General features: G+C 37.3%; 1 non-coding gene and 1 pseudogene across 1 annotated transcript; one reads left to right on the plus strand and one right to left on the minus strand.

The window, feature by feature from the left end:
* Positions 1-3,890: 3,890 nt before the first annotated feature.
* On the plus strand, positions 3,891-47,102 carry LOC131415050 (UDP-GalNAc:beta-1,3-N-acetylgalactosaminyltransferase 1-like; annotated as a pseudogene).
* TRNAM-CAU (transfer RNA methionine (anticodon CAU)) lies at positions 15,970-16,041 on the minus strand. The gene has a single exon. It is a non-coding gene; the product is annotated as a tRNA-Met (tRNA).
* Positions 47,103-72,089: the final 24,987 nt, after the last annotated feature.

Genomic DNA, 72,089 nt, shown 5'->3' on the forward strand with positions numbered 1-72,089 from the left:
TCTTGATTCAAAGGACTAAATGGGAAATAAAAATTTAAAAACAAAGTTTATAATAAAATCTTTTGATGATGAGCGCTAAGTACAATTCAAGAAAAAAAACACATGAATTTTTATAAAACTCTCCATTTAATGACCTTCAAATATATTTTCATTTTCTAAGTTCATAAAAAATTAATCCTCAAGGGAACACCGATGTGCACTAGATGTTAGCTAGTCTATACTCTTCATCTTGCCGGTGGACAGAGTGAAACCTAAAGCAGGTGAACCACTGGTGTCATTGGCCCACACAAATGACCAACCTAAGCGAGTTCGTTGCTGCTTCTGTGGTTTGCCGACTCATTTCAGGTACCATCCTGACACTGAACACTTTTATTTTCACCCTGTAATGAGTATGCCAATTTCTTGTTTCAGCTCCAACATGTAAAGAGCTTAGAAGTTACTTCTGTTCTTACCAGGAGAAAAAGCTGACTCTCTGGGGCCCATTAGAGAACTGAGGTCACAGGGCAGACCACCGTGTCCCAAAATCTGCAGAGACAGGAGCGTCCTGGGACACAGAGCAGCTGAGTTCCTGTTCTGCTCACCTGGGGCAGCAGCCACTGGACTATAGACTGGGAGGGACATGTAAGTGGTCGCTTGGAGGACTTGCTGGAGGCTGAACGGGGACTAGCTTCAGAGCGAGAAACTCCTGAGGCCACAGTCTCAGGGGAGCCCCCACACCCACAGACCTCCCCTCCCGGAACACCACCAGGTTGTGATGATCAGACAAAGACCCCTCCAGGCTCCGGCAGGCAGAGGGGAGAGTCACACTGTAAAATACACACAGAATCTTCTATATAAAAAAGGCCCACGCGCCAGGGGAAGGACTTTGCCAGAGGACAACTCTGACACTTCTTGGTCGTTAGGGAAGGGAATTCCTCCTGTTGTAGCTGCCTCCACACTTCTGTCTCACCTCAGCGGGGAGAAGGAAACCAGTAGTCACTAGAGGAGACTGGGAACGCTTCAGCCCGGCGGTGAGCAGGGAAACTAGAGGCTAATAGGCACACCATCGGGGATACCTGGCAAAAGTCACAGCCCTGAGATGCACACCCAGTAGCAGGCTGACTCGGTCAGGAGGTCGTGGCCTGCTTCTCTCCTGCAGCCTGCTGCGCCTTGGGTAAACTTTCCGCACGATAACAGTGGACTGCAGCTGAAGACCTGCAGGGCATGAATTCTCTCTGAGTGTTTTTTCATTTATGTTTTATGTATTTTTCGTATGCTTATCCCTGGTTTTCCGCTCAAACTTTGGGGTGTGGTAGAACACAAGTTGTCACTTACGGCGGGATAAAGTATGACAAAGTCCAAGAAAATTAGCGCAGGTGCTGAAGGCGGATACAATCTAATGCCAGGATTAAACATTCTTAGAGGCATGTGATCTGCAGACAGAGTCAAGACGTGCAGTCTGCCAGCATCATCATTAGGACGGTCCCAGCCGAGTGTCTACCATTATATAATCGTGTGTCGTGTGTCGTGCTCTGTATGTCACAAGGCACAAGTCGTCCATCTCTATCCTCTGTTACTAAACACATAATATCATCCCTGCTGCGACAATGTTTCAGTTATTCGTCTCCCAGCTCCGAATCCCCACCCTCCCATGCTCTGCTCTGTGAGGCTGCTGCTGAGGTTCAGCGAAACACATTTCTGCTTTGCCAGATGGCTCCCTCTTAGTCTCTGAAGTGCACTTCTGAAGGAGACTGTAAAGCCAGAGCAGGGAGAAGGTCCTTCCTCTTTCCTCTCTGCTGCTTATGGGTTGTCCACTGGCTCCCTGACACCTCTCCATTCTTTTGAAGGTCACTCCAGCGACTCTTCCTCATCCTTCATGGCAGTTCCTTTCTGTGGCAGGAGATAAATCCGGTTTGCAGGCTTTTGAACAGTTACAGACACCTCCATCAGACTCCAGTGCCATCAGACACCAACACTCACAGACACCAGCACTCACAGACACCTCCGTCAGACACCAGCACCATCAGACACCAACACTCACAGACACCTCCGTCAGACACCAGCACTCACAGACACCTCCGTCAGACACCAGCACCATCAGACACCAACACTCACAGACACCTCCATCAGACACCAGCACCATCAGACACCAACACTCACAGACACCTCCGTCAGACACCAGCACTCACAGACACCTCCGTCAGACACCAGCACCATCAGACACCAACACTCACAGACACCTCCGTCAGACACCAGCACCATCAGACACCAACACTCACAGACACCTCCGTCAGACACCAGCACTCACAGACACCTCCGTCAGACACCAGCACCATCAGACACCAACACTCACAGACACCTCCATCAGACACCAGCACCATCAGACACCAACACTCACAGACATCTCCGTCAGACACCAGCACCATCAGACACCAACACTCACAGACACCTCCGTCAGACACCAACACTCACAGACACCTCCGTCAGACACCAGCACCATCAGACACCAACACTCACAGACACCTCCGTCAGACACCAGCACCATCAGACACCAACACTCACAGACACCTCCGTCAGACACCAGCACTCACAGACACCTCCGTCAGACACCAGCACCATCAGACACCAACACTCACAGACACCTCCGTCAGACACCAGCACCATCAGACACCAACACTCACAGACACCTCCGTCAGACACCAGCACCATCAGACACCAACACTCACAGACACCTCCGTCAGACACCAACACTCACAGACACCTCCGTCAGACACCAGCACCATCAGACACCAACACTCACAGACACCTCCGTCAGACACCAGCACTCACAGACACCTCCGTCAGACACCAGCACCATCAGACACCAACACTCACAGACACCTCCGTCAGACACCAGCACCATCAGACACCAACACTCACAGACACCTCCGTCAGACACCAACACTCACAGACACCTCCGTCAGACACCAGCACCATCAGACACCAACACTCACAGACACCTCCGTCAGACACCAACACTCACAGACACCTCCGTCAGACACCAGCACCATCAGACACCAGCACTCACAGACACCTCCGTCAGACACCAGCACCATCAGACACCAACACTCACAGACACCTTCGTCAGACACCAGCACCATCAGACACCTCCATCAGATGCCAACACCAGTCAGCAGGTGCCACCTCTTCCAAGGTCTAGGTCCAAAGCTAATGGGGGCCCTCTCTAAGTTCCTAAGTTTTAATAATTCCCTCCTCTTGCCATTTTTCTTCAGATGGAAGAGGATACTTACTCACTGCAGTTGCCACCTCCATGATACCTTAAAGTTCTGTTATTACCTTTGAAGTCACCTAATTAACAAAATTGTGTCCAATTAACACTTTTTTTAATATTAATTTCTCTCTGTTAGGATAGCACGTGTGCTTTCTTTTTCCATCCTACATACCGATCCCTCGTCACAGAACATATTCTCACAGCTGGAGACTGTAGAGCTGAGAATTACACTGAGACCTGACTCACTCTAAAACTGCATCCTTCAACAAGACACGACCACACTGGAATTTCCAAAAACGGGGAACCTTGGCTGATGTTATTTGGAAGAAAAGGCAACCAGCCATTTGACGTTGTAGGAGTTTATCTGCAGATAGCTGGATCTTAGCTACCAAACTGATATAATGGAGAGCAAAACAAGTGAAGACAAAGGAGCTTGGAAACAGGTTAACAAAACAAGCTCGTGTTAGAACCTCTATTGTAGGCATGTGGTGCTCAAAGGCGTTAATATCCAATGATCATTTCAGGGGCATTTGTACATGTCTGAAAAGAGAGAGCTCTTTTGAGACACACACAAATGAAAATGAAAGACTGTGCCCCATGATGTGGGCTTGGAGCGGATTAAATACCTACCATTACGTCAATGTCGTTTAGCAAACCTGGAAGTGGAGCTGAGTTCAAGTTGGAAAGGATGCAGAATGTCACAATCAGACAGGTTTGAGAGTATTTTTCAGGGAGATGGTCACCCTATTGTAAATCTGAAAGGATACTTAAAAATGGCTCATATAAACCAAATTTGTAGTCTTCTTAATTTATTTTGTCTTTGGGTCACTTCTTCTCTGTAGAAAAGATAGCACCACCATAGAAAAAACAGCTAAATAAACAGCATCCTTTCTTACGATGCACGCAGACAGTATGTTCAGTTGTAATAACTTAGTTGAGACCATGATGTCTGTAGTTATTGTTCTATATATGCAAGAGAGCCATCTTGAAGCCCATAGGAGACTGAGTCCTCTCACACTGAGGAGGGTCTGACAGCTGGTGAAAGACTGTGAGGGCTTTGGGATCTGTGACGACCCGCGGCTTTGCTGTGTTGTCTTAGATGCCGACCTCTCTATCAGTACGTGCTGAATACAATGATTTCTTCTAGTTTCTTTTCAGGCTCTGCTTTGCTGATGGCAAATTTTAGTCATGACGCAGGTTGGAAGATATTACTAACACCACTTAGTGGTCTATTAAATCCCCAGCATTGGAGACCATGTCTTTCTTATTTTAGAACCAACCCCTGCTTGGCACAGAACTTTGCACACAGTTAAACTCAATGTATGTTAGTCAAAATGCCTTTTTTGGCCCTGTCATTGAGCTTGAAGGGATCAGTAAGACGATATAATTTACTGAAGTATATAATCCTATGGGACAAAAAGTATATTTTAAAGAGATTATTATGTTATACGTTATCTGGCCTGTAATCCATCCTTAGCAAGCATTGGCTGACAACGCAGTCCTCGTCCTAGAGCTAGGGCACACACATTCAACCTGTCATCACTGATGTATGTACCACAATAAAGTTCACATATGGGCACATCTCTCCATGTGTAAATCTCTACACATAGATCTCAGTGCATCTCTTTCTCCATTTAATTACGTACCTTTGCAATAATTACATGAGCTGAAATTTATGAGTTAAAATTTCAGATTATATTTCTTATCTTAAAATAAATTTCCAATATTCACACCTTACTGAAACATTAGAAGCAATTTCAAAATTGGAAATCCTGTCATTTTATCTCTGTCACAATTAGGAATGTTTTATACAACAGAAAGACCACTTAAGAGGCTTAAAAACACATTGGCAGCATGTGTTTTATTAGTAATGGAATTATTTCTATTTTTCTCTTTTCAAAACTTTATTATTTCTAATTAAAATAATGTATGCTTATTGATTTAACAGAGCTCAAACTTCACTAAGGAAAACAATGTTAAAATCGATGTTTTCCTTTCATAATTTTTCACACTGTACTTATTTCCGAAAAGATTCTTTAACTCAAAATATGACTATTTTCCAAATCAACATCTGTGGAGCTAAATCATTTTCTGAAAATCAAGCATCTTTTAACTGCATTTTTCTCACTGATATAAAATCTGCTTCAGCAAATATCTTAGAAACTGCAATCTTATTACTATTGCTTTATTTCTTTGATAAATTCCTAGAACGAAAATGTCTAGGTCAAAGTGTTTTCCGGTTTTAAAATGTAATGGTTGCCACCAGACTTCATTTCATAAAGATTATCAATTCACATTTCTATCTGCATTTTTCAGACACACTCATTAAGTTATATCAATCTTTCCAACTTTATAAAAAAATTTGTATTTTTATGCTTTTTTACTACCATTGTGTTTGCACAACTTTTATCATGTTTATTACATATGTACTTCTATTACTTATTCTGTGAATATTCTATTTATATAGCTGTCCCAGTTTCATTGGTTTTATCAATTTATAGGATTTATTTAGATACAAACGACTCGTGAAGTCATTCACACACTCTCCTTCCCCTAAGCTGGCTTGATTCCAGTGAGTTCAGTGCCTTTGAAATCCCGTAAGGTGAAAGCATCCTGACCCCTTAACCACTGCTTGAGGGATGGCCATCCGCTAGCCAGGAATACGTGTTTTGGGATCAATGTGTGCAAGGATAAGTTCTGTTGTTTTAAGACACTGACTATTGAGTTTTTCTGTTACCAGAGTTCTATTGCCCTGCCTGACATATTGAAAATACAGAATTTTTAAAAGCAATCTGTCAATGGTTTGCTTTATGGCATTTGTGTTTCTGAATGTTTAAGTTTTCTACTTTCCTGAGGCCCTAAAAAACGTTCTCCAATAATTTCTTGTAATTGCATCGTGATCTTTCATGTTGATTTTTAATAAAACTAGATTTAGGGTTCTTTTTGATATGATGTAGAGCATGGATCTAACTATTTTCTTTCACAGGCTGAGTCTGTGGTGCCAACTTCAGTTATGGCTAATCCAAGTTCACTTACAAACACCACTAAACCACCTCACAGGCAGAGTGAGTACCTTGTAGGAAAAATACTAATTCTTCCCTCCTGTCCTTTGCATCATTGTTGTCATTCCTGTCACTTGTATATAAGCAAACACAAGCCTATAGATGATAGCTGCATACGTACATAGAAACATAGATAAAAAGATAGATGATAGAAATAAATGTAGCTAGAGATAGAGATATACACACATGAGATACATTCATAAGTACTCAAAATTGAATACATTGTTGCTATTATTATTTTGAACAAAATAATTACATCAATTAAAAATAAGAAAAATAAAAGTTTCTGTTTTTGCAAACATATCACTAAATTTGGAAATCTGTATCCAAATCTTGCTAATAAATTATATAAATGATGATGCTAATATTATCTACATTATAAAGCATCAATAAAAATGGAAAATAAAACAAAGATCAAAATAACAATTCATAAACCATTTTATCAATAGATATAATTACATGTACATAGACGTTAATACATATATAATTTAATGCATTCAATTATATTTTACAATTAAATTTACAAAGAGATGTAAATATGTATTCTTTTTGACTTAAAAATAAAACTACAAAAAATATAAAAGGAAGAGGAATTCAGTTCAGGAAGAATTTATTTTTATTTAAGTAAAAAAGCAGAAACAATTGAGACAAAGAATATGCAATACTGTATGCAAATGTTTTTATCCTTTTCCTTTTCAAAAATCATTTCTATAGAATGAAGGATTGTTTAGGCCATGAAATAGCTTAGAGATCACAGAGCCCAACCCTCACTGAGATCCAGAAATTTTAGGTGACTTTCACAAGTCAAACATTAATTAACTTAGTTGTTCTGTAAACACAGTGATTACTAGAAGAAAACCAATTTGATTTTTATCTGATCATTACAAATCTCTCTAACTATGTACATGTGAGTGTGTGTGTGGGGGGGGGTGGTGTATGTATGTGTGGATGTGTATGTATGTTTGTGTGTATGTGTGTGTGGGTGTGTATGTATGGGGGTGTGTATGTATGCATGGGTATGTGAGTGTGTGTATCGGGGGGGGGGTGTGGATGTGGGTGTGTATTTCAAGTGACCTGTTTCCATAAGACCTAACATACCAATCATACCCTCCGTGATGATTACAATTTAAATAATGTATGATATGCAAGTATATACACCTTACTGGAGGAATATGAAACTATGGTGGGTATTTCCAAATATTTGCTCTATGGAAACTAGTTTTTAAATACTGATTACTAAAGATATATTGTAAATATACACTCTTTAAAGGTTTGCTGTTTTTTCTTGGTATAATTTTATGAAAGGATTATTGAGGACTATTAATTTGTCATTTACATCAAATGACAATTTGGTAAATTTGCTTTGAAATATTTGTTCAACCAATAACATATACTTATTGAACACCATAAACCGTATTCATTCAGGCATTTAAAAAGTATTGAGGGGCCAGCCCTGTGGCTTAGCGGTTAAGTGCGCACGCTCCACTACTGGAGACCCTGGTTCGGATCCCGGGCGCGCACCCTCGCGCCGCTTCTCCCGCCATGCTGAGGCCGCGTCCCACGTTCAGCAATTAGAAGGATGTGCAACTATGACATAAAACTATGTACTGGGGCTTTGGGGAAAAAAAGGAGGAGGATTGGCAATAGATGTTAGCTCAGAGCTGGTCTTCCTCAGCAAAAAGAGGATTGGCATGGATGTTAGCTCAGGGCTGATCTTCCTCACAAAAAAAAAAAAAGTATCGATCACCTAGTACATATAAACACGTTAGGTTTGAAACCCAGAATAATGGGGCATAAAAAGTCATGATTCCTGTCCTTATGAATTCACAGACAGTATTCTAACCACAAAAATGAAATTAAAATTGCAATTTGAACATGAAGTATAACCCATTATTCATTACTTTGCCTTTCCCTGCTGAGCGAATTTTCATATATACATTGTCTGTTTGGAGATTGTTTTTTGAGAAGTGCCTGTTCCTGTGGTCTTTAGTATCACTGGTCTTTTTCTTACTGATTTATAAGGCTTTCATATTCATATACTTGACAAAAACTTTTGTTGGTTATACATGTTTCTCTAACTATGTTAAATTTTTACTTTTATAAAACACATTTCATCTTTTCTGTAAAATACATATTTAGTAAATAATAATAAGTGAAATTTAATAAATATTTAATTTCCCCAGCACCATTAATTTAAATCTATGATTTCCATCATATAACAAATGTGACTCTTTTCAAGCTCTGTTTTTCTCAGTCTATTGATGGACCTGAGCTGATGTCAGACTTTTAAATACATGTCATAGGTTTACAAATCTTGATTCTAGCATCATGTGTCCATCCCTGCACCCCTTCTTCCTCATCTCTATTTTTCTTTTGTTTTCTTTCTCCTCTTTTTCATTTTCTACTTTCTCTTTATTCTTCTCATTTTCTTTTTTTCTCCTCTATTTCCTAAAGTGCCCAGACTATCCTTGATTCTGTATGCTCCATATGAATATTTAAATCAGCAAAGATTCCATGAAAAATTCTGTAGAAATTTTGTTGAGAATTATCTTGATTTCATAGGTAAATTCTGAGACCATTGCCATCTTTATTAAATTATTATTAAATTAAGTCATTTACCTGTGTTCATGATATATCTCTACTTATTTAGGTCTTCTTGTTATTTCCTCCAACAAATTTCTCTAACGTACTCTTGTAATGTTTGACAAATCTGTTCCCCCACCCTCAGCTTATTTATCTCCTAATTTTTATTTCTGAAAGGTAGATATTTTAAAATAGAAAGTATATTTTAACATGCTACTCTCAGGCCTAAATAGAAAAAATTTTTTATTTAAAAAATTATTGAGGACTTCCATTCTGGACAAGATGGTGTACGCTTGTTTCTTGCTCCTCTGCTCTGAGTATAAACTCTACAAATAGTGCAAGAGGCAACTGTGGGAGACTCTGGAAGGTGGAGAGTGGGAAGCACACTGGTTCAGGCCCCCAGAGCTTGAGAAACAACCAAACAGCATCGTGTTTCATGTCCCTACTCCCAGTGAAGAAGCAATCCAGGCTTGTCCTATCCAAAACCTAACACCAAAGGCAGCTCAGGGAGGCTCCTTCCTCCCCAGGATGGAACCGGAGCCCTCGGACAACACCGGATAAGCCCTGCACACCTCACCACAACAAGGGGTATCCGCTGGGAGCCCTGGTAACCACGAGTGGCCAGGGGACGAGCCTGGGGAAACTCCGTCCCCACTGGTCTGAAAGCCCCTCCTCCCCAAGAGGCACATGGGTGGCTGGGGAGAACAGGACTGAAGAGGATCTGAAGAAAATGGCCCAAAACTTCCAAATGTGACAAAAGACACAACAGATTTAAGAAACTGAGCAAACCTCAAACAGGATAAATCTGAAGAATTCTGTGCCTAAACACATCATAATTAAACTTCTGAAAACAAACGACAATGAGAAAAGTCTTGAAAGCAGCCGGAGAGAAGTGGAACGTGAGCTCCAGGGCACAATTCCAACGACAGAGGACTTCTAGTCTGGGACCAGGGAGGCTGGTGGGAGGGAACGCATCACTCGCCGAGTGGTGAAAGAAAAGAACTTTCAAACCAGAGGGCTCCTCCCAGCAACATGATCCTGTAGGAATGAAGGTGAAATAAAGACATCTCAGATGAAGGAAAACTGAAAGAATTTGTCCCTAGCACACCCAAAAATTGACTATTGGAAATTCTTCAGACAGAAGGGAAACACTAAAAGGAATCTTAGATTATCAGAAAAGAAGAAAGACCAATGAAAAGAATAGAAATACAGATATATACAATTGGCTATCCTTCTCTTCATGATTTTATAAGGCATGAGGATAAAAGAAATAATAACAGACAACAGACACTTAGGGGACCCGTAGACATTCGCTATTTGGCCTGAACAGTGTGTGAAGCAATGTTAAGGCTTCATGAGGAATACACATTTCAGTCTGGCCAAAACCCCATGCACCAATCCCTCATGTTTCACACCATGCTTACTTCACCCAATCTCAGGATCAAGTCTGACCTAAAGTGAGGCTTAAAGGATTGGGAGAAGTGGCTGGAGTGGGTCAGAAAGGAGTGGGCTTCCAAAGGAAGGGAGTTGGAAACAGCACAGTTTCTCAGAGCAATGATCTATCTATTGTCCACCTGTGGAGTCAGCCAATATCTGTCACATTTTCCTTGGGTTCTGAGGACTAGGATGTTTTAGAAAACATAGAAGTGTACTTCATCATATGCAAAACGTGCTAATAAAATTAATGTTTTGTTGTATATCAAGTTAAAAGGAAATATGTTCATAGGAAATTGAGTGTTTTACTTTCTTCTTTTCTGAGCATGACAAAAAATGTAGCATTGTGTTTTTACAGAATATAGTAGTGCAGACATAAATATTTTTGTAAAGGACTATAGACTGTGAAAAAAATGTCATTTTATCTAGATCTTATAAATAAATACAAAACAGAAGAAAATAAATTATTTCTTTCTTACTGGGGCTTTTTGCCTGTTCACAACAGATGTTGTTTCTACAAGTTAGTTTGCAATTTCTTTCATAACTCAGACAGAACAACCCTTCGTTTTATAGTCAAGAAATAGATATAGTGCTGCATATAATTCTGGTAATTATGTGACAAAACTGCACTTTGCTCTATGAAAACCCTGGCCATCAATCTTTCAGTTTAGTGTTGGGGCAACTTAATCTTCTGTTGCGCCAGCTGTGCAGGGCTAAGCCGCAAACACAACAGATTTGCCAGACTTCCACCGAGTGAAACGTGAATGATCAGTGTGAAGGATGATACAGAGCCAGACACCTGGCCAGTAAGTTAGAGTAGGTCTGCATAGCATGCAATACTCCATTGTCTACTGCATAGCACTCCAATATATTTGTCACCTGGTTTACAGGAAAAAAAGACTGTTGTCAAAGGAAGTAAGTATTTCCCTTTTCTAAACATGGTTCATAATATTTGAATTTGATGCCCTATCTCAGACCTTGGATTGAGACACCATAGTTCTGAATAAAAGAGTTTTAATTTATAAACAGTGGGAGGAAGAAATGGAGTATTTAGTTCAGGAAAGACATAACTCTTAAATTTAGAGCCTAGTCACTTTCAAGGTTTTTCAGCTTGTTCAATACTATGTTCATTTTATATCTTATAGACATATAATAGAATTTCATTAATGATAACATGCTTAAGTTGAATGTACTGAGAAGTCATCTTAATATTTTACATTGGTTTATAATTTATATTTTTAGAAGTATTTTCTATTCATTATTTTACTTGAAGCTTAAAATATTTTGTAAAATAGCTGATGCAAGCTTTCCATCCCACTTTGCAGGACATATCGAATTTAAGAGAAGGAGAATAGTCCAAGTCTCACAGTATGTGACTGGAAAAGGTAAAAATACAAGTCAGTTTTGTGGTCTTGGCAATTTCTATTTAATGGCTACATGAAAATGAATATCCCTGCTATTCATAATACACATAAATTTATTATATTGGAAATAAATGCTTTTGAAAGTATTCTATGTTTCTATGTATTCAAACTTCTGTAAACTACAATAATTTACTTTGTGTCATTAACAGTGAGTCTGAGGAGAACAGGGACGAGTCAGTTTCCGTGGAAGATCCCTGGGCCTGAGAGAACATGGTGCACTGAGAGAGCAGTGGCCAAAATCAACATATATCTATGAGCCTGAGAAACTGAAGTTCTGTGTTCTACACCCTGATTGATCGGCTTTGTGTGAAATCAAGATTTAGTCATACTTCCAGGTAGTCAGAGGGAAGCAGGACTTTTAGACGAATCAAGTTACTGATTTTAGCCAGTCAAAAGACAACCACACATCTTCTTTAGAATGTAAAATCCTAGGACACCTATGGTTGAAATTAAATCTTAAAATGTTAGACTTTAGATGAGCAGGCAAGGAAGTGCCAGGACCTAACAGTCAGGCCTGATACCTCTACTCAGGAAGCAAAGAGCCAAGTTCAAGTGATGTGAAGTCTAGGTTTTGAGTCTTGGTGGAGCTGATAGCTTGTATCAAAAAGGAGATACAAAGATGAAGGTCTATGTTCCATCCCCAACAGTATCACCTATGTGCCCTTTCCTGTACTTTTACATGATTATTTGCATCTGGGTCAATGATGCTGCTATGAAAGTGGGTCCCCAAGCAAGGCAGGAGTTTTCTGCATCAGGCATTTTTCCAGGTGTAAGCAGGAAATGAGCACAGATGCAAGATAACGAAGACCTGGTTTCAATCTTGAGATGAGAACCTAGCACAGGGAACCAACACTGTTGAACTGAGAACACCATGAGTCCTGAGGAGTGGCTCTCGTGTATTACAGGTAAAGAAAGCCCCCTGAGGTTTCGGCTGGCTGACAGACGCCTATTCTCACCTAGTGTCTGCAGAGCTAAACGACCAGCTCAGTGCCAGACTGAGTTTCTAATTTTGAACCTAAAATACTAACGACCTGAGAAATATATGCCACACTCTCATTTGAAATTTGACATTTGGTCAGTTGTCTCTACACACAGAGTGAAAAATAAAAACTGATGAAAATAATCATATTTGTAACAGATCAGCATGAAAATGATGCTACTGAAAAATGTACCTGAAATTTTAAGCGTTTGTAACTTTTTTTTTGCGTGTGTGAGGAAGATCAGCCTTGTGTTAACATCTGCCAGCCCTCCTCTTTTTTTGCTGAGGAAGACTGGCCCTGGGCTAACATCCACGCCCATCTTCCTCCACTTTATATGGGACACCACCACAGCATGGCTTGCCAAGCAGGGTGTCGGTGCGTGCCCGGGATCCGAACCGGCGAACCCCAGGCCTCGGCAGCAGAGCACGTGCACTTAACTGTTTGCACCACCGGGCCGGTCCCTGTAACATTTTTTTTAACATTACAAGGCCAGAATTTTCATTTTTTGTATATATAAATGCATAGGAGGCTTCCCAGTACACAAAGTTTGGAGAAGCATACAAATTTTTTTTTATTGGAGTGATGTAATTTTTCACTCATTGATTATAAAATACAAATTTTAAATAAACATTTTATTTTCCCATTTTTTTATTTTTGCTTTTGTTGCCTGCGCTTTGGGTGGCATATCCAAAAGTCATTGCCAAGACCAACGTCAAGGAGCTTTCCCTGTTTTTTTCTTCTAGGAGCTTTACAGCTTCAGGTCTTACATTTACGTCTTTAATCCATTTTAAGTTGATTATTGTATATGTTGTAAGATAAGGATCCAATTTCACTCTTTTGAATGTGTATATCCAACATCATCTATTGAAGAGACTATCCTTTTTATGACAGTAACAATATCTTCCATGACATTTTAAGAGAAGAGAGAATGGATTAGTTAAGCCTATAACTTTTACTTAAATGAATATAATTATGTAGATAAGGTTTAACGAAAAATAGTTTGATGTGATAATCAAATAATGTGAGGAAAATAAATATCAGAGCTTTGGAAAATCTGAAGCAATGTATAGTAAATTTCAGAAGCTCTCAAGACTTAAGTCAATTAAGACTGTGACGTAATTGACATCACTCGGTCCCCTTAGAAGTAAGTAAACTACTTCCATCCTATCAGAATTCTCTGATAAAGGCAGATAAGTACGTGTGAATCAAGTTTATCTTTCAAACTAAGCTGAGATCTTCGAGTTCCTGAAGCCAGCTTCCTGGGCCCCCACTTTGTGTCTAATAAGAATCAGACCTGCTTAAGAACAATTTGCTTGCAAGTTAAAAGACAATGTATTTATATGCAATAGATTTATATACATGCCTCACTGACTGAAACAAGAAACACAGTAAGAGAAATACTTGATTTTGGAACTTAATTTCACATTAATTAAAACAAAAACAGTGACATCATTTTCTGATTAAAATTATATAAACACCATTAGAATTTTAATATTTAAACTTTGGATAATAATACATATTATCTCAGATGAAAGTCTTATCTTCTTCTTAAACTGTCCTCTATATATCTGACTATACAGGATGCATGATTAGCTGTAATGTCTCTATGGTGAAATTGCCTTGTAATAACCAAGTTGGCATTTATTTCACTATTATTACACAACAATTTTTCCAAATATATATTTTCCTTCAGACACTATAATGGTGACAGACTAGATTGGTGTTTCTGTACCCTTTCCCTACTACCAAATGTATTATGAAAATTAATCAAGATTCTGCTCTTGTGAGTAAATAAAAGCATAAGCATTGCAAATCAGTTTATATTTTAACATTATATATATATTATGCATAAAGAGTATTACTCAATGTTTTTCAAGATATATTCAAATACTTTATTAATAGAAACTAAGGCATTTCCTCTTTTATCCCTCACTATCCTCAGCTTTAACAGTTGTTTGCTGTCTCTGCAGTTAGCTAGAACTTGGTTTGAACTTTTGTGTTTCAGTGAGTTATTTCAACCCTCTTAGCAACAATTTTCTCATCAAATAAAGATAATACTAGTCTCATCTCTTTAGCATTAAGTGTAATTATACACCAGTATATACATGCATGTTGCACACATATACATTTGTATATACATATATACCTGTATCTACACACATGTACATATAATACTGTTATATATTAAGTGTAAATATACGCCAACATATATATATAGATACTTATATTTGTAAATAACAATGTATTATGTATATAACATAACAATAAGAGTATTATTCACTCATATACATGTATATAACACATATATACATATATATACACATATGTACTTGTATATGTGTATATATGTACATGTATATAGGCCAATAACGCTGTTATATATACATTGTATATAATACTGTTATTGACTGGTAGCATTTTCTAAGGACTAGTTGTTCCCTTGTTACCGTCATCCAAATGGTCACCAGCTAGTTTTCAGACTTTTCCCTCAATCTCATTTGATTATTAGTAAACTTAATTTTAATTTCTTCAACTTTAAACTCAAACTGAATCCAAGACCCATATTTGCAGCTTATTTATTGTATGACTTTATTTCCTGGTTTATCTGAGATTTAGATTCGTCATCTACTGAAGGATAATAATGATCCCTTACCAACCCGTTATCACACTATGATGACATGTGAAAAATCAAAGGGGAGCAGACAAAATACTTTCTATATCATAAATCTCTAAAATGTATCAAGGTTGCAATTTTACTAAGATGAAAGAAATGTAAATTTAGAAGATATAAAAATACAATAAAAATCTAGTGGTATATCCTAGAGCATTTTCTAGTCTTATTTCAATATTTATATTTATTAGAATTTTGAGTAGTAACTATTTTAAAGCTATATAATCTAGAGATAATGTCCAAAATATTAAACAAAAATCTATAATGCTCAAAATTGTGTAATATTTTGCTACATAACAGTTCATACCTTCATCTGATGAGAGAATTATTCTTTTTTTAACATACTACTAGCTTGAGAAATCATATTTAAGTTACAAACATAATAAGAAATAAACTATTTCCTATTTTTCCCTGAAAACATCATGCACAATGGAGCATTCTTGAATGTGAAATTCTGTTTACCGATATGCTTTTTGTAACACAAATTGCTTTCTTTTAATCTCTCATCTTTCAAAGAGCAGCTTAGAAAATTCTGTGTTAGCTTAAAAAAGAAAACATACTCTGATAGCAGAGGATGGTTTCGATCCATCGACCTCTGGGTTATGGGCCCAGCACGCTTCCGCTGCGCCACTCTGCTACCTATGCAAAATGGTATGGAGATTTCTCAAACAATTAAAAGTAGAACTACCATATGATCCAGCTATCCCACTACCGGATATTTTTCCAAAGAACATGAAATCAACACTTCAAAGAGAGTTAAGCACCCCTATGTTCATTGCAGCATTATTCACAATAGTTGAGGCGTGGAAGCAACCCAAGTGACCATCAAGGGGCGAATGGATAAAGATGTGGTATGTATGTACAATGGAATTCTACCCAGCCACAAAAAAAAAACAAAATCGTGCCCATTTGGGACAACATAGATAGAACTTGAGGGTATTATGCTAAGCAAAATAAGTCAGATGGAGAAAGACAAATACCATATGATTTCACTCATATGTGGAAGATAAACAAGCCAACACGTAGATAAGGAACACAGATTAGTGGTTACCAGAGGGGAAGAGAGTGGGGCGGTGAAAGGGATAAAGGGGCACATACGTCTGCTGAGAGATAAAAACTGGACTGTTGGTGGTGAGCACGATGCAGTCCATACAGAAACTGAAATATAGTGAGGTACGCCTGAAATTTACACAATGTTGTAAGCCAACATGACCTCAATACAATAATTTAAAAAAAAAGAAAAAAATCTCACGTCAGCTTCCTTCATAAGCTATTCAGTGGCAGATACTTGACAGAAATGGCTATGAGGGAATATAAAATAATGCTTGATTTTAGTGATATACTTTTGTTTTCAAAATGTGTCCTCTATGAATATTTCAGCTCTACAAAGGCAGGAATTACGACTATTTTTCAGTTAAGAAAACTGACATAAGGAAGATCTTAGAGGTAAAGCTGGTACTAAAGTTCCAGGCTCGAGACTTCAAGACCTGTTCCGTGGATGTAACTGTCACCAACATGTTGGTTGTACCAGGAACAGGGTCAGGAGATCAGCAGTGCACAGAGAAATTCCAGTGTACATGCACTACACCAGTTTAAAACCCCACAAGTTTCATACCTCTGCCAAAAATTCAGAAACAGTAAAAATTAAAACCAGATCAGTTAAGTGATATTTAGTAATAGTTTATTATGCATAAAAGAACAGTTTGCAAATTGGGAGTCTTCAAATCCAAAACTAAATACGAAGCTCAGAAGCATGGGGATACAGGATGGCTGGTAAAGTAAAAATGAGGACCTTGTTTGCCCTTTACAATGATTATTTATCACAATAGGGGTTTTCTGATGGCAGAGGATGGGTTAAAAGTGATTATTTTATACCATTTTAGGAAGATGACAGTTTCTTCTATGATTTTTCAGCGACATTTACAAGAAATAACCTAAGTTTCGCTTATATCCATGAAATAAGCTGGATTTAGTGTTGCTGACATGGCTTAAATGTTCCTATCTACTTGGGGGATTTTCAAGCTTGGTCTCCAGCTTATTTTATTTTAACATCCCCTATCCAGGTAAATGACTTAAAGAGATGTCACTTCAGATCTAGCCTACAATTTGGGTGTTAGTTTTAAAGTTTACCCTTCATTAACACTACATTTCAATCATAAAAATGTGATGAAAAATTTGACTTGAAAATTAGAGGAACATTCAGAGATCAGAGTACAAAAGAAGCATGGATCTCTCAATGGTGGGTTGAAGACATACCTTTCGAGATACAGTCACCGGGATATCAGCAAAGGTTATAAATCTCCGATTGAGTAATATCTGTAGCTTCCAGGCGGCATCAGAGGCCAACGGCAAGCACCACTGGGGCAGCTTGAAGAGGGGAGCTGCAAGTTACCCTGAGACCTCTGAAGGTGCCAAGGATTTAACCTGAGTAATTAAGGATTAAATTCGTTGCTACAGCCACTGGATGGTATATTGACCTTCTCACTGATGTCCATCTGCCCAGGAAGGGCAGTGATTCCCATAGGAAGGCAACAGTGGATGCTGTCAGGACATCCTCAGGCACGCCTGCATTAGAAATGCTAATAAGGATAAGCCTAGGGTCCACTGAACAGGATGCTAATGACCAAGTAATTGTTCTATAGTATTATAATTAAGTATGATGAGTCCCGATAAATGCCATTTATTAGTCCATCATGGCATTTAATTGATCTAACACTGGGAAGAATTTGAAAAGATTGAAAATAGGAGGCAGTCAAGGGCAAACAGGCTGAATCATGTCTTATGTTTAAAACTGTACTTTAACAGGAAAACCATTAACATTCTCATTAAACAAATTACGTAGACAAGGGATTCTTTAAAGTCGTAAGCACATAATTATTGTTTGGGGCAGTAGACCTGGCCTCATCCTGTTGTGAAAAAGGAGACTTCGGCTACTGAACTGATTTGATGGCACCGATAAAATTCTGTGCTTGCTTTTGTATGTGTCATAGTTTTACAGAGAGATTGATCAATTTTTTAAAAATAATGGACCAAGAATGTTGTGAGAACACTAAATTATAGCCTATAACAAAAGTTGAAGGAATGGGGATTATTTAAAATTTAGAAGGTAAATTTTGAAGGATGCACATTCGTTATCTTTAGATAATTGATTTGTTGGGACGCAGAATTGAACTCAGACTTGTTCTGAGTTGCTCTGGACTTCCCGTGTTCAGATCACAGCGCTCCTGGGACTACATTATTTAGCCTGAACTGTACCATGTTATGTCACAGTTCACATATGTAGATTTTTTATTTCTTCTCCACAGCCAGTTCTCCTCTCGATAACCTGCCTAACTCCTACTTATCCTTGCTGTATTCTATCAGGCCAGTGCAGTTCTCTGATACACAGAGTCCTATCCCCAAACCCAAGATTGATAGCTGGGGACTATCTTAACCATGATTATCTTTATGGCTGTCCAAATATTTTCTGTCCGAATTACCTAGTTCTGTGGCCCACTCAATTTTTGAGAAGGACTACTCAATTTTGTCTTGTGTCTCCAATATACAAGCTGTTAGAGAAGATTACCATTTGCAAAAACACCGTGGGCGTGCTCAAGAATCTCCCCAGCGATCGTCTTGGACATTCGCACGTATGTTGCCAGGTGGTGGACGTCTGGATCCTAGTCCTGACCCGTTCCAGCCCACGGTCTGCTGCTATGGCGTCAGGTCGGGTGGGCGAATCTCCAGATGTTACAAATATTCTAAGTGTTTATTTTGATTCAAGGTAATAGTTTTTTTTTTTTGTTTTTTTTTATCTCTACTGTTCTCGTTTTCTGCATCTCTAGAACTCCAATTATCACTCCTGTTTCCAATGTCACTCCATGGTTATTTTCCAATTGCAAAACCCTTTGCATATCTTCCATTAGAAAATAAAGATTGATTGTTTCCATCAATGGTAATGCTTTGAGTTTTTAAAGCACAAGTTTCAATGTTAATTCTATCTCCTGAAATCATTATTTTTCATTACTATAAGTCTCTTGTTCTCAAGAATATGAGCCTCATAAAGAAATCAGAAAAAAATGTCTGAGAAAATAAGACTCACTGAGAATAATAGAGAAGAGATGTGATATTCCTTTTCTACTTCATTTTTTATTTTTCAATATGATCTTTTTAATTAAAATATTCAGTAATATTGTCATGGACGATTTTATGTTTTGGGAAGGAAAAAATAGGTTTTTGTTGTTTTAAAACTGAAGGAGGATGGGGCCGGCCCGGTGGCGCAAGTGGTTAAGTGCGCGCGCTCCGCTGCGGCGGCCCGGGGTTCGCTGGTTCGGATCCCGGGCGCGCACCGACGCACTGCTTGGCAAGCCATGCTGTGGCGGCGTCCCATATAAAGTGGAGGAAGATGGGCATAGATGTTAGCCCAGGGCCGTCTTCCTCAGCAAAAAAAGAGGAGGATTGGCGAATGTTAGCACAGGGCTGATCTCCTCACAAAAAAAAAAAAAAAAAAAAAAAAAAAAAACTGAAGGAGGTTTGTGGGCCAGCCCGGTGGCATAGTGGTTAAGTTCATGTGCTCTGCTTCCGTGGCCCAGGGTTTGCAGGTTTGGATCCCGGATGAGGACCTACACACTGCTCATCAAACCATGCTGTGGCCGCATCCCACGTACAAAATGGAGGAAGATTGGCAATAGATGTTAGCTCCGGGCTAGTTTTCCTCACACACACAAAAAAATGTGAAGAAGGTTTAGAAATCAAATATGATATTAATACTTCATATTTTGTTTAGGATTTAAAGTTTTCTCTGCTGAGCTAAAACAAAGGATAATATTGCTAAATTGGATGCACACAAATCAATATCAAGAATTACTAATAAATTCAAGAATAGACGTCAAGAGTCAGAGGAAGAGCAGAGGGAGGTCAAGTGTCCTGAGTGTGCTCCTCAAGGCTTCTTTCTCTCACCAGATGTGCCTTCTAGACAAGAACAGTAGAAGAGTTTCCTACCCCAAGTGAGCAGGTTACTTCACACAGCAAGGAGAATTTTAGGATATCACGTATTTCCATCTATGTCTAAGCAGTTTCATATGTTATGTAACATTTTCCAGGAATCCATAGATTCTAGGCTTGTTCACCAAAAGCAGTCATAGACCAGGAATATCATATCAAAAACATTCCATGATTAAGGAATTTACTTCTAACAAACATCCTTAGTCTATGTATGAGTCCAATATCACTATGCTTACAAGGAGTTGAGACCTGATCACCTACCTTCCTGATTCCCAGTGTGTCCCTGATAGTGAAAGAGAAATGGATCTCAGGCCAGTTAATTAACTCTTCTCTTCCATCTGCAATATTTAACTTGATCTTGAAAACCATAGGAGCAGTGCACAGGTAGATAACATTACCAATTTTGTAACCCCAGGCCACTCACCTCATTTTGATGTTGCTGGAATAATAACTAGGCTTGCCACCAATACGGCTCTTTCTTCTCATTGTCTTTCTCAGTACTCTCTCAAAATTATCTCCAACAAGGGGGTTTTAAGGACAACTCACAGCTTTTATGATATGACTTAATGATTGCTAGTAATTTGTTATAAAAATATAATCTATAAAATTTTCAGAAAAAAATCTTAATGTTAGACTCCCATAGCAAAAGTAGAGTTTTCAATTACTAGAATTGGGAAAAGTACAGGTAAAGTCCTAGGTTCATGAAATCTACTTACAAGAATAAAAGTTGAAGGAAATTCAAAGAATCAATCTTCAAAGCAGGAATATCCTTATCACACTTATGTGCTTTAAAATATATAGCTCCCATAAAGGTGTATTTCTTTTGTCTTTTTAGCACACAGTAGGCATTCAATGGGCACCTGATGCCTCATTGACTAATTGCATAAAAATAAAAATAGGAAACAGAAAGGGTGATGTAAGCACTTGTTATTTATAATAATTGGAGAATTAACTTATTTCCAATCTAATTGTGTATAATACATTGAAAGTTACAGAAATGTGTATTGGATACTGCTTATAAATCCTAAAATGCATGTGATCTCAGAGCAGTATTAAATTTAAGGAATGCAGTTTCAGAGAGTTAATGAAATGATTCAATTCTTGCATTTCTCTGAGAACACTGAAAGATTTCCAGTTTACATGGTAGAATAATACTTAAAATTATCTTCCTTAGTGCACCAACTTCTTTGCAGCTCTGCCTTAGCCAAATCACAAATTTTATCCCTACATTTACCGTGAATAATTTTCCCCTCTCACTTCTTTTTTCCCTTTTCTTGCAATGAAGGCTTACTTGTTCTCTTAATTCTCAGAAGCAAGAATCCTTATTTCTGAGAAGCTAACATGTGGTGAAAAATCCACTTGGAAAACATAAAGTGCTACTTAGCTGATAGAGGGATGACAAAAAAATTATAATAAGAATTCATATCCTAGTACTTTTGGTCCTGTTCACTTGAATTATGCGATGTTCTAAAATCAGTTACAAAAATAGAAATGAGCAAATTCTAGGTTTGTCAAATAATTGAATTACTTAATATAAAATCTTGACTCTTTTAAAGAATATAGTTCAAAAAAATACTAAAAGTGTTGGATTCAATTTGAATGTTTAACCTAAGAAATATTTCAGTTTTTCTTATTAAAACCAAAATGAGTTTTAGTTGATATTTATTTTATATAAAAAGGTTAATCCTGTGTTATAAGAATGTTTACATGAAATACATTTTTAACAACCTTGAGCACGATCTGAAGTGCAAAGCTCTTCTTTGTCGGATTTTTAAATAAAAAGTAGCTTTCCTATCATACAAAGAAAAATAGAATTTTAGGTTTAAAGAAGTTTACATTGCTCTAGATTTTATTTATCTATTAATACAAATTTAAATCAATACAAATAAATTTTAGCTCCATTTATAGGAGTGAAACAAAATTATATAACTGTCAAATATTCTAGAAATTTCAGAAATTTTCTGGAAACACTATGACAGTAATGTTATGAGTAAGAAACATGGTGAATACTTTCAACTGATTTTCTTTCTGTAAAACACTTTGGGAAAATAACACTAAAACTTTAAGGTAATTCTGTGTTCTTCTTTGACATACAAAGAAAGGATATAGGCTGCAGAAACCCCTTAGTAGCATTTATATATTTTCCTGTACCAATAGCACTGGGATAATGGTGCATTATTTATCATCTCTGTGTATATATGGCCTTCAGTAAGAAGTTTACATGTGCATAATAACACATATCAAAATGTTTCAATTAATTTCTGGAAATGCTTTCTAAATATATTTTTATTTATATTATGAAATCCCTTCTTAGTTAACTAGGCTTTACAGAATAAGTCCATATGCAATACTAGTTGGGAAATAGCAAAATCTGAGTTTTATGTCTGTATTGTTTACTCACAATATATTTGACATAGCATCATTCAATTTCTCTGCCTCTCAACTTCATCTATTGTTAAAAGAATGATGCAGACGAGATTATATGTAATATTCCTTCCAGGACCATGACACTACAACTTTGTTTTGTTTAATCAAAAGCTTTGGATTCCAATTGGCATTTGATGAGTTATTATTTGTGATCAATAAATACCTGGAAATGTTTGGCAGTTGAAACAGCCTTCTTTTTGGAACTCAATAAATAGTATTGGCTAGATAAAAGCTTTTTATTATTAATATTGAAGACCACTAAATATTGTTTTGTTTTGATGGTTTAAAGGGACACTTCATTAATACACACTTGTTCCTCTTGTCTATATATTTTCTTGAAAGCTACGCTAGAGCCTTTGCATCTGGGCGTGTTCTGTTCTAGGTTTAAACTGCCTTTATGGAAACACCTCTCACGTAAGTGGGAAAATAGCGACTCAGAATCAATATGTTCTCACATGTGCAGCTGGGTACATTACCTTTGAGAAAACAGTTGAGTTTTAGAATTTGCAAGTTCAAAAGACATTTTCAGAATGTTTTGAGCAATCACGATTTCTCTAGAAAGAGCACGCTAAAAACAACCAAGCAACCAAACAGTTCTCCTCTAACACGCTTCCAGGGTGCTCTTACCGCTAGGGTATTGAATGTGGGGATACAGTCAAGAGAAGCCACTTACAGCTTTCTTTTTTAATTCTATCTAAAGTATGCATGTCCTCATTGTCTTTCTAGCCTAGAGCTGGTCTAGTGAGAAATCGAGTCTGACTCCACCAGGGTCATCATCAGGCATCTACCAACTGAAACACACATTTGTCATGTCCTTGTTGATGCATCGTAATTGCTTTCATGTCTTTCACTTACTAAGATGAAGGTTAATCGAAAAGAATGTGGTAGGAAATATTTAAATAATGCTTAATATTTAAAAGACAAAGAAAATTGTTCTTTTATGAGAATGTCATTAACAAATAAATTGAAAAAAATTTAATTTCTGGATAGAAAGCATTGTTTCTCCAAGCAGAATATTGTGCAACGTGGAGTAAGACAGTAAGAAAAGTTGAGTCCCTTTGCCTCTACCATTTCTTAATTGTGTCCTACGCATGTCCTATTAAATACAAATTCTCCCAAATTGTCTGCAGCTGATCCCAGTGAAGTATAATTCTTTCCTGCCCCATTTAACATGACAGTCCTCTTACATATATGAGGTCATCTTCTTAGACTTTATGTGTGTGTGTGTCTGTGACAAGGGTTTTAGAGGATCCTAAGTAAATCTTAAATCAATTGTGTACAGATCTTTATTTTGTGTTGTTTTTAAAAAATCTGATGTTTTTTAAGAGGCACTGGCTTAAAGAAGTAAGCTATGAAATTTGTCTTTGCATCATTTTGTTCTCAAAGAGCAGTAAAGCAAACAGTTATTTCAAACTGTGTACAAGATTTTATAAAAATAATATCCATCACAGAGGTTTAGTTTATATTGTTAGCAGTTGAGAAACAATCGATCTGATTACTCTGACTAGACCTGTAAGGCAATTTTCAAAAGAAAAATCTTCCTAAAAAGAAAGCTAATTATCACTAAAAGAATTTAATTATTCCAATTTTAAACTCCCAGTTCTGACAGAAATGAAAAATCTTATTGAAAACATAAAAGGACAAAGCATATTTTTCAACATAATGAAAAGAAACTTAGAAATAGACTTGCTTAATTTCCCAGTCTGTACTAAAAATATGTTCCCATTCATTGAGTTTTACTTTTTGTGATTTTATTCACTATTTATCAGATAGTGAACAGCCATGCATTTTTGTTCTGGCAGCAATCCCTTTGACTACTGCGTGTTATTTGTATTAAAAAAAAAAGGAAAAGCCAAAATCAAAACAGCCGACAAATGTTGACAAGTTGCAGGTGCACTATTCATCAAGCGAGGAGAAATATTAGAAGTGCTCATTAGCAGTGTGGGCTTGCTGCTCTTCAGGGTATTTTTCTAGTCCTTAATGGTCTTCGCAGTTTAAATACAATACCATCATAAACGCGAAAGGATGCTATCTTTATGAAATCCTAAAACTACAAAGGAAAGTGATTTTTCAGAAAGATTAATCTGGTAATATGATTACTTCCTAAACGCATATTTTATACACTTCAAGCAGAAGACAAATTGTTGTGTCTAATAATTTTCTAAGACAGTCCCACAGGGTCAGCCTTCTTGAAGTTATTTGGTGGTAGCAAACAAACAATTTCTGAAGAGTTTTCCATGGTGGCTGTGGGATGGTTGCTGCTCTGTTCCACATTTTTTTCCATTCCATGGCTCAAGGTGGAAAAGCAGACACTATTGAGGCCGTTCTATTCTTGTGACAGAAGGAAAAAAAGGAACATTGGATAGAACGAAGAGGTGACTTAGAGATTAACCTCAGACGTGTACCCTCGTTTCTGCTCCCATTGCGTTGGTTGGTCAAAGCAGCTCACATGAAAAAAACAATGTTAAATGGGTGATAAAGAAAGACTGTACTTCACAGGGATTGTCCATAAATAATTTAAAACAATAACAGAATCTACCACATTCCGCCCATGAGTCATTCGTCTGGTATCCAAGAGGAGACGTAGGTGACGATTGTGGAGAGACAGGTTTCCTTGCAGCACAGAGGTCTCTGCATCTTGATTAGGTCCTTGTGAGGGAGCAGTGGGCCATTTTGGCATATGCTCAGGTGGTTTGGGAGAACCAGGTAACTCACGATCTCTGAGTGCCTCGCCCCACATGTCCCTTCCATGTCCGAGGGTGCCACTCTCCAAATCAGGGCCCTTGATTTGGCATAGCAGACCTATGAAACTGGAGAACCCAACTTCTTCTGGAGTCTATTATGCTTTTTCCTTGGCTTGGTCCACAGCTTCTTCCGCCCCTCAGAGGCAGGAGATGGGAGTCTCTTATATCCTGCCAATGAGGTATTTGGCATGCCCTCTTACTGTAAATTGGTAATTAATCATTCTCAGCCTTGCATTGTCTTTCTTCAAAGCATTGACTATCCCCAGCATGGCCACCCAATTCCAGAGTTATTTTAATTACGCTTTGCCCTATCTTTCCTAAATGCCCGATCTAGTTTCCCTGTAAATGCCTTCTCTCACACCAGTAAACCATTGCAGTTGGCATATTGCAGGTTACCATCTCAGTGAAAGTTTAAACAGTTACATTGTTACTACCTGCCAGGGGATATCTGTGTCCCGCCTACCATCAGTAACGGGTCCTTATTGTCAACCAGCACAGCTAATCTAGATCCAAAATCCCGTTGTAGAGTCTGCTTTCTCAGAGCACCCCCAGCACTAACTGTCATCAGTCAAACTCCCCAGGAAGCAGACTCTACGCAGGAAACAAAGACAACTTACTGGAGAATTCTTTTACAATCAACGCCTCCGTAGGCAAGGCAGGAAGCAGGGCTGGTCAGAAGATGAAGCTGACCTGTGATACAATCGCAACAAAACCCCAGCCAATCCCACCGGGAGGTCTGGACCAACGTGGCTGTTCAGAGCTGCCCTGATTCGGGCGAGGGGCCAAGCTGCTAGGCTTCAGCATCAGCGGTTGCCATAAGCACGTTGCCGCCAAGAAGGAAGTACAGCCAGGACAAGGTGGCTGTGAAGACTCAGGCAGCGCGGGCAACGAGGGCCTCGGTCTTCCAGGACAGATCTGTGCAGCACACCACGACTCCCACGACACCGTCTCTTCCATTTTAGACGGCTTCGTGCACATGCACTTGTATCTCATTATGATTTTAATTTGTATTTCCCTGATCACAAATGAATTTGAGCAATTTTCAAATTTTCACTGGCCATTTGAATGTCTTCTTCAGTAGTGTCTAGGACTTTTCCCCATTTGCTGCAGAATTGCAGTGTTTTCATATATATAGGTATAGAGATAGAGACAGAGACAGACAGAGATAGACAGAGAGAGTCATTTGTCAGACATATGTGTTATTGAAATGTTTTATCCTACTTAGTGCATTGCCTTTTCATTATTTAATGGTGTCTTGTGATAAACAGAAGTTATTAATGTCAATATGGCCCAAAGTATAAATTTTTAAAAATTTTGGTGAGAATATTTTGCATTTTGTTTAAAAATATATTTGTCTACTTTATGGTGAGGAAGATGCTCTTCTGTGTTTTCCTCTAAATGCTGTATTTTTAACACTTGTATTTGTATCTGCAATCTATCCGGAATTGATTTTTCTGTACAGTGTGAGATATGAGAAAACATTTTCCCATAAGGATATCTTATTAGCACAGAACCACTCATTGAAAAGACAAATGGGCATTTTACAAGGATGTGTTTGTTTCCCTCAATATTCCAGAGGAGAAGAAATGGATAATGTATTAACTTCTCGATATAAAATTTAAATGACTGTAGCACAATTAAATAAGACTGAATATCAAATCTAATATCTAAAGTACAAAACAGAATTACAGCCTTTGCTGTTGCATAGCCAACCTCCCCCTGACAAAATAAGAAAATAAACATCTGAGGGCGGCTTTGGTAAGGTGGCTTCTTTGTCTGGTTAGCTTCAGTGTTAAACGTCCTTGTTTTCAATCTCATTTCTGGTCTTACACATCTGTGTTAGACTAGGAAGACATTTAAGCTTCCTAGGAGAGTTGTGAAGTCCGTCGGACACCTACTGGAACGACATGGAGAGTAGGCGCGTGTGTGAACTCCACCTATTAAAATCTCAGCAGTTTACAAGTCGTGAACAGTTGATTAGCAATGAACTAATAAGGCAGTCAATCGAAGCTGGGGTCTGCCCAGTACCCAGTAATCTATAGGCTCCACATCACCACTTCTCTGCCACTCACGTCTGTTCACACTTGCTTTCCTTATAGGTTCTATAATGTGTCTATTTTGTATAAAAGCCTTTCTTGCAAATATTTCACATCATGAAAAATAAGGATCTGCGTGATAAGTATATGCTGCTTAAGTTGATTTTCTCCTAATTTAAACATTTATTAGCATTTCCATTAATTTTGAGAAATTGTGATTTTTAATTTTAAAATATTCTAAAATGATTTAGAGAATATAACTTCTAGCACAGTGACTGCACTTAATAAGCAATTAAATGCATATTTTGTCGATGTTTTAAAAATAATGATCAGGGGCCAGCTCAGTGGCGTAGCAGTTAAGTTCACGTGCTCTGCTTTGGCGGCCCAGGGTTCGCCAGTTCATATCCTGGGTGCGGATCTACTCACCGCTTGTCAAGCCATGCTGAGGCAGTGTCCCATATAGAAGAGCTACAACTCTACAACTATGATACACAACTGTGTACTGGGAGTTTGTGGGGGGGAAAGAAAAAGAGGCAGATTGGCAACAGATGTTAGCCCAGGGCCAATCTCTCTCAAAAAAAGAAAAACTAATGACCAATAATCTAAGTATCCTAATCTATCATTACTATCTCGTTTGGGTGACTCATTTTGCAGGCTCATTGAAATTAAGGCCTGAGGATGCCTCTGCGGCTCCATCAGGATCTACGTGATGAGAAAGAAGGCCACCTTCTCGTGAGCCTTGCCAAGCCTCTGCAAGCACTTTTCTTTATAATTGTTTGAGTTTAAAGACTTGGGATTAAAGAGTGACAAACAAGATCATATTCTTGTTTTTGATCTTTAATATTAAGTTTCCTATTGTTTTATTAAGTTGTAATTCCTACTTCTTAAAAGTCACATTGACTTAATACGTATTTATTTAGCCAAAATAAAAACTGGCAAGGTCTAATATAATAAATGCAGGGTAAATCTAAAATTTGTAAGTATATATTTTTGCAGTTATTTTAAATATGCACTAATACACTGTGAGTGTACAGGTCCACTCAATATTGAGACAATATTGTCCGTTTGTCTTAGCACTAACCTCTTTCAGTCATGGAGCAAAGCTTTAAAAATAACTATATAATGTCTAAAAGCTTGACAAAAGTTTGTACAAATGCTCGATTTGATTTAGTATATCTATTGATTCCATTTTCCAAATGTGAAATTGTTAAATCACCGGAGTAAACCTTAATAATGATAGCCATATGTGGGGAAAATCTTTTATAGATATACAAGAACTAATCAACAAAAAGTCTGTTTCAAATGTTCCTTCATCTTTTGCTTTAAGTGAGAATATTCTCCAGATACTTTCTGGGGACAATGAATCCCAAGAGCAATAAACATCATCATTGTCACCATATTATTTAGGTATTCATCCAAATTCTGCACTCAATCCTAACCCGCACCTTTTGTCATGAGGTGCACTAAAGACTTGTCCTCCTAATTGTTTAAACCATGCTAAACCATTTTTCAGGATCAAATAATGTGCACAGTGAGAATTTCTTAAAAGATTTATTTTGTTTCTATAGATAAATAGTACTATGATCTGGAAGTGACTCCTGTTGTCATTTTTCTTTAAAAATTGCTTTTCAAATCCAAGATTTTAAAAAATTGTACTAATAGAAATTTTAACAAAATATACAATATTTATGAGAAAAATGATAATATCACAATGAGAAAAAAAATTCAAGTAATATAGACTTTGGTAGAAATATTAATGTTCAGCATTTTGTGGAATTGTATTTTTTCAAAAGCTTGATCATAATAATAATTCTTATAGTCACATCTAACCTAAGAACCTCCTTAAAAATGAACTATAATGTTTTCAAAATGTTTTGACAGTAATTGTGATAATGTTATCAGGCTTTATATCACGGTTTACATGAAAAGTGGGAGCAGACTTTCATTCACCACATAGATTGAGGTCGCCTTTGGACCATTACAAGACTACTTTTCTCTCTGAAGAAAAGCAGCGGATAGAGTTGGCTTGCTCAATTAGCTTTCTCAAACTCTATCAGTAAAACCTCCTCTACTGCAGGGAAGCTAAATGTCATACTCTCTAGATTTTCTTCCAGCCCGAGTTCAGACGGAACTTAGATTTCTCCTATTAAATCCTCTTACACGATACTTTGATTTTGATCTACATGTGTGGAAAGAGAAGCAGGACCCACGGTGTCTATCGTATGGTTGGTTACCTTTTATACCAAAGCTGCCATAATTCCCAAACCATCAGTTATGCAACAGCTTTCTGACTCAGCAGTCGTCTTCCTAATTTGGCAATTTCATAACAGTGGCAAAGGCCCGAGGTCCGGAGAGCTGAGGAGGCACTGTGCTCTTGTTGTAGCTTCCGGTTTGTGGCAGAGTCATCAGCAGCCTTGGCGGCTCAGTTCTATTACGGGGCCTGTGAAATTACTCCCAGAAGATCAGCCGAGAGAAAGTTCCCTGGTCTTCCAGATGACTGTGACCTTCCTCGTCCTTTACTGTATCACTTTTTGCTTAAACCAGCGAGAATGTTGTGTGCAGTGAGGAGCTCTCAACATAACAGATACACAGTTGTCCTCCTTTATCCATGGTTTAGCTTTCTGCGGTTTCAGTTACTGGCAGTCAGCTGCGATCTGAAAATATTCAAGGAAAAATTCCAGAAATAAATAATTCATGAATTTTAAATCTCGCACTTTCCTGCTCCATCCTGCTTGGGACATGACACATCCCTGTCTCGTTTTTCCCTGTGTACGCTCCCACCCATTAGTCACTTAGTACCCTCTCGGTTATCATATAGACTGTCACAGCATTGCAGGGCTTGTGTTCACGTCACCCTTATTTGACTTAATAATGGCCCCAAATGGCAAGGGTAGTGATGCAGGCAATTTGGATATGCCAAAGAGAAGCCATAAAGTGCTTCCTTTAAGTGGAAAGGAGAAAGTTCTTGATTTAGTAAAAAGAAAAAATCGTACGCTGAGGTTGCTAAGAGCTAGGGTGACTTTTATTACAGCATATTATTATAACTGTCTTATTTTATTATTAGTTATTGTTGTTAACATCTTACTATACCTAATTTATAAATTAAACTTTATCATAGAGTACGGAACCCTACCTATGATAGGTACCTTTCCCTATCATATAGGGAAAAAACATGTAAGAAAATACATAGGGAAAAACAGTACATACAGGGTTCGGTACTATTCACGGCCAGGGCCCACTGGGTCTCTGAACGTATCCCCCACAGATGAGGGAGGACTACTGTACAGGACGTAATTTCTAGTCTAGATTCTCTCCATCCAGAAGGTGAGAGAGAAGCATATATCACATTATTACATAATAGAATTTAAATATGTGGATACTGGGAGTTGCTGAGCTCATATTTTAAGCAAAAGGTTGACTGACAGGATCAGATTTGTGTTGTAGATATTAACCTTCTCTGTGAGACTTACACAGCCCATTTGCTGAAAATTGCAACAGTCCCTCTAACTTGTTTGATTTCCATAGCACTTCTCAACTTAGATTTCCATGTTTATTATGTTTACTGTCTGTTTGCCCCACTAGAATGTAAGCTCCATAGGGCAGAGATTCTTATTTGTTTGGCTCATTGCTATCCCTAAGACACTGAATTGGTCCTCTCCACATTGTTGAATGGAAGAATTATAGAGGAAAATGGCAATTGCAGAAGAGAAAGAAATGATACATGACACTCTGTCCATGTTCTTCAGAGATTTTGGTTCATTTTGTTAGTAGGACTCCAGTTACAAAAGGATTTTGTCTCTTGTGTATTTATGGTGAACAAAGCCCTAAAGAGGTCAGAAAATAATCAGCCACATAAGCAGTTGTGTTATATAAGTCGTTGATCACTGCTCATCTCTGGTTGTCAGCCACCTTGATTTGCCAGTGCACACAGGATGATGTCCAGAAATGCCATTCAAAGTCAAAGCCAAGGGCCAGAGGTATTTTAATGCAAAAGGGATTTATTACAAAATAATCTGCAGCAAAATTTTGGTTAAAGAGGTTCTAATTATATAGAAAGTTTATCTGTGTCTTCGGATTATTTTGCTTTTAAAATTCCTGCTTCAGAATACATGCTCACATGTATTTAATATGAATTTAATGTGATGAATACATGAATTGAATATGAAGATTTAAGTCATGTTTAATCCATACTCTTACATTTATCCTATGAGACATTTTTTTGGAAGAAAGTACAAGGATATATTCAGAAAAAGAAGGGCAGCCCTGATTACGTGGCTCTCTCTGAAGCATCTCTGCCACAGGTTACTGGTGACACTCCCTGGCTTATATCAATGGAGCTGCTCAGATGTCTCTGACACTTCAGAGACTTTGAAGAACTCTTTCATGTAAAGCCCACACAATTTGATTATCCATCTCAGAAAAGAGTGGAAATCCAGCCTTGCCTCCAATCTCTGGAGATCTCAGAGGCTTAACTGTAGCTCTCCTAGTTACCTCTTGTGTTGCTGTTACACGTCCCTGAATTCTTCATCCCACCTGTCTTGTCTCCTGGGGCTGGCACAAATATCTTTACATTTGTAAGTTAGCTAGTACTTAGGGAACAAGCAGTGAGCCAGTTCTCTGGATTTCTATAAAACACTCAGTGTCAGAAAGTTTTTTTTGCAGCAAAATTTGAATGGAGGTTTATGTTAATGGAGGACTTGTGTACAAGCACAGAACATAAGCCGCTACCATATCATGCATCTGTTCTTAAAAGGGCTTTGCTGCTCCTCAGCCCCACTCCCAAAACACTTTACAAATCAACCTGTGCTCAGGCAAAGTGCGCCGCCTTCTTCCTCAGGCCTATTCAGACCTGTCTTCTGCCCTCGCCTTCCTGCCATGGAGCTGCAGACCCTCACCTTCAAGTTCAGAACTGGGTTCATTTTATGGGGAACATTGACTTGCTGCCCTGTACCCAGCTCAAGGTCTATATGTCCTCATCCAAAAACGAATTCAGGAATTGTGATCATGAAAAGGCCAACTATCTCAGCCCTTAAAGTGTTTAATAGTGAGAGGGAACTAGCAGAGTTTCTGAAATTTCATTCCTTCCTTGATACGAGCAGTGTTGGTTTCAGGCTCCCTTCCCTCCACCTCTACAAAATGTGATCTTCACTTTAGAGGAACTTCCATTCACCATCACCCACCCATCCTGCATAATCAGCTGTAACTTTTTTTTTGTCTTAAATAACAATTTGCATTTTTTCCTGCTACATTTATACAACCCATGGTGCCATCAATGCATGGTATCAGCTTCAAGAAACACTTGAATAGAATCTCAGGAGGAGGTAAACACTGTTCTAGAACATGCCTATGTCAATAATCGAAAAAAATTCTTAAAGAAAATGAAATAGAATTAAGTATTTTAAAAGTAATTTTTGACAAATATTAAAAGGAATGTAACATGGAAATATCAAAAAGAATAATGTTGTGTGGACCCCAGAATATAATTTAGACTGGAGTGTGGTTCAAACCTGTTTATATAGCTAATGCTCTAACACAAGAAAAATGCAGTGCTCACAACCCCTCAGATCTGTTTTCAGTTGCCCATTTCCTGTTTCTTCAAACACAGTATCAGAATTATGAAATGTATTCTTGTAATACTTTGTCTCATTTTAAATCAGTGAAAATGTTATCTGGAGCTTCAAGGTTTAATTTCAAATGTATTTTCCTATGAAACTGCTCCATTCATTGAGATAATGTGACACCAAATAATAAACTGTGTGCAGCTGTCACTCTCTGCCAGGTGCTGAGAAATACAAATGAAAATTGACATGCCATTTATCTGACAATCCAGTGTCAGCAGTAATAACATCCCTGGGCTTTGTACATTGTCAGTTTCAGGGAATATCTGAGTTAAAATGAAAATTGAAAATAACTTTTGTATATCAGAATAAAAATGTACAACTCACAGTGATATTGGTGATGTTTTAGTTTGCACTTGGGAAAAAAGAAAGCACTGTATGTGAACATAAAGGTTATATCGGAGGAGGGAGAATCCTTTTTTCAAGTGAATGGAACTCATGATAGCTACATTGTGAACATCACATTTTTTTTTTTTTTTGGTGAAGAAGAGTGGCCCTGAGCCAACATCTGTGCCAGTCTTCCTTTATTTTGTATGTGGGTCGCCACCACAGCATGGCTTGATGAGTGGTGTAGGTCCACACCCGGGTTCCAAACCTGCGAACCTCGGGCCACCAAACTGGAGTGCACTGAACTTAATCACTACACCACTGGGCTGGCCCTGAACATTGCATTTTTGAAGACAAACTTTCTTAACTTCTTATATTTGTTTAATGCCTTACAGTATACAGAGCAATTATATATACATTATTTCACTTGAATATCCTCACCTCTCTTAGGAATTTCATAAGAATGTTATGTATTTCGATTTTACAAATTGAGAAATTGGATCTCAGGGCATGAAATCATTTCTTCAGATTCTCCTGTCTGGCAAGTGTTAATTCTAAGACTAGAATATAGAGAATATGTCTTTCTAGTCTAATGTTCCTGTTTTGTTTTTCACTGCCTCTCCTACTTCTTCATTGGGATTCTTATTTCTTAGGTCTCCCACATAGGTTTAGAATCGCAGCTTAATTTTTATTTTAACATATAAAAAAGCAACATACAGTAAGCAAATAAGATGTTTTCATATCATAATTTCTAATAGCACCATAATTTCCCTTCATTGACCTTATTACAACTTGTATTTATGTGTTATTTCTTGAAGACAAACTTCATAGATGCAGGAAACAGTTCTCACCAGGGATCAACGACCTCTAATGAAATGTCTAGATCAGAGCCGTCATGCCATAAACAATATATCTGTCAAATAAAGGAATACTCCCAGATGTAAAATCAGGATGATTCAAAAATTAATGGATGTTTTAACTTTTCTCTTTTTGCTAATCAGTATTTTATATTAATGCACCTGAATAAACAAAACCAAAGTAAGATTATTACATAGAAATTGAATTCAAATATGAAATCACAGTGTTTCCTATTTGAGGCTCTATTTCCAGAATCAGACGCATTGACACTTTATTAAGAATTTTTAAATGTTTCAAATGGAATCCACTTGTTGATTTAACACATTCGAGATCAATCAACCTCCAGGGCACAATTCAGAACAAGCTTTTACTCATTCTTTTTCTTGAGGAGACGTGTCTGTCTGGGTGGAAAAAGTTAAAGAGCAAGGTTTTTTCACAAACTAAGCTGCCAAATAGAGGAAAACCACACACAAAAAAGGTACCAAACTTTCACCAAATGCAATCCCCTTAAGCAAACTAGTAAATTAAAAGACATTTTCAGAGTTACAGGAAACCTGTTTTAACTGAACAATAATAACAGTTCTCAAGGACAGAGAAGTCACCTGAAGAGAGAGTCAGGTCAGAATACTCTATTCCAAATACCACCAAGAGCATAGCAATGCGTGACTTTGCTTTTATCAGCAAGGAGAGAAAAATTCATGCATAAGAGCTCCATCTAGGATTTATCCTGTCTTTGTTAGAACAACTAAAAAGTGACAATAACTCACAGTGGTTGGCTCTTTTTTGAGGAGAACAAGGACATCTATATTTATGTAGTTCGATCCTATTTGATCAGACAGTTGTTCTCCAATTGCTTATTATCTTACTGCAGTTAAATAGTCAACAAGTATACATTTATATGCACAAAAGGTAATATCAGAAGAGTGGCTACCTTTGATGGGGGTGAGGGAGACAGAGGCTGACAAGTGGCTCAAAGGAGGCTTCCAGAGTTCTGGTAATTTCTATAACTTGATCAAAGTAGTGGTCGCACGGGTACATTCAATTTGTAAAATTATAACAAAGTGTGCACTTGAGATCTGTGAACTATAGGATAGATATGTTACACTTCAACAGTAACACTTCTCTGAAACATGTTTAGGTAATCCTATTCTAAGCAAAGAAAATAGTATGTTCTTGACATAAACTTGTAAAGGGGCTTGAACTTTTTAGAAAGGAAAAAAATGCAGATAAAAGGCCTACAGGGCATGGTAGGTGACGGTGTGTGGAGTGGCTTTCAGGGATTATCAGGGGTGAGCGAGGAGAGGAGGTGGAGCCTGATGACTGAGCATCTTGTAGGATATGTTAAGCATTTTGACTTTATCCAATAAGAAAAGAGATTCTTTGAAAGTTTAAGACTATTTTGTCACAGTGAAAGAAAAAAGAAGTTTAAAATTAAAAAAAAAATCTACATTGTTGAAGGACAAAGTTATTGAATAGACAGATACGTGGTGATCAATTCTAAACACTTGCTAATCATTTTAGTTTTTCCCACAAAGGCAAATTTCAGGATGTCAATATTAAAGCTAAAAGTCTTGACTAATATTGGTCACAAAAGTTTTAAAAGATGAAACTATTGCTAGTTGATAATGATATGTTATTGTTCAGAATTTTTTAACACTTCAAAGCATTCTATCCACATTTCTGTTAGTTGCAAGAACAATATTTACATAACTATATTAAAATATAGGATCTCCCCCAAAATTTCCTTTACAAAGAAATGAGAACGATTAATTAAGATTTGATGGTTTTAGAAGTGGGAAATAAAAACTGATACAAATTTATTGGCTATACTCTCAATATGTCTCCATCACAACTGCTACAATCTGGCCCAGCCATCTGCATTACCACAGCAATCTCCCAGCTGAGCTCCTTGATTACATACCTGCCTTTCCTCTCACTACTCTGAATACAGCAGTTTGGTGACCTTGTTTAAACTTATAAAAGTAATCACTACTTTACTCAAAACCTTCAAATTGCAGCCCGTGTCACTCAGAGTAAATTTCAAAGTCCTTATTATTATTTCAAGGCTCTCCCTCTGATTTTTTTGGTCCCTGCTTAGCTCTCTGCTAAGCACCCCTTACTGCTTTCTCCACCGTTCTCTCCCCCTCAGTCACAGGGACTTCTTTCTTTCCCTGACACGTGCCATGCATGCTTCCATGTCAGAAGCTTTAATTTCGTTGTTTCTTCTCCCTGGAATTTCACGCTTTGCCCCCTAGACAAAGAACAGCAGAAACACACCCACATACAAAGTCAGGCTTATTAGCTAGCAAGGAGAGCGTACACCTTAGGGCATCTCAATGAGAGGGAAGTGGGAGGGTCTTGCTATAGTGTTTGAACTTGTTTGGAGTCATTGTGAAGGAGAATCTAATAAAACTAGGTTTGTTTGTGTGGGGGATCAGAATTGGTCACCTCAAAATATGTCTCTTTACCTTGATTATTCTCTCTCAAAGAAACTTTGACCTCCTCCCCTCCACTAACTGCCTAAAAGAATTTAAGATAGAAGGCCTGTCCACAGGACATGCTATCACCATAGATAACTCTGGGTATGGATAGACTGGAAGTGTCCATGCTAAGCCCATTCTTATCAAAGCTTTGAAAACCAAAAGTAGAAGTTATCCTTTGTAGGAAACATTTACATTTATGAGGGAAATATCCATTTGTAAAGGTATCTCCCTCTCTATACCAGGAAGAAGGGGGAATGACCTTATCTCTAGAAAATCTTATCAGTGCAGAAGGCAAGGACTTAAATCTGCATATTAACCTTACTCTTGTTTACTGTGCTTTTCTGGACATCTCCCATAGCTGACTCCCCCTACCCCCAACATCCTCCTTTGTCTTTAGCTGAAGATAGTATTTAAGATGAGAACCTCTGCCATTTTGTCGAGTTACCCAGTTTTTCTGGGTCTCTCCCATGTATACATGTCATAAAGCTTTGTTTGATTTTCTCCTGCTATTCAGTCTCACATCAATTTAATTTGTAGCCCAGCCAGAAAGGACCCAGAGTGGGTAGAGGATAGTCTTCCTCTCCTACAGTTGTAAGTGGATCCTTTCAGGAAGCCCAGGTAACTCATAACTTAACATCAACACATTGTACATAGAAGATTGGAAGCACAGAATAGGGCTAGAATTGTCATTGGTGAAGAGAGAGTAGTTATTCATATTAAACAAGACAGAGAAATTTGTGTTTACCTAGTAATCACTGACTGTCCTGACCTGGTCTGTTTCACCATGGAGTGCCCTTACCTGATTATCGTGGAGATTCCGTGGAGATTATGTTTATATGAGAACACTATAGCCTAGCTCTTACTCTTAGCTCTCACTTGCCAGCTGTCAGCTGGCATAGACTTTTTCTCCCTTCTTCCTTTCTTCTTTTCCTTCCTTCCTTCCTCCTACCTTCTTTCCTTCCTTCCTCCCCTCTTTCTTTCTTTCCTTCTTTCTAAATGATAATATCTCATTCCTAGCAATCAATCTGAATAATGTAATTAAGTTACCATAATAAAACACTATGGGCATTTTTCCCCTTAAGAAAAAATTTCAAAACAATGGGAGAAGTAAACTCCCATGGTAGATTATAGCTGTTCAGGAGTTAGCATAACATCTCTCTGTAAGTGCTGATGGAAATCAATCTGGACTGAATAAAGCTGTGTTCTAAATAACTCATGGTAGCCTTTCTTAATGCAAATATTCTATCAAGCTAATCCTTGGACAGTCATAAGAGATCATGTTTGACTTGAGACATTTTATGCTTTTTACATGCTCATGAATTCACAGATCAATACAAATAGGGCTATAACACAAAACATAAAAAGTACTTAATGTGAGAAGATAAATCTTCCCGGCATTTCTCAGTGTTCCTGCAAAGTTCTGGCCTCCGGAGACATGGAAATTGATGTGCTATGGGGATAGAGAACCTTTGGCTTTACTTCCCTCAGAAACATTTGCTTTTCTGCAGCCATTTGTCTCCTTGTTATCCCACCCAAAGGATGATAAACCTCTTATCTTCCTGATGTATAAATGGTTGCATTCCAGGGTATTGCCTGAGTTAACAGAAAGGGTGACTGAAAGTCCCTATGCTCCAGAGGAATTTAGACCTATCTTCCTATGTGTTTACATTTCAAAAGGGATAAAACTTGGGTTATAAACAGGAGACACTTACCTTCTTCCCCCTGGAAAGATTTATTTAAATTTCAAGGATTAAGACTCAGGATCCTACTCCTGTGTTTGAGAGGAGAGAATTTGTTTACATTGAGAAGATTAGAATTACTTTCTTCTCTCAGGAGGGGAATGGGGGACAGCTGTCCTTCTTGTATATAAGCACAGAAATTTATTTTTCAGCATCCTTCTCCTATGAAAAAATCCTACTGCGAGTGCAGGCTTGTTCATGAGTCTCTCATCACGTCACGGGCAGCGCTAGGGGCAGTGAGGTCCGTGCTGCAGGCTTCCTTTGCCCATGTTACTGCTGTGAGAAAAGTCTGCTCTCTGACCAGAGACTGGGCATTGATGCTAGCATCTATCTATATCCACATCTATCTCTATCTCTATATCTATATCTGTGATTGTATCTGTGTCTATATCTACATAAATATACATCTGTGCACGTAGGGTAACATCTTAGATTTAGCAGTCTCTGACTGAACACTTGAATGAGATAGAATTCAACCTAGTTCACTTAGGTGCAGAGCAGGTTTTGGAGTACCTCTGAAGTGTTGACATACAATAGGATCTTATTAAAAATATGTGTAAATGGATGCAATCATTGTATAAATATAATGGCAGTGAATATTTGTTTAGAAAGTATGCCCATGTCAAAGTTAATTTTCTCTCATTTTGGGATCAAAACTGTAAGTAAATATATATTTATGTGCTTCAAAGTATAATGGCATTTTATAACGTGTAATTTTTGTTCATAACGCCAGGTAGCAACATTTCAGTTTTTGTTTTAGCACCCCTTTCTATTCTAATGGTGTTTCTTTTTTCACCTTTCAAAACTTTAGTATTAATAATAAAGAGTTTAATGGATTCATAAATAAGTATTATTGCAATAAATATACAGGGACCACACTACTGTATTTTTAAGGAAAAGAAAATAAATTCTCCATTTTCTACAAAAGCATATTATAAACCTTCTAATAATTATATATACTTAATTATACACCATGGCTATTTTCTGTTGTAACAATGAAGCTATCTTAAATGCATACATTCTAAATCCTAACGTGAATTTATCTAAAGGAAAAAGGAATCACGTACTTCTAATTGCTTAATAATTAGTCAAGATTCTTATTGGATAATCATATTGATAATTATAGTTTAATTTCATCAGAGTAGAAAAGAACATTCCAACGTTAACATGAAAATTATTCACCATTAGAAAATCCTTTCTACCATAATATATGAAATCAAACCGTTTCAATCAAGATTCAGAGGATTTTAAAACCCAACTAATTCAAAGTATATAAATCTCTTTGTTGTTTGATTGTTTTTGGTTACCAAGTTGTACTAGTATTTTTTATTCCTTACTTATCTAAACATGAAATAATTATGCTATTATATGTTTACAGAGTTAACTTTTTACACTGAAAATAGCCAAGATAGACACCATCATAAATAGGCTGACGCCACAGAAGTTACCAAATTTGACACGTACACCGTGGCTGCTCTCTGCTCAGATAAGCACGGTCAAGAGAATGTAAGTTTGTGTCTAATTCGCCTTTCGGAGCTGAGTGGACGTGGGGATCATTACTGACACACTTCACTCTTCCACACTCTGGTGGTATAAAAAGCATGGGGTTATCTTTAAAGAAGGAGTAACAAATTTTATAATAAAAAACAAAATAGATTGGACAAATGACAGCAATTATATCAGTTGATAAATTTCTCAGTTTGGAGTTCTAAGGATGAATGTGCATTGATTAGGTGTGCTAAAAAACAAACACAAAATTCCTCTTGAATAGACAATGAATAACATGATTTGCTTTCAAATTCTTCAAATGTTACACTGTTAATAATAAAATGGATAATTATGAATTCTTCCCAAATAAAATAAATTCAACATTTCAAACATAATTCATAACATTTAGTGGTTGGATTTTCTTTTGAAGGATTGTTTCAGATCCATTGAATCTATACTGGTAGAATGCTATTAAGGTCCAGATAAATCTGAAGTCTGGAGCCAAGCAAAATGGAGATGCAGTTATGGAGCTGGAGAAGGCAAGGGAGAAAAGGGTGGTGTTTCATTGGAACGGGATGTGAGTATGAACTTCAGCTTTCTGAAGAAACCCGATTCCCCTGCGTAGAAGCTTCAGTGACTGGGCTTGAGCAGTTTCCTCACAAACCGATGGTGGTTCTCCCAGGACTGACCCCCACCACCTCTCATTGACTCCAGGCCCATAATGAGAATGAGTGCCCAACGAATCTCGGATAGAGAAGCACAACAACACTTCCCAGAAGAGAGCCTGTGAGCTGCAGGTGTTACTGACCTATTGCAGAAAGCATCACCCTCCCTGTGGGCAGAAGTCTGGGGAGCATATGCAGATGGGCATGGATTTTAGGGGTATCAGACAAAGGACAGCAGAATAGAAGCCCCAGTGGTGTGAAATCTGTTGATATAGGTGCCCTCAACTGAGAATCCATTTCATATTTTAGCTCAATCATCAGGCACTGGTTTGAAGGATCCATTAGGTAGGCTACCTGATGCCTGGACTCGGTGGCTGCCTCTACGTTTTGATGTTGAAATGTCAGAACCTCCTGCATTACTGTAGGGAGTACCGTCTGAAGACTGAATGCACAAGGGAAATGGGAATAAAGGACTCGGCCACTCCGTCACTGACTACAGCACGGCTGTTCATGAGAAAACAGTCAAGCACACGCAAATTATGGAACAGTTTACAATGTCCCAATTCTAAAGTAGTTCAATGTACCTGTACTCTTTCATGATCTCAAAGTCAAAAAAAGATAAAGAAAGCTCTGAGGAATTCTTTCAGATTAAAGGAAACTAAAGACGTGACAAATAAATGCAGTATATGATTTTGGTATTGAATCTAGGCTCTAAAAAAAGGCTTTACTGCGACAACTGGTAAAGCTTAACTATGGACTGTTCATTAAATAATAGTATTGTATTAATAGCAAATATCTTGAATTTGAAAATTTCACATTGGTTGTCCAAGAGAATGTTCTTATTCTTAGGAGACATAAACTGAACTATTTGTGGTTTAAAAGGTCATGTCTGCAACTTACTCTCAAATAGTTTGGCACAGGTCACAGCGCCAGAGCCTCCCTCCTGGTTCACTTTGTTGAATTGCCCTGCAATCGGTCAAAGGAATAACTTGACCCTTTTCTCTGTCCTCTCAGAGGTTCCTATCTCCGTTTTCCAGAGTTATGCCATACTAGGACATAGCTAGTACACAAATGTAACATGAGTTATTAGATATTGTCTTTGAATGACGCTAAACTCTGGAGAAGAGATCCAAAACATTATGGTGCTCTGACCTGGGTGATGACTTAGCAGGTCAGTTATTAAATGGAGTTTGCCCAGGTCATCTCATGGTGGGTCCAGTGGGGCTGTGGAACCTTGATATTTACTTCCCAGTTCCAGTATGTATAGAGGGAGTAAATATAATTAAAAACTGATAGACGACTTATGGTTGATTGCCTGACCCGTGGATGAAAAGATGATATTGTAAAAAGACCCAAATGGAAGCCCCTGAAAACTGTCTTCTCACCCTGCAAAGACAGTAAACAAAAATGAACGAGGACTTTCGAGATCTACTCTCCTAGCAACTTTCAAAAATGCAATACAGTGTTATTAACTACAGTCACCGTGCTGTACTTTACATTCCCAAGGCTTATTTATTTTATAACTGGAAGTTTGTATCTTCTGACCCACTTCACGCAACTATAGTCAGCATGGTGACCCCGATAAGTATTCAGCAGCCATTTAAAACGTAGTATTTCCACAACAATGTTAACCACCTCCACCTAAACTATCCCTCTCTATTTCTCTGTGTCAGTGAAAAGCACGAGAACACACTAGAAGCTCACGTCATAAACTGGCTCTAATCCTCAATACGTTCCCTTACACCCCGTCCAGTCTGCTGTTTGTACTCCCTGAGTTTCCTTTTAGATTGAGTCACTAAATGCCGGGGAACTTTATGAGACAAAATCTAACATGGGTTCTAATAATTTGGGAGATTTTCTTTATCTCGGGGTGCAGAAAGAGACAGATTCTGCCTTGAGCATGTCTCAATGTTGTAGGGTTGTTAATATAAAGATACTTTCTTTGCACATAAAAAATATTTACATATGGTGTCAATTTCAGATTCCTCCACACACTAGCTTGAAAGACGTTGGATAACTAACGTGAAAGAAAATTTTATCAGGTTAAATAAAAGGAATTAGTAAATTTTGTTGAAATTTGGATTTGTTTTTCTTCAGTTTCCAATCTATTATGATATTCTGCTTAATGAGACATCTTGGCATTAAAAATAAAGTTTGTCTTCCACCTATGATTAATATACAAGATGAAATCCAGGTGTTAAATATATAGATAGATGATAGAAATGAAAAAGAAAATCATTTTAAAATAATAAAGTGTTTTCACATCCATACAATGGAAGATATTCAGTAATAAAAAACAGGACAAATCTGTGTAAACACAACAGCATGGATGGACTTCAAAGCACTAAAGGTCCAGAGCTGCTGGGGGGCGGAGGTGGGTGGGAAGGCTGACTCCAGGCACATGGGGAAGCTTGGGAGGTGATAAAAAATGGTCTATATTTGGTGGTTGTTATGTTCATCGAAACTCATTGTGTTATACACCTAAAAAGGGTAAATTTTGTCATTTGTAAATTAGACTTCAGTAAACTCAAATTAAACAAACAAAAAACCTAAAAGATATTGCATGTTCTCATTAGTGGCCCATTCTGTTAGCTAAGGAAGAAAAGTTTCTGAAATACCATTTAAACATGTGTATATGTATGTAAAATGTAAACTATATTTTACATATTATATATAAGCAAAGGAATTCAATTTTATATGTTCACCCAGATCTTAGATCCCAAGTTCTCTTGATTATTATCTTTAAGCCTCTACAAAATAATTAATAAGGCTTCTTGATTTAAACTCCTAAATATCTCTTAAATGTGACACTTGTTTATTTTCTTTCCTCGCTGTGTCTACCTGTTTTAACCAGATCATCGCCTCTCAATTAACTTACTTCAAATGTGTGCTGACAGTTCTTTCTGTCCCCGCCGTTTCTCCTTTTCAATCTGGTCTCCATACATGGAGTCAGAGTTAGATTTTCTAAAACGCGAATTTTAACATGACATTCTCTGCTGTGTAAAATATGTCAATGGACTCCTGTCTTTAAGATCAAGTCTAAATTCCTTAACAAGACCCTCCTGATTTGAATTCTCTTTATCATTCTTACCTCCCTGCATGCAACATTTTAGCCAGATTCAATGTTTATAACTCCTGAAATATGATATACATTCTCTTTGACATAGACTGACAAAGCTGACCTTTTAAAGACTACTCTTCTCAGTGCCCCAACTCCCCTCCCTCTTTGCCAAACTAATTCTTACTCAGATTCTATATTTCACTTATGATGCCACCTCTTACAGAAAATCTCTTCTGATGCCTCCCAAGTAGAGTTAGAAATACCTCTGTGCACATATACAGCACCACCCTCCTTGTTCCTAGTCAAGCTGTATCACACTGTATTGTGACTATATCTACGCCTCCACTGAGGTGTAAACCCCATAAGGTCGGGGTCCATGTCTTAACTTTTTAAAGCATGGCCCGTATTAACGTCTCAATAATTCTTAAATGAATTAATGAGTAATTAAATATTTGGAATTGCTTTTAGGGTTTGTGCATTCAAATTTAAGCAACTAAGAAAGTACTGTCTCTGCAGATGTGTTTTAGGAAAAAATACTCTATGAAGTAATGAGCATGCTCATGTGAAGAAATTGCAGGATACACTAACACATGGTGAACTAAAAGACATTAGTGTAACGTAGTCTTTCACTTATTAAGTTTTTGAACTTTTTCAAACATGAATAATTTTTAAAATGCAGTGTTTTTGGTTCAACAGTGAATATTAAGGTCCACTCAGAAATGTGTGGTCTTTGCAACATTTTCTGGCAAGGACGCAGTAACCACAACCACTTTAAACACCTCAGCAGTTGCTGAAACAGAAAGATTCCCAGTAGAAGACATCTCGCTGTCAGCAGTGTTCAGCTCTTGTCCTAATCCTTGCTGAACCAATTATTCTAATTAACATTTCAAACAAACATCCCAAAGGATGGGCTCAAAGTACAATCCATTTTTCTTCAAAGTTGAAATCCTCTGTCATCCCCCAAGAATAAACCCTGTATTTTCCTGGACATCCATTTAAAATACGGCACGACTTTTCTTTTAAGAGTCAGAGACCTGAATCTGCAGCCTCATATGTTACATATGCAGCAAGTTGTGTTTAAGAACAGCTGTATCTAAATTGATTAACAGGTCCAATTTAATTTCACCAAGAAAATGGTTTCAAAAAACTGACTTTGGCTGAATGTTAAAATGTAATTGGTCTTCATAATTACACAAAACCTATTTGATAACACTATACTTTCTAATTATAGATTTTTAGTAAATAACATTTTTTCAAAATTTTTGCCATAATACCAATGCCAAATTAAGCACTGTAAAAACAGGTGCTGTCAAGGTTATAAAATCAGACTGTCAGACTATCTCTTCTCCTTTTTCTACTTTCGTATCAATAACTTGATAAATTAGCAAAATATGTTTGATGACTGTTTGACTCCCACTAATGATGCAAACTTTCTTCTTTGTAATAAGAATAGGCTCTAGTATGAGACAAATATATTTACATATTTACAAAATAAGTAAAATACTTTTAAACATTTTGGACTAAAGCACCATTTATTATTTTATATACAAAGATTAAAATTATGATATATGGAAACTATTTCCATCATTTAAATGAATATGAAATAATCACGTATTAAATGTTAATGCATCCAGTTACTCATGGAAGAAGAGGGGTGGGTGGCGAGGTTTACGCTGCAAGGCTGAAACTCAACAGAAATATCTATATAAGAGGAGCTAAAAGCCATAATCTCCTGGGAATGGAGTGTTAGCTACTTCCTCTGAAGTTGATTTTCTCTCACATTTATTCGTGTTGGTCTTGAGGGCCTAAACCATGTATCAGTCTACATATTGAGATTGATCACCAAGCAACCTTCAAATCCCAGGTAGCTCGCTCACAGAGAACAAAATTATTTTTGTCAGGTGATAGGAAAATCAGACTCTCTTGGCTTTTATAGTTTGATTTAAAAATCAATGTGTTGGAGCCGGGTACTCACCGTGTGCAGGAGTAGTTCACAGCAAATCTGTTTTAATTAAAGCATGGAATACCGAAAACAACAAAAAACTCAGCTAGTGCTTTAGTCTCATCTGAAACCCTACAGGCATGTGTCTGATAAACCGTACCTGGCAGAATTTTAATCCAATCTGACAGTCTCTGTTTTAGTAAAAATTCCAGGCATTATTTTTGACTACTACTTACTACTGAATGTTCAGTTGAGGAAATTGAAGGTCTTTCACTCACAAGAAATAAACCAAGAAGAAGAACCTGAAGCTCGGGTGCTTCTGAACCGCTGTGGATGGCCCTGGCTCCAGGACCAGCCTTCCGAGCAGGATGTCACTGAGATCCCTCAAATGGAGCCTCCTGCTGCTGTCGCTCCTGAGTCTCCTGGTGATGTGGTACCTCAGCCTGCCCCAGGACAACGTGATCAAACATGTAAGCTGGACATACTTCTACAATTATGAGCCAATTTACAGACAAGACTTTCGCTTTACCCTTCGAGAGCATTCAAACTGCTCTCTTCAAAACCCATTTCTTGTCATCCTGGTGACTTCACACCTCAGATGTGAAAGCCAGATCGGCCATTAGAGTTACTTGGGGTGAAAAAAAGTCTTGGTGGGGATATGAGGTTCTTACATTTTTCTTATTAGGCCGACAAGGGGAAGGGGAAGACCAAGTGTTAGCATTGTCCTTAGAGGACGAACACCTTCTTTATGGCGACATAATCCAACAAGACTTTTTAGACACACATAATAACCTGACCTTGAAAACAATGATGACATTCAAGTGAGTAACTGAGTTTTGCCCCCATACTAAGTACATCATGAAGACAGACACTGATGTTTTCATCAATACTGGCAATTTAGTGAAGTATAATTTAAATTTAAACCACTCAGAGAAGTTTTTCACAGGTTATCCTCTAATTGATAATTATCCCTATAGAGGATTTTACCAAAAAAACCCATATTTCATACCAGGAGTATCCCTTCAAGGTGTTTCCTCCCTGCTAGAGTGGGTTGGGTTATATAACGGCCAGAGATTTGGGGCCAAGAATCTGTGAAATGATGAGTCATGTAAAACCCATCAAGTTTGAAGATGTTTATGTTGGGATATGCTTGAATTTACTAAAAGTGGACGTTCGTATTCTGGAAGACACAAACCTTTTCTTTTTATATAGGATCCACTTGGGTGTCTGTCAACTCAGACGTGTGATTGCAGCCCATGGCTTTTCTTCCAAGGACCTTAACACATTTTGGCAGGTTATGCTAAGGAACACCACATGCCATTATTAATTTGACATTCTACCAAAAGCCTAAAGAAGGACAGGAAGCTTTGTGGAATGTGTTAAAGTTGGCGCTGTAAAATCTCCAATGGAAAACTCATGGGAGGTCACTGTGCAGGCTTACACTGAACTGAAACTCGTGAAGAACCCATAGACTGGAGACTGGAGAGTTCCACTTGTGATTTATTTTGAAAAATCAAGTCAGGCCCTTTAAAAATGATATTCAGAGGAGTTAAACTTCTCATAAAGGAATCTGAGGATTTTGTTAATAAAATTAATAGGACCAAACCATTTGAACACGTCATTCTATAGACTAGAACTTCTTGAAAGGGTTTTGTTGAATTATAAGCTCCTTAGTGCATAACAGCAAAGCTACGTGGAATTCTATTCATTGAACAATCTAGTCAGTTAAGGGTTTTGTGTGTATCTTACATGGATTACCAATTTTTAGAAATAATATAATTCTGTGTAAAAAAACAACTAAAGTTATACCCAACAAAATTTCATCTCTTTTTGGTCATTTAGAAAGTTCTTCAAGGGCGGGCCCCGTGGCTTAACGGTTAAGTGCGTGCTCCGCTACTGGTGGCCCGGGTTCGGATCCCGGGCGCGCACCAATGCACCGCTTCTCTGGCCATGATGAGGCCGTGTCCCACATACAGCAACTAGAAGGATGTGCAGCTATGACATACAACTATCTACTGGGGCTTTGGGGGAAAAAATAAATAAATAAAATTATTAAAAATAAAAAAGAAAGAGAGACTTTAAAAAAAAAAAGAAAGTTCGTCAAGATATTGCAGTATTTCAGAGGTATCGATTATTGTTTAATGTTACTTAGACCTTTCTGGGTGTTCAAACGTTATGGTTGTTTCAAATCTGTATAAACAGAATAGTGAATCACCCTGTACATTTGAACTTTTTTCCAGTTACTTCACTGATGAATTTATTATTGATAGCTCCATTAATGTGAAGTCATTGGTCAGTATTGTGTATCAGTAATCTCTTGGACTTTGATCAATATTTTACCATGGTAATGTAGAGAAGAATTAAAGCAAGAAGATCTGTCTTGTTTTTAAAAATATAATCCCCATTGTTTTTAGATGTCACTTCATCTGTCTCATTTTTCCACCTGGAAATTGGGAATAATATAGAAGGCCAGGCAGCACATTTCCTTTTGTAAAGCACTCTGAAGGGAAAAAAGAAAAGAGAGAAACTGATGACCAGAATATTATGAAAAGAGTGTACTTGAGTTGGAAAGAAAAGACTAAAGATTCAAGTCCCATTATTAATCTGTTCCGTGTGTTTTCTCATTAACAATCAGTTTGAGAATAAAGAGGAAAAAAAAAATCAATTAGCTTTCTGATTTTTTTACATCGACTTTTGAGAGTTCTATTAGCTTGCGTCATCTGCAAGATTATTCAAAGGTGGGATCTAAACAGACCAACATTTAGGCTGCACAATTGTCTCCTCAACAAGATAGGAGGCTTTTTGCTGGTTTCCCAGTGTGACCCCAAACATGAAAACTCCAACAGAACCCCTTCAGTATTCCCCAGGGGGCATTGCCTGTCAAAAGATTGGCAAAAGTAAAACAAAATAATTCTAATAAATCTGAGATATTATTAAAACTAATTTCATTTCACATTTTAGGGTCATGGTGATTTCAACAATGTAACAACTTTCATAACATACTTGTCAGCATCTTTCCCTTCACTCAGGAAAGAAAGATCCACTTAAAGGTAGAGGAAATGGACCATCTAAGTAAAGTATTTTTTTCTGATATGTTTGAGGCTGAAATATTGTCACTAACTTGATGGAATTATTTCATAAGTTTTTATATGGAATCTGTTATTTATTTTTGTGTACTATTAAGCCTCTATGTAGATTTTTGTAAGCCTGGTGCAAGACATCACCGACTTGAAGGCAGAGAGAACTGGAAAACAAACTTTTGAATCTCTGTACCAAAAATTATTTTCTCCAAAATACTTTAGATTTGAATGCCTAGTACAATATAATATGACAAGCTTTTGCTATTTAAAAAGAAATACCATTTTAAAAATATATATATCTCAGCTCAAGGAAATAAATTATATGTGGCAGTGACATTCACTATTTGCCCAGACACACACACACACACACACACGGCCTATGTTTTGAATCTAAGGCAATATAATGTTTTATGAAACATTCCTCCTCTTAAGCCTTTAGAGATATGGAAATGGTTCTCATGGAAAAAAATATATAGGAGTTTTATGGTTTCAGGTCTTACATTCAAGTCTTTAATCCATTTTGAGTTAATTTTTGTGTATGGTGTAAGATAGTGGTCTAGTTTCATTCTTTTGCATGTGGCTGTCCAGTTTTCCCAGCACCATTTATTGAAGAGACTTTCCTTTCTCCATTGCATGTTCTTGGCTCTTTTGTCAAAGATTAACGATCCAGATGTGTGGTTTTATTTCTGGGCTCTCAATTCTGTTCTATTGATCTTTGTGTCTGTTTGTTATTTTTTTTTTTCCCCAGTACCATGCTGTTTTGATTACCATAGCTTTGTAGTATATTTTGAAGTCAGGGATTGAGATGCCTCCAGCTTCACTCTTTTTTCACAGGATTGCTTTGATATTCAAAGGTCTTTGGTTGTTCCATATAAATTTTAGGATTCTTTATTCTATTTCCATGAAGAATGTTATCGGGATTCTGATTGGGATTGCATTGAATCTGTAGATTGCTTTAGGTAATATGGGCATTTTAATTATGTTTATTCTTCCAATCCATGAGCATGGAATATCTTTCCATTTCTTTATATTTTCCTCAGTTTCTTTCAATAATGTCTTATAGTTTTTAGTGTATATGTCTTTCATCACTTTGGTTAAATTTATTCCTGGATGCTTTACTCTTTTTCTTTCCAACTCAACAACAAAAAAACAAACAACCTGATCAAAAAATGGGCAGAGGAAGTGACAGATATTTTTCCAAAAAAAATATACTGATGGCCAACAGACACATGAAAAGATGTTCAACATCATTAATTATTAGGGAAATGCAAATCAAAACCATGATGAGATATCACCTTACACTAGTCAGAAAGGTTATAATCACCAAGACAAAAAATAACAAATGTAGAAGAGGATGTGGAGAAAAGGGAACCCTCACACATTCCTGGGGGGCATGCAAACTGGTGCAGCCACTATGGAAAACAGTATGGAGATTTCTCAAAAAATTAAAAATGGAAATACCATACGATCCAGCTATCCCACTACTGGGTATTTATCACAAGAACTTGAAATCAACAATCCAAAGAGATTTATGCACCCTTTGTTCATTGCAGCATTATTCACAACAGTCAAGATGTGGGAGCAACCCAAGTGCCTTTCCATTTATGAATGGATAAAGAAGGTGTGGTGTATATATATATATAGACAATGGAATACTACTCAGCCACTCAACCATAAAAAAAGACAAAATAGTCCCATTTGCAACAACGTGGATGGACATTGAGGGTATGATGTTAACAAACTGGGCGCCAATTGTTTTCGTTAGCTAGATACAATTGCATTTCAATTCTCATGCAATACATATTTTGTATACTATGAAAATATTTCAGCCTAATTAGGAGAGTACTATTTGCCCTCATCCCCAGTCCTCTCCCCAAATCAAAGATAGTATTGGCATTCCCAACATAACCCCAAATTCCTGGTATCTCTAGATTTTCGTTTATTGACTGATCCATTAAAATATTGATTTGCAGGTGTATGTTGTTGGATAAAGTAGTTGTGTAGACTTAGCTTTAGTAAGGTCCTCCAAGAAATGTCAAAAATTAAATTTGCCTGCAAAGCATTTCAATAACAAAAAATAAAACAAACGTTCTAAAGAGTCTCTCACAAAAGTTCATCTCTAACATATTTAATGACACCTGACTAAATTCTAGTCTTTTAGAGTTACACAGATGTTTGCAAATTTCTTTATGTATGTTTATATGCTCATTATCTGACTTAAATTGTAATTTTGGAGTTTAATGTGTTTGAGAATTTAATGTGTTTTTGTCATTTCAAAATATATTTGCTTTAAACTTTCTGGAGTATAAAAACCATAATGAAAATGAAGATCATTATTTGCCCTGATTAAACAGACAGAAAAGAAGACAAAGAATAGTTTCTTAAAACAAGCAAACAAACAATAAAATACTCTGTCCTGAAAATTATTGGTGTGATACCACAAATATCCACTTACATTGGACGATATGAATTTGTTCAGTCTTGCTCATACATGCAATTTTTATGTTTTGTTTTATTCAAAAATATTTCTAGGAAAAAAAGGGCACAGCGGAGCAGGTATATACAGAAGACAGAAGCAAGACAAAAATGGAAGGCAAGCATAATAAGCTAATAGAGGTCTGTTTTCCCTTAAAAATTCTTTATTTAATCTATGGTACAATTCCTCAGAGAGATCATTGAGGGATGAAATGAATGAAGAAAGACTATTCAACTTTACCATTAAGATAAGCAAACATATCATAATGTGCATAATTCAATCTTACATTTAATTTTCTCTACAAGAAAACCCATTGTATTTTTTCTACCTGGAGATTTTTAGAAAAAAATAAACCAAACTGAAAGAAAAAGGAGAGAAGGAATTCCTTGATTTAATCTGCTAACATTTTCAAATGGTGCATCAGGAAACCTAAAGGCACATGACATTTATTTGTACCTTCTCTCTCAGGATTAATTAGGACTCTATCATCTGAGGATATGTACAAGCACTTATGGTGCTGTGTTTGATTTGGGGGCTGGTGTGGAGAAAACACAAACTGCTCCTGGCAACTCAGCCTGGTCTGCTTATTCCATGAGAAGCGTCTCCACTCTGCAAGGAAGGCTCTCCTGCATGGTGTTTGGGGACGGTAAAGGTGTGTTTTTATTCTAATGTCCTAATCAAGCTAACTGTAGATAACTGAATCTGAAAACGTGGTTGAACATGTAAATGTAAACCTGATAAAATTTTGTATTACATTCTCGTTTAGTGAAATATAGACTGAAACCCCAAAAAGGATTTCGCACCACCTAAATGTGAAAAATCGCCTGTTAGAAGTAATACGGTAATTATACCCATATAGTATCTCACACACACACACACACACACATTTTCCTGAATTTCTTAGCTATTCGAGTAAAATTTTTTTTTATTCAACTTTCCAAATCATTTCTATTTACTCTTGGGCTGGTCTGCTGCCATACTTAATCGGTTGTTTCTCCCAAAATTCCCATTAGCCAAGGCTTAAAAATCCTTCCACTGCTGTCACAGACTAGTATCTCTGGTGTGGCCTCCAATCCTCCACGCAAAACAGCTGGATCTTTACAGAGATTGGGGGTCCTATCCTGAATTTTGATACGTTACTGCACTTCCTTTGTGAGTCTAGCTCTACTTAATCAGTCTTTCTTTGAAGATAATTCCTATTGCTTCTTCTGTTAAAACAAAACAAAACAAACACCAAACCAATATACACCATAAAGTTTTGTCAATCAAATTGACTATCTTCTGCTTATGCCCACCAAAATTGATAACATTATTCCTGCAACTCATAGATGGGCTGCAAGGGCTCCATACTGCGGTAGTTGGCTGTGTGAAGGACACACATTTCCACCATATTTATACACTGAAGCTGCCAAGATTTTGGGACTCAAAGCTGGTAAATATGCACTCACTTTTTTCCTGCAAGGTTTTACAATAAAAAAAAATAACTTTCAACTCTTTTATCCTAAGTCTCAGATATGAATTTGATGAAAATTGGCTCCAGGACGATGTCATTGACTGGTCTACTTCTGGACTCAATATGAACAGTCCCCCTTTCAAACACTTCTCTAGCCTTTGCCTCAATTCTCTTCACTTCCAGGTTTTGGCGTTTGTGTTGTTGTTGTTTTGTTTTCTTTTTTACATGACGCTTACCCTATGGGACTCTTCGTATGCCCAGATTGTCTTCAAGTTTAGAATCAAGTTAAGAGTCTGATACACAGACATGATCTTATGGGAAGAGATCATCTATTCCAGACATTTAATAGTGCATCTGTCCAACATAACTGCAACCATTTTTAAGCTACCACATCATTCAAGTGAGGTTTGAGGTTCTGTACTTCACTTAGAAGCACAATTAACTTCTGACAGTAAATTTTTAACTAATTACAGTGTATCCATCCATGCAAGATAATTGCAATAAAAATGTTTAGTAGCCAATCTGGTGCCTTCATTCATAATTAATATTATAAAATTGACATTAAATGCTTCTACACTATAGACACTGGCATAGAAAAATTTGACAAACATTTAATTATTTATGTGTACATTATAATTCATACTATATAAAAGCATTTAAAAAATAATATACAGCTAAACACAAACAGAAAGAAGCTAATTTTGTATTAAACCATGTTTACTGTCTCTTAATGGCCAAGCCATTATCAACACCATGATTGAGACATATGGCATCTAGATTAAGCTATCATTTATTAGGATAATCTCTGTCTGCATATTTTATTTTTATAACAAATAATCGATTGTGTTTTTTTGAATGAGGAAACCTCAAAATTATAGAAATCTAGAGCCAGATAAGACTTCCTACATTATTTTGTCCAGTGCCATTATTTTGTAGATAAATTGGGATAATTTAGTGATAGATTGAGACTAAGTATTAGTCTTCACAACTGCCATTCCCAGAGTACTCACATTCAATGCTGCCTCTCTTAGAATGTAATTAATGTCGGCTATTATCAGTAGTAATTAAGAATATTTATACTTCTTTTTATGTACTAAGATTATTATTACCCTTAAATTCATAGAACTGAGCTCTAAATAACACCCTCTTACTTTCTTTTTTATTATATCAGTTTAGAGTATATAAGAATACATGTATTAGTATTATCATAATAATATAAATTAAATTTTAATTGCTGGGCAAATTTCAAAATAGATTTATGTAAGAAAAAGTCACATTCATATTATTGATTATATGATTATTCTTTAGATTTTTTACAGGTAGTAAAATAATTTATTTCATTGTTTCATTAGAATACAAAGATAATGATGTACATGTGTTCACAATTAATACTTAGTATTTACTCATGTAAATAATTTTTGCTTTTCAAAATGTGGAGTAACATAGTTTCAATTCTCAATATTAAGGTGTTTAGTTTGATAAGGAAATATAAATAGTTGGCATCACCAAATTACGTACTGAATAAAGTATGTAATACTTTTCTTGCAGTCGGTGCTAATTAAGTCATTGGCTTGAAGAATAAAATCAAACAGGAGCTCCAATAAGCTTTTTATTCATATGCGACTTAGCTACACTAACATCTCTTTGAACCATGTTATATTTAAACTTGCACGAATGTCTTAAGCATGGAGTAGCCAACTATAAATATCTGAAAATTAAAAGTAGAAGTAATGCATTTCCCCTTGCTTATAGTCTTTAAATTAGTTAGTGAATGTGCGGAAGAATTGATCCTGCAGAGCAGCACAGTTTTAATCTTCCTGAGGAGGTCACGCATATCTCCAGGAGGATGCACTGAGCCAGAGTTGGTGCAGGACGCCTTCTTTCAGGATGAGTAATCAAAAAATAAAATTAACTAATAGTATCCTGGAAAAGAAAGGGTTTATATTCCTCTGGGAATAAGCACTATTATCCTGGAATATGTTATACTTTCTTTATGGACTGACTAAATGAGGGAAACTATTTTTTTTTAGTTACAGTCCACATTTCTCTGCTGGCTGTACCGACCACAGAGGTAGACCAGGAGAATTAATCAATGCAATAATTATGTATCCACTGATGTCTACAAATTGTGTAACATACCCACAATTAATTGATCTCAGTAAATTAAAGTTTAAGTAAACTTTGTCTGTCACTCAACTATTCCCTGCATCACTTTGAAAGTTTGACTATATTTATTGCATTTCACTTGCAAACAAGTGCAGAATTCAATAATCTAAATCATTTGAAGTATAATTTCACATATTAATATTTTTAAATTTTTTATTGAAGTAACATTGGTTTGTAACATTATATAAATTTCAGGTGTACATCATTATATTTTGATTTCTGTGACGACTACATTGTGTTCACCACTCAAAGTCTAATTGCCATCCATCACCGCACACACGTGCCCTTTTAAGTCTCTTGTCCTCCCCCGCTCCCTTCCCCTCTGATAAGCACCAATCTATTCTCTGTGTCTATAACATATTAATTTTATAAATAAATCTTTAAAGATGAGTTTTTGACATGAGATCCTTATTCACTTCCAGATTAGCACACAGGTAATGGAATTCTAATCTAGGAGAAGTATATTAAAACAAATTAGGCAGCATATTCATATGATAAATGTATCTAGAAATGAAACCTGTGTTTAATTTTAAGGAAAATAATTGCTCCTCAAAGATATTCAGAACCTATTAGTGCAAACTGATTTAGACATGTACCGTCAACTTCAGAGTTAATTAAAATTTACTTCCTTTGTTATATTTATGTTTATGTTTTATGTATACATTTTATTACAAAAGCAAGTTGAATATAATTGTTATATAGAGAGTTGAATTCCAAGTAGTACATCTCAACATAGACCCTGCTAAATTTTAATACTTGCACACTTGGGGTCTATTTTATGCTAATATATTGAGTAGCTGAGTTATTATTCTAACATAAAAAGTCCCTATGTTTTTCATACTATATCTAATTTTCAGAAAAATTTTTCAAAGTTATTCTTCCATTGGTGAAAGTTGAGGCTCAGATTAAGTAACATTCAGCTAGTAATTGAGAGATCCTTGTGTCAAAACCAAGTCTGGATGAACACCGCACGCTTTCAGCTGCATCACGGGAACAGTTTTTAGACTAGCACATTGATTTTCTACGATTTCTAATAAAATAATAAGTATCTGTTATACACGCCACAACTAATGTAGTAGTCAGGGTATGACTGCAAGAGGCCATCAAAAATATTTCTAATCACAATTCATTGCATTTGTAAAGACAGTCATACTTAAAGGGGAGGGAGTGTGCCTTCAAGTGGATTATTTGCAATCTTTAAATCCTTTTTTTTTAATAAAACAAATAGGAATGGTTGTGCTGGAGAAGACCTGAAGTAGACAGCTGTAGATGAACTGCATGGGAAGGCAGAGACCATGCTCTAGACATCAGAATTTATTACCATATTACAGAATTAACACTGCCATGATCTGTGGCTTCCTTAACGTAGCTGTTCCGTGCATTTCTCCTTTATGTAATGAATGATTAACAAATTTAATTACATATTTTGATAATATGGTATTACAGTGAAATAAAAGGAGATCAAAACCATAATTACTTGTATAGTAAATAATATTATAATTGATTTCTGGCATTAATATATCTAATATTCTTTTTCTTTCTTGCTTCTTGCCTATAAAATAATTGCGTAATTAATAATTATAAGAATGACAGGTTAATTTTACTTTGAGGCAATTTACATATGAATCAAATCAGTAGTGGCAAAATTCCTAATAAACTTGCAACATTATACAAATAAGACATTTGGCACTATCTCTTTCATGACCTGTAAATTTTAATGAATGACAATATTTAATTAACATTTTCTCATTTTAAAAAGAGTTTAGTAAAGTGGAAAATACCTACATTGCCCATGCTGTAGATATAACCCATAAAAAAACTAATTTAAATTCAAAAAACAAAACAAATCTCCAAATATCTTTGATTAACATAAAAAAATTGCTGTCAAATGCTACAATTGCTCAAATTGTCTTGTGGAAATTCTTTTTTAAGGTTACAGATAAAATATAATATCTAAGGATCAAGTAAATATTAAATATTTACTCATTTCTTGAACTCATTTTTTCCACTGTGAGACAATAACACTGTTTCGTGGACAGTAGGTGTTCAGCAACAATAACTGAAGGAAATGTTGATGAATTAAAATTTACGAGCTACTGGAGATATAAGAGAGGAAATATTACATTATTTGAAACTCAAGGATTTGGGATACAGTAAGCAAGACAACCTTCAGCCTATTCCAGAGGCCTCAGGGTAGATAATTTTAAAGAATACTTTTTTTAAAATAGGAATAATATGAAGATCAATTCCACTTTAATGCTACCAAGATCTAGTAACACAAAATAAACGCTCTATTTTCAGTGAAACACTGCATTGTGTTTGTAAACTATGTTTCATAGAAAATATTTTTAAAAGTTATTTTAATCCTAACTATTGAATTGAAGGAACTCAGGTTTTAGATTTTCAGCACTGGGTGCCGTATCTCTGTGCGTTCACGTAATCTTCCTGCGAAACGTAAGGGTGGCCGTGACAACGACGCCCTGGTCCTCAGTCTGCGCCACACAGGGTCTGAGGGGCTACGGGGGGGCGCCAGCGGGATGGCGAGGGCCCCCTCGCGGGAGCCGCCCGCTGTTCTGTCGCCGACCTGCCAGCACCAGGGCCCTTCGTGACAGACGCGAGTGCAGATCCCTGAGCGGCCTGCAGCTCCTGCCGACTCTGGGCCTGGGAAGAGAAGGACGAGGTGAAGGGAAGCGAGGAGCCGCTGAGACTGCGGTCTGCTCCCTTCCCCAGGTCGTCTCTGCTGGACGCGGAAGTCGATAAACGATTATGACATGAGGGAAGCCAGACGCGTGCAGCTGAACGCGACCTGGGGGCAGAAACAGGCGCTACAGTTGCCTTACAAACAAGTCTGGGATGAGCATCTGGTTAATGTTGTGATCCTAAGAGAAGACAGACGACAGAAATCCGGCTTCACATTTTCCTGCTACCAGGAACAATCACAAATCTAAACGTTTTAATGAAGACGTTGTGTGTAAAAACGTAAAAACATCTCAGAGAATGAAAAGAGTTTTTGCCTTTGAATTTAGAAATTCCAACAAGGAAAGGTAACTGGAGAGGCGAGTTGCAGGAATGCTCCTTAAAATGGAGACAAGGCTTGGGAATCTCCAGGAGCTGGGTTTCATAGCAACCAAACAAGTAAAATTTAAGAAATCCATTTAGAGGCGTAAATGATTGAATGTTTCCCCAAAAGACCTCAAAAATCAAATATGGCATAACTTTTTAAATCTTTTTATTTTGAAATTTTAATGTCATCTTTCCTTCTCCACATGATATGCTCTTATATTTGTGTTATAATTTTGATTTAGTTTATATAACTGAATTAAGGTAGCTTTGGTCTAATATTGAGTCGCTTTTATCTGTAACTGGAGAGGAAGCCAGACAGCAAGGATTATATTACCTCAAGGCAGATAACCTCCTGACAACGTGTACATGAGTGTTCTCCCCAACACGTAAGGAACAGCCTGGAATCCTAAAGCCTATGGGCGTTAATACCCTTATACCAGGGTTCTGTGTTGTAATATCACAAAACTTATTCATATGTAAGTTCCTCCATGGTGAATCATGGAGCTCTTTTGAGCTTTATCACCTATATACTACCAGACCTTTTCATGGGAAGTATACTATAGAATAATTGGTTATGGAATAATTGGTTTTGAAAGTATAATTGTATAAATGTAATCTAAAGATACATCTCCATCCACTTAATGGAGTTTCCATAAAGCTTTGTTAGTGTAATACAATAGAAGTTAAAATCATTTATAATTGAAACTTTTCACCAAAATACTATATGATTGACTAATCAAACACAAAATAAATTGCACAAATAAAAGTAAATTAGAGCTTAGTATGATCAGCGCAAAACACATTTCTAACTGAATATGTGGTATTTTAATCATGTTTTGGACACTTATAATGGAAATAAATATTTTTATATCTACTTAAAGTCTAAGTATCTTTTTATTATTCTTATGATCCTTTATGGCTCATAATAGATCATTTTTCATTTAAGAAATATATTGTTTTCTACTAAGAAATTTTTTTTTTAAACAGGCAGTAACATTAAAATGTTTGAAAATAAGGACACATTTGTTTAAGGGTACAAAGTTTATTTTCTACTTGTTATGTTTCCAAAGTCAAAGCCATCGTATTGAAATTCCCTCTATATGTTATAAATTTAACATATGTTGTTTATGTAGCTGCAGATATTTTTACAACCTTATATCATCTGCATTGAAGTAAGTTGAATCGACATTGTTGCCCAAAGACACATACACACATAATATTTGTCTGTATATTCATTACGGAAATTAAATAAAGACTCTTGAATCCTGAAAGCCAGTAAAAGCAATATTTGACCAAATATCAAATAATCCTGAGGAATTAATAAATGCCATGGAAAATTAAAAGTGGGTAATCAATGAAGAAATCATTTACCAATGTACATCAAATCCTTAGACACTGTGTATTGAAGACATAAGTACAAACTTTCATATTATTGGTCAATAAACAAGATGTGTGTTTTGATGTATACAGATAGAATTTCTTAGTATCTCCAGCATATGAAATCCAGAAGAACATTAAAACAATGTTAAGTTTACAAGCCTGAAATACCTGGGCAGCTTGGAAGCATCCATGGAGGATGCACATGCAATAAGACAACAGAACTTTGCAGGGATTGGGTTCATTTTTATTATGGATAATGCATCAGTCAATACTCCCTATACCATCTTACCATTTTGCTCAAAAGTTTTGCAAACATAGGTTGAGAAAATCACCATCCCAGCTCACCTAAGTTAGCAACACACCCTGTGTTTAATGGACATCATGAAGACCATGAAATCCACCTTCCCCTTCTACCCACAACAAATAAATAAACATTTAAAAATAATTCCATTGAGACTCTTATCCACCTTTTTCACTTGGGTTCCTACAATCACAGAGAAGCTCTAAGAACTCGGCATGATCTGGGGTACAGAACCCACAGAAGAGCAAGGAGTAAAGGTCCCAGCTGCTGAATAATAGAACCTATAAAACTGACACTAGTGATTCTCTTTAATAAAAGTTGTGAAATATGGCAAACTATGCAAATGTTGTTGTTCAGTGGTCTCAGTCTCTTCCTCTGCTCTCCCTTCCCCACTTTCTGCTCACATCCCCCTCCTTAGGCAGTCTGCTTGTAATTTCACGTCCCAACTTTACCCCAGTTTTAACTCCAACCTGACCCATAATTTTCACTAGTCCATTAATAAACATCCTTCCACAAAGTAACCGAATTTTAAAAGAAAATTCCAGAAAGAGAAAACAGTTGTCAATAATATCTTAAACATTGGAATTTCAGGCAAAAATAAGGAAAACTTTTACAGGGATTGTTAAGAAGGCAAAATTATCTTCAAAATCCTCCAAGCATGGAGCTCTTTTTTAACGTTTTCCCTTTCCTTTTGTCTCTTTCTTTAGGGTAACAAGAAAGTGAGGGTTTTTTTTTTAATATGATAAGTTGTTTTTTTTTTGAGGAAGACTGGCCCAGAGCTAACATCTATTGCCAATCTTCCTCTTTTTTTCCTTTTTTCTCCCCAAAGCCCCAGTAGATAGTTGTATGTTATAGCTGTACATCCTTCTAGTGGGACGTACATCTCTATATGGGATGCCGCCTCAGCATGGCTTGATGAGTGGCACGTAGGTCCACACTCAGGATCCGAGCCTTTGAACTCCCCCGGCCGCTGAAGCGGAGCCTGCAAACTTAACCACTAGGCCACTGGGCCAGCCCCCAAAGTGAGATTTAAAATGGTATTAGGATGGAATTTTGGAGAAGAGAAAAGAATATGTAAACTCTTCCTTAGAGCAGCCATAGCCCTCAAACTGTAACCTTAGGAAATAATGCCCAGGGGGAGGTTTGGTGAGAAAGGTTGACACAGGGAATCATAAAGTAGGGAGACCAATTAGAAAACTACTCAGGAAGACCAAAAATTATGATCCCACATATATGCTCTGGGGCAGGATGAGATCAGACTAATTTTAGAGATAATATTAAGGCAGAATAAAAAAGGCTTGGTGATCCCCTGAGAGGCAGCAGCAGAAATGTATGCTCTAGGGCTGAGCGAGTCTTCATTCCCTTCTGTCTTTACTTCTCACCATGTGTGTATTCTTTTTCTATCCCACATAACAAATGACCACAAAACTAGTGGGTTAAAACCATACTATTTATTATCTCACAGCTTCTGTAAGCAGAAGTCCAGGCACAGCCTGCCTGGGTTCACTGCCCCTAGTTCACAAGGCAGGAATCAAGGTGCCCACCAGGTGGGGTTCTCACATGGAGGTCCAGTCAAGGAAGGATCTGCTCCCTTAGACTGTTGGTGCAAGTTTTCCCTGTGGCTGTGGGACTCAGGGCAGCTCTCTTCTTCCGGCTGTGGGGCGTCTCCTGTTCCGTCTGTAGAGACAGAGTCTGAGTTTTATACAATGCCACATGACTGCGGGAGTGAGTCTCCCATCACCTTTGCCATACAACGTAACCTAATCGAGGGGCAGCTGTCCCATCATCCTTGCCGTATCTTGCTGTCTAGAAGGAAGCCACAACTCCACACACCACAGAGGAGGGGATGACACAGGCTGTGGGCCATGGGTGGTCACCTCAGAATTCTGCCTCCTGCAAAGTTGTGTCACTCCTGAGAGGAAGATCCCTCACCACCACCCTCAAGAAGAAAGAGGAACAATTCCACGTGTCTGTGTTACGGGCTGAGTTGTGTTCCCCCCAAACTCATATGTTGAGGTACTAATGCCCAGTAGCTCAGAATTCGGCTGTGGTTTGAGTCAGGGTCTTTAAAAAGGCAATTCAGTTAAAACGAGGTCATTAGGGTGGGCCCTAATCCAATATGACTGTGTCCTTGTAAGAAGAGATTAGGACACAGACATATACAGACAAGAGACTGTGGGGTGACACAGCGAGAAGATGGCTGTCTACACTCCTAGGAGAGAGGCCTCAGAAGAAACCAGGCCTGTCCACACCTTGATTTCTGTCCTTTCACCTGCAGAACTGTGAGAAAATAACCGTCTGCTGCCTGAGCCGTCCAGTCTGTGGTTGTTTGTGATGGCGGCCCGAGCTGACTACACGGTCAGTCTCCAATGCGCAGATTTCGTCTCACTTCAGAGGAGGGCAGTTTCCCTGGTGGTAAGCTCATGTTTAGTGTGGGCATGGCAGGACATCATGGCTGACCTCCATACTGAATGTGGCCTGCCTTTCTCTCTCAATTTTGTCCTAGATAGAGATTAACATGTTTAATAATATACAATTTTCTGAGTATGTGGAGAGAACTGTACTTTTAGAGCCTTTTTAGGGAACAGATGTGCAAAATTATCATTTAAAATGAACACAAACTTGATCCATTAATTATTCATTGTATATTTATTAAGTGCTTAAATTACTAGGCTATTTTTGGTGCGTGGGATACATCAGTGAACAAAACAGACAAAAGTTCCTGTTGTAATAGATCTTACAATCTAGTGAGAGGAGAGAGACAAAGATATAACAAATAAGTAAATTATAAAGTACAGTCACACACCACATAATGATGTTTTGGTCAATGATGAATCACACATGCGACAGTGGTCCCATAAGATTATTGCCATAGAGGTTCCGTGTGTAGTAGGCTGTACCATCGGGGTTTGTGTAAGTACACTGCATGAAGTTTGCACAATGACGAAATTGCCTAAGGATGCATTTTTCAGAAGGTATCCCTGTTGTTAAGTGACGCATGACGGTATATGGTTAGAAGGTGATAAGCACTGTGTGAACATTTTTAAAAATAGAAAAGAATTGGGGAATGAGGATTAGCAGCATAGACTGAGGAGCTGGAAATTTTTCGTGTGGATGGTCAAAGTAGGACTGAGACCTTGGCATTTGAAAATAGACTTACAGAGGGCGAGGAAGTGACCTCACACAATTTCAGAGAAACAGACTCATTGCAGAAGAAACAGCTAATACAGAGGCCCTGTGGCCTGACATGCTTGAGAAACAGCAAGAAAGCTGCTGTGGAGGAAGTGGAGGGAAGAGGAGGATCAACAGGGGATGAATTCTCCTGAGTAGAACAGGTGGCTTCCAAAGATTTTGAGCAGAGTGGTCAACATATTTGACCTGGGTCATTGGATTGAGGTTCGATTGAAGGGGAGCAAGGGTGGAAACCGAGGGCCATGAGGGGTGATAGCAGTGATCCAGGTGAGAGGGCGTTGCTGGAACAGCTGGAAGCAGTGCAGGTGTTCAAAAGCAATATAGACTAACATTTTTCTCCAAATTTATTCTATGAATAGACTTGCGAAAGTGAATGAAGATGTATGTAAAAAGATATGCACTACATAATGCTTAGTAATGGAAAATAACTAGAAATAGCCTACCAAAAGATGTCTATTTAAAAAAAATCTGCTAGATCAATAAAGTAAAATTCAATAGTCATTAAAACATAAGATCAGTCTATAAGTACTAACATGAAAAGATGCACAAAGCACCTTCATAAAAAAAATTTCAGAACAGTTGCACACTATGATTTGTGTAAAAATAAAAAATATTGTATAAAATATAGAAGATTGTATATGGTTAGAAATTTCTTAAACTAATTAACATGAGGGGATAGAATTAAATTTAGGAAATGAAGAAAAGATTTTGCTTTTTATTTTTATATCCTTTGCTACAGTTTGATCTCTATAAATTACTGTCTTAATTGGTTAATAATATTTATTATTATATGTCCTATTTTTTGAAGGAACAAGTTATACTTAAATATTCTCCCAGCATGAGGATCTTCGACCTTACCTTACAGACTAACCCATAGTGGTGAGAGGAGACCAAGCATCATCCTAAAAATGAGTACTGATTTCAGCAAACACCACCTCTAAAGACCATCATGGAAAAAGGAGGCGCTGCAATGCCGACACTGGAAAATGCACCGGGGACAGTCATCAGGAGCAGAACGGAGCTAACGTTGGCCAGCACCTGGCTGTGCCTGCCCGTGATGTAAAGAAGCCAGTGTGCCACCACGCGCGCTAATGGAGCACCTTCTGCTTGCACAGATGTGCAGTGGCTGCCCATTAGAGACATATAGAATAAAATTATTTTAAAAAATAAAATATTTAACAGAAATTTCCCTCCTTGAGGTGCTGTTGGATCTGCCGCTTTTTGTTTTTTCTAGGCTAATTCTCACTTTTCCATCAGGTCCAGACTTAGGGCTTCCTATTTCAGGTTGGCGGTCTGCACTCTCCTTCTCTTCTCTTTTCCAAGCTAATGGCTCTCTTCCTCCAAATAGGTTGTCCTGAATGTTCCTGAAGACACGACTTCCCCGGGGCTCACAGCATCCTCATTTCTGGGTGATTTCAAAGAAACACGTGGCTGCTGTTCCTCGGCTTTTGCTTTGCTTTTCTTTATATTTCTAGCCCTAATTTGTCCCTGTTGTAACTTCTTTGTGTACTCCAGACCCTGTGGTCTGCTTAGTTAGGCAGACACCAGCTCTAGCAATGTCCATTAATGGGACTATCCATTTCTGGTTACTCTTTGAACCATAAACATTAAGAAGATGCTATGAAGGAAGTAAAAAGCATCCACTGATATTTGAATGTGATCCATTTGAGCTGGTGTATTAGTTTGCTAGGATTGCCATAATAAAGGACCACAGAGTAGGGGCTTAAACAACAGACATTTTTCTCACAGTTCTGGAGGCTGGAAGCTGAGATGAGAGGTCAGCAGGACTGGTTTCTTCTGAGGCCCTGAGGGAAACATCTGGTTCAGGCCAAGCTCCTTGGCTTGTGGATGGCCGTCTTCTCCCTGTGTCTTCACATAGTCTCCTCTCTGTGTCTGTGTCCAAATTTCCTTTTCTTATAAGAACACCAGTCACGTTGGATTAGGGCCCACCCAATGACTTCGTTTTGACTTAATTATCCTTTTAAAGACCCCATGTCCAAATACAGTCACATTCTGAGGTAACCAAAGGTTAGGACTAGAACGTATGAATTTTGGGGTGAACACAATTCAGCCCATAACACTTGGGTTCTACCTTCAGCATCAAACATGTTACCACAAAACAGAAACGACTTATTAAAGGGAAATTTTGGAGTGACCTCCGTCAGTAACGTTAAGCTAAGCTTCAGTGGAGGAAATACTCTTGTCTGACGATCAGAGTTGTGAAGCCCAGACACACTCGAGCAGTGAAGCTACATTGCTAGAGCTAATCTATCAATTCAACAATTAATACGAGCCCTATACATGCTTTCCTAACTTCAGAAATGGTGTCCTCTCGTAGAATATGCAGTGCCTTGGGAAAGTCTTGTTCTTTAGGTATCAGGTGGGTAAATAAATAAGATGAAAGTACCAGCAGAAAATGCTCAATTGTTAGGAATGCAGTTTTTCTTCTACTTTCACATTCACAACCTCAAATGTTGTATTTATTTTTTGATTTCCTCAGTTAAGACTCAATTTGTACCTTGCTTCCTTTTCCAAAAATCAGCCATCAATTCCTTCTCAGTCTACATGCAATTCCTACCAAGTCTTTGATAATCTATCAAATTATCACCTTAAGGAAGTTGTATGTTCTCCTACAATCATAGCTCTTGCTCCTATTATGCACATTGATAGACACAGTGGAGATGAGTTGTGTTAGTTTCCTATTGCTGTTATAACAAATTTTCATAAACTTTGTGATTGAACATGATGAAAATCATTTTCTTACAGTTCTATTTTCTTACAGTTCTTCAAGTCAGCAGTCCAAAATGGATCTCACAGGGCTAACATCAAGGTGTCAGCAGGACTGTGTTTCTTCTGTAGTTTGTAGGGGAGAATTCATGCCCCTGCTTTTTCCGGCTCCTCGATGCTCTCTGGTTGCTCTTCTATCTTCAGAGCCAGCAATGGCCTGTTGAGTCTTCCTCACGCTGCATCAGTCTGACATTGACTCTCCTACCTCCCTCTTGTGATTACGTTGGGCCAACTAATGAATTACCCAATAACTCAGGATAATCTGTCCATCTCAACGTCGGCTGATTAGCAAACTTAATTCTGTCTGCTGCCTCCATTTCTCCTTGTCATGTAATGTTACATATTCACAGGTTTGAGGGATTAGGATGTGGACATCTTTGGGAATAGAGACGGGGGTCATTCTGCCTGCTACAGGCTGTGAACCAAGGACTGTCTGACCACAGATCCTAGACAGAGAAGTGTCCAACACAATATAGAGTGAGTTCTTAATAATTGGGTGCTATTGTCCTCATCATTATTATAGTCATGATCATTATTATATTGTGAGATGGACCAGGACTAGGTGGTGGAGATCTGACAAGTGGTCAGAACTTGATGAGATGGTCAGGATGGAATCATCACCATTTCCAGTCTGGCCCCATGGCTGTGTAAAACAGGGGAAGCAGCATTTGGACAGACTGATACAGCTTGTAAGAAATCAAAGACGGAAAAAAAAAAAGAAATCAAAGTCTGATTTTTGAGCAAATGCTTCACTGCAGACAAATATGTGAAACAATAAATACAAGTAGAATCTACAAATAGCAACTACTAAATATAGGACAGTTTTTGCATGACGGAATCTAGAAGGTCCCTTCGCAGATGCCACGGCAATGCTGACAAAGGCAGAAAGCACACCAGTAGACTCAACCTCACTATTCAGCACGGTTTTCCCCACTCCATACACAGAATTGGGTGCATGGTTGTCAGCAATACTGGGTGCCTACCAATCAGGTCTGGGTCCTGGTGCCCAGAGTGTGACTGGACCTCTTGAGGTACAACTTCCCGTCTCTCAATTCTGTGATCATAGTTTATAAACCAAAACTTCTGCTTTTTCCCAAATGCAGTAATTCTGAGCTTTTGCTGCCTCTACTACCATCCTAAACTACTCAGGGAGTCTTGCCACTAATGAACTGATTCTCCAGAGAATAATCTCCAGCTGACATCAATAACCGTAAAATTCCACAGACGATATAATTTCAGATTGGTTTGCAAAAGGAATTCTATAAATGGTTTGCTTTATTTATTCTTCTTTAAAGATATGAAAATCATATAGAACCTCACTAATTTTTATTTTAAAAATCACTGAATTACCTCCTACAGTATTTTTTAAATTCAGCATATAACTTTCATAGTGGATTATGAAAAGTTTAAAGTATGCATAAAAGTAAAAGTGTAAATCCAATATAAGTTGAAAAGGACTGTTAAAAGTTAGAAGAAAACAAGTAAAAGAAAACTTTTTCACAGCAGTTCTAAAACACCCTTTTTATCCTAGCAGTTAGTGAATTCTTGCTTATTCAAACAATCTACAGAAAAAATTCTATTTTTTGCTTGAAAAGTGTGAGAAATTCTAGCTCGAAAAGGTACTTGTCATGAAGGTACATGCAAATGAAAATATGAGCTAAAAATAACAGTACCATCTGAACCACGATTACAGTGCAGTGTTATAATCTGAATCTGCAGGAACTTTCTAGAAATAATTGCTTTTTTAAAAAGTAAAAACTACTTTTAATACTTTAAAACTAGCCTAACTCTAAAGGAATATTAAGATGTCAACTCTTTCAAGTTACTTTTCCTAAAGTTGTTTTGTTTCAGATTAATGAGCAAGGGTTGAGCCGAAGTGAGCAACGATTTATAGTAGGATCTGAATTACAAATAATATAAAGTCAATTTTAAAGGCGTCTGAAATGTTTAGAATCCTAAACTTACCAGTAACTTGGGTAGCTGGCAAAGTGTCTAATATACAGATAGAAAAATTTTGATATATTAATGCTTAACTCCTTTTTCACCACCCAAATATCTTTCTGGTGAATAATTACTATCAATAATAAAATTAATAATAGCTATCATCTATTGAATATTTAATAAATATATATGTTTAAGACCCTCTACTAAGCACTTAAAATGTATTGCCTAATTAAAATCTCAAAGTAATTATATGAGGTAGATATTTTGCTTTACAAATTAGGAAACAAGTTCAGAAAGATTAAACATTACTTAAACACTCAATTTTGATCTTTAAAAAATGTTATTTGGGGACTTTATATTTACAATATACAGTTTTAGAAAAGGTTTTCTATGGCTGAGAGATATGGTGTAAAGAAGAAAACACTAAAATTTTGGCATTAAGGAGAAATGTCTTTAGAGAAGAAAATTAAATGACTCAACAAGACAAATTTGAATGCGTTGATCTCACAGAATCCAGCTCAGTTCCTGCTCTGTTACCAGGTCCTTTATATTCAGACTGAACCACTGTTTTCCGAGCTGTAAATGGGGCGACAGACATGGTTTCTGCACTTTACCTAGTTGGGTGTTTCCAACTTTCTCTGAACCAATTCTAACTGACTGTGGACCTTTGATTTCCAGAGACTCTACTCAGCCCAAGAAGAACGTTTGATAGAGCTATATAAATAAATTGGTCAGCAGATATGGGCAATTATAAATTTACCAAAAATTGGAGCCTTCTGTTAATTTCCCAAAAAGGAATAGGCAATTAATAATAGTTCACACAAATATATATTCCTAGGAGAATGCTTCTGATAATTATTGTGTCATAATACTCACCAAATTCAGGTATATTTACTTATTCAATATATCTAATTATCACATTCATTTGGGGAATACTTTTGCAATTTTCTTCATATCATTTAACAATTTTCAACCTCACAAACATATTTAGCATCCTATGATTGCTTCCTGTTAATCCTGTTTCCTTCAGCTGTATCTTGAGTTTACCGTTTTCATCTGAAAGGAGGGCTACCCGGGTCGGGTTTAGTAACTTAAAGCCTCAACGAGTGCAGAATCACACAGCTTTTGCTCCTTGGCAAAAACATTCAAATTAGTAACACCACACCTTTCAATTCAACTCAATATTTCATTCCTTGCTTCAACGAAGCATTTATGATCTAATCATGAGATATATTAAAACTTTGGATCTCTGGACTCTATCATACATCAGGGATTCTCAACTCTGGCTGCACATTAGAATCATCTGGGAATGATTTAAAAATATTGGTTGCCCTGCCCTCTCCCCAGAACAATTGATACAGAACCTCTGGTGGTGGGGCCCAAGCATGGGTGTCTTTGCAGAGTTCACGGTTGATTCTAAGAACACTGAGATTTGAGAACCAGAAACTTCATGAATTAAATTGACATGGAATAGGGATTAGGGTTTTCTTTTAAATTAATTCTACCATCTTGTCTTTTGTACATTAAAGGTCGTGAAACGAATATCTAAATAGTGTCTTTTTTAGTTCTTCTATTGTACGTATTTGATGAATTTTCAAAATCTGTGGAAATCACTTTATCCTAACAAAACAACAATAAATTAACAGTATGTTCTTTCTATATTTTTATAAAGCATATCTGCTGTTGTATATCCTCATAAAAAGGGGAATATTGTTAATTCATATTACAAAATATATGCTTAAATTATTTCAAATATTACCAATTCCATTAAGGATATATTTGAGGTTATATAATGCCAATATAATTACAATAGAGCTAACAGTCTTGGTTAATATAACAGTGGAAAAAAACTTTATTTTAAGAGATAGTACAATATAGTGGTTTGGTTCTTGATCTCAGAATCTAGATTTTCAAATGTCACCTTTGACTATTTGTTAGCTATGAGAATTTAGCCAAGTTACTTAGCCAACAAATGGAAGTATGGGTACCCAAAGGTAGCTTTGAGTATTAAAGAGGATTTCTTTCTTTCTTTCTTTTTTTTTTTGGTGAGGAAGATTGGCCCTGAGCTAATATCTGTGCCCATCTTCCTCTATTTTATGTGGGATGCCGCCACAGCATGGCTTGACAAGCAGTGTGTAGGTCCGTGCCTGGGATCCAAACCCATGAACCCCAGGCTGCCAAAGTGGAGGCAGCGAACTTAACCACTATGCCACCAGGCCGGCCCTAAAGAGGATTTTCTAGGTAAAGAAATTAGAACAGTCCCTGACCCATAGTAAGTATTGCAATTATTTTTGTTCTTGCTATTTCAAAACTAAGAGATATTAATATTAAAAATGCCAATAAAGTTTCTATGACCACCTTTTCCCCCTAGAACCCAGCATGAGTCTGAGGACCCAAAGGTTGAAGTAAGAATGGCCCTACTCACTCTCATTCTTAATGACCACCTTGGGGGATGTGTACCTCTTGTTCCCACAACCTTAGGCTATGTGGGTCTAGAAATCCTGTTGACAGAGGGATAACACTTTCACCAGGGGAAACAGAAAGAACTCCATTAATCTTGAAGCCATAGCTACTGCCCTTTTGCTTGAACTTTTTGTGCCAAGAGACCAGCAGGAAAGGAAAGGAAATCTGCCCCAGCAGGGACAAAGGACTCTCCTCTTCAGAAAGAGGTACGGTTGCTGTTACAAAGGGGCAGGAAATGGCCCCTGGATCATCTCCTAGGACCTCTCTTGGTGTTCCCCTTCTTCAATTTAACAGGTGCAGCAGCCTGAGCCTGTGAAAAGCATGGTGACCAAGGGCTAGCAGAGAAGCAGACCGCTCAGAGATGAAGGTTACCTGAGTCACTTCCACCAGGAGAGCTGCTCTTCAAAGCTGATGGGAATCTAGAAGGGCGAGTGCAGGAGGTAGGCCAGCTGTGGTGGCAGGGACTGTACGTGTATATTTTTAATTTTCTTTTATAAGTCTCTCCAAGAAATGGAAACTACCAGAATCCCAGAGAACTGGGGTAATTTACTTTATGGATGGCATAAGCCTACCTCACGGTGCAAGTGGACAAAAACAAAGGAAAGAGTGGGCTAGCTTGTAGACACTCTGAAAAAGGGAGCGTGGTTGGTCTACCAGAGGTAACGAAATGCAGGTGTTGAGGAGGAAGAGTGGTCCCCAAATAAACCAGAATCATGTTTTTAAAAAATGCTAGGCCAGCAAAAACAAGAGACGCCCGCTGTAGTGAGGACATGAATATTGCTGACAGGGCCAAAGTAAAATGCCAGCTGTAGAAGAACCTCATGATTTATTGAAATGTCCTGGAATAAAGATGGAAAACAATAGCAAATAAATCTTCATCCAGCCTGGAATATTGATCATAAATAAATTATATCTAAACTCTTCATAAGAATCTCCATGAAGAAATACCTAAAACATTCATAACCCTGCAACAAATACATTCTGAGTATGATTCGAGTATTTGCCATTTATTTGGGAAAACAATTTAGCACAAAAAATATCAAAAAAGACTTACTTTTTAAGCAGAGAACTTGGAGTATCAGTAAAATCTGAAAGTTTTCTACCAGAAAATTCTATGGTGTGTGCCGACATACGGTGTTACGACTTCATGTGAAGGTGTGCGTGGCACTACAGTGATTCCTCATCTACCCCATCTACCCCCAGCACTACACTGCTGCTACAGTTTATCTTATCCGCTGAGTCTTCTTCTGTCCAGCAACGTGTTCCAGGCCTTAGTTTTACAAGTCTTTGAAAATAAACACTGTATAAGGTGGATTCCAAGTTCATCAACGATCACGACATTTGGGTGATTATTTAAATCTCATAAATATTATTATGAAAGTCTCATCATAAAAACATTTATTTAAATTAATATAATTAGTATAATGTTTCTTATGCATTAAGCTTAATTTATTCAGTTACTCCTTGTGATAGCATCATTTAAAAAAACTAACACAAGCACTTTAACTTGCAAAATACATTTGCCAATTGATTGTACTGAAATTTGGGAATCCTGATGCATATTACTAAAATTAATATTACTTAATTTGATTTATTTGTTCTTGCATGGATTAAGCTACCATATGTGCTTTGAAAAGTAAAATGCTATGAAATGCAATTTACAAATTTAGTTCTTCTTCTGAAACCGGAAACAGACATCAGCATATAACAAGTGTTATTGTTGGATGGGTGAACATAACTGGACGATTTGCTTCCAAGATCATGTATACTTTTATTCCCAGAGATTGACATGCTCTCTGTGGGTATTTCACCAGGGCAGTGCTGTCACATGTGGATAAACATGACAACAGTCTTCACTGGCTAAGAAGAGATTTATGTCCAAAGGCCAAGAGAATCCTCAAGGGGTGAATTAAAATCGCCCACCTTATATTCCAAGAGTTCTGTGAACTGTTGTTGTCAGTAACGCAGTATCCACAATGTATTTGTTCTTGCTCCTTCTTTGAAGACGC

Source organism: Diceros bicornis, chromosome 15 (assembly GCF_020826845.1).
Source record: "Diceros bicornis minor isolate mBicDic1 chromosome 15, mDicBic1.mat.cur, whole genome shotgun sequence".
Lineage (NCBI taxonomy): Eukaryota > Metazoa > Chordata > Mammalia > Perissodactyla > Rhinocerotidae > Diceros > Diceros bicornis.